The sequence below is a fragment of the Ornithorhynchus anatinus genome, chromosome 1 (assembly GCF_004115215.2).
Source record: "Ornithorhynchus anatinus isolate Pmale09 chromosome 1, mOrnAna1.pri.v4, whole genome shotgun sequence".
Lineage (NCBI taxonomy): Eukaryota > Metazoa > Chordata > Mammalia > Monotremata > Ornithorhynchidae > Ornithorhynchus > Ornithorhynchus anatinus.
In genome coordinates, this window is record NC_041728.1 from 164,701,768 (window position 1) to 164,772,475 (window position 70,708).

The 70,708-nt window shown below is 51.1% G+C and overlaps 2 protein-coding genes and 1 non-coding gene across 4 annotated transcripts; 1 reads left to right on the forward strand and 2 right to left on the reverse strand.

The window, feature by feature from the left end:
* Window positions 1-15,060: 15,060 nt before the first annotated feature.
* Window positions 15,061-26,159, reverse strand: LOC114813152 (centrosomal protein of 19 kDa-like). Of its 2 annotated transcripts, XM_029068328.2 has the most exons (4): window positions 26,083-26,159; window positions 21,771-21,843; window positions 18,157-18,357; window positions 15,061-15,591 (listed from the first exon to the last, which is right to left on the reverse strand). In XM_029068328.2, the coding sequence occupies exons 3-4, from the start codon at window positions 18,281-18,283 to the stop codon at window positions 15,227-15,229; spliced, it is 492 nt and encodes a 163-aa protein (XP_028924161.1). In that variant the 5' UTR covers window positions 18,284-18,357; window positions 21,771-21,843; window positions 26,083-26,159; the 3' UTR covers window positions 15,061-15,226. The 2 variants fall into 2 exon arrangements, with proteins under 2 accessions (XP_028924161.1, XP_028924170.1); XM_029068337.2 differs by lacking the exons at window positions 21,771-21,843; window positions 26,083-26,159 and adding an exon at window positions 19,335-19,462.
* Window positions 26,160-26,379: 220 nt separating this feature from the next.
* PIGX (phosphatidylinositol glycan anchor biosynthesis class X) lies at window positions 26,380-49,616 on the forward strand. The gene is made up of 6 exons (XM_029074979.1): window positions 26,380-26,662; window positions 30,557-30,620; window positions 35,122-35,263; window positions 42,561-42,774; window positions 43,675-43,775; window positions 49,316-49,616. Exons 1-6 carry the CDS (start codon window positions 26,395-26,397, stop codon window positions 49,463-49,465), a joined length of 939 nt encoding a protein of 312 aa, XP_028930812.1. The 5' UTR covers window positions 26,380-26,394; the 3' UTR covers window positions 49,466-49,616.
* TRNAG-GCC lies at window positions 44,524-44,594 on the reverse strand. Its single transcript has one exon. It is a non-coding gene; the product is annotated as a tRNA-Gly (tRNA).
* Window positions 49,617-70,708: the final 21,092 nt, after the last annotated feature.

Here is a 70,708-nt window from a genome sequence, read left to right on the forward strand (position 1 = left end):
CAGGCCTGGAGATGTAGATTTGGGTATCATCTGCAGAAAGATGGCCGTTGAAGCCATGGGAGTGAAGGGAGTCGGTGAAGATAGAGAATAGAAGGGGATCCAGCGGAGAACCTTGAGGGACCCCCACAGTTAGGGGGTGAGAGGCAGGGGAGGAGGCTGTGAAAGAGAATGAGAATGAGTGACCGGAGGGATGGGAGGAGAACCAGAAGACGACAGTGTCAGTGAAGCCCAGGTTGGGTACTGTTTCCAGGGGAAGGGGGGTGGTTGACAGTGTCGAAGGCAGATGAGAAGAAGGGGGAAGATTAGTATGGAGTTGAGGCCATTGGATTTGGCAAGTGGGAGATCATCGGTGACCTCTGAAAAGCCGGTTTCTGTGAAGTGAAGGGGATGGAAGCCAGCACAGAGGGGGTCCAGGAGACAATTGGAGGAGAGGACCCTGAGATAGCGGGGGTAGACAACTCACTCAAGGAGTTTGGAGAGGAAGGGTTGGAGGGAGATGGGGCGGTAACTGGAAGGAGCTATGGGGTGAAGGGAGGGGTTTTTTTAGGATGGGGAGACTTGAGCATGTTTGAAAGCCAGTGGGGAAGAAGCCAGTGGGGAGTGAACGCTTGAAGACGGCAGTCAAGGAGGGAGGAAGAGAGGGGGCAAGTGCTGCGATAAGGATGGGGTTGAATGTACGGGTGGAGGGGGTGGCTTTTGAGAGAAGGCAAGAGATCTCCCCTGACTAAGAGATCATACCTGACTATCAATTTTCTTAATAAAGTAGGTAACCAGGTCATTAGCAGCAAAGGATGAGGGAGGCAGGAGGACGGGGGGTCTGTCCTAAGTCCTGGAGGGGATACAAGGTGATCAGGTTGTCCCACGTGGGGCTCACAGTTTTAATCTCCATTTTACAGATGAGGGAACTGGGGCACAGAGAAGTGAAGTGAGTTGCCCAAAGCCACACAGCTGACAAGTGGCGGAGCGGGGATTAGAACCCATGACCTCTGACTCCCAAGCCCGGGCTCTTTCCACTGAGCCAGGCCGCTTTTCAATGCTAATACTAATGGGATCGGTCAATCGGTGGTGTTTATTGAGTTTTCTTCTGCCCCGCCTCCCCTCCCCATTCCCCCTACCCCCTCCCTCTGCTCTACCCCCTTCCCCTCCCCACCGCACTTGTACAGATTTGTATATATTATTTATTATTCTCTTTATTTTACTAATAATGATGTCGGTATTTGCTAAGCGCTTACTCTGTGCAGAGCACAGTTCTAAGCACTGAGGGAGATACAGGGGAATCAGGTTGTCCCACGTGGGGCTCACAGTCTTAACCTCCATTTTACGGATGAAGGAACTGAGGCCCAGACAAGTGAAGTGACTTGCTCACAGTCACACAGCTGACAAGTGGAAGATCCGGGATTCAAACCCATGACCTCTGGCTCCCAAGCCTGGGCTCTTTCCTCTGAGCCACGCTGTTTCTCTGCTTAATGATGTGTATATATCTATGATTCGATTTATCTATTTTTTGTTTTGCTGTCTGTCTCCCCCTTTTAGACTGTGAGCCCTTTGCTGGGCAGGGATCGTCTCTGTTGCCGAATTGGACATTCCAAGCGCTCAGTACAGTGCCCTGCACACAGTGAGCACTCAATAAATACGATTGAGTGAATGAGTACTTACTGTGTGCTGAGCACTGTACCGTAAGCTTGTTGTGGACACGGAACGGGTCTACAGCCTCTGTTATACTGCACTCTTCCAAGCGCTTAGTAATAACGATGAAGATGGTGATGATGGTATTTGTTAAGCGCTTGCTATGTGCCAAGCACTATTCTAAGCGCTGGGGGAGATACGCGGTAATGAGGTTGTCCCACGTGGGGCTCACAGTCTTAATCCCCATTTTCCAGATGAGGGGACTGAGGCCCAGAGAAGTGAAGCGACTTGCCCAAAGTCACACAGCTGACCAGTGGCGGAGGCGGAATTAGAACCCACACCCTTTGACTCCCAAGCCTAGGATCTTTCTACTGAGCCACTCTAGACCCAGAAGGTATTTTTAAAGAATACCACGGATGATGATGATGACGACGAAGAATGAATCGAGGATAACATCAGGCCACGGACCAGCTCGGCAGCTTGGCAGAGTTCATCTCTACATGTGGATGGTGGATGAGGCTGTTGGTTGAGCAAAATTGGATTTTATATTTTCCCCCTGGGAAACCATGATAATTATTAGGATAGCTCCTAGGTGTCAAGCACTGGGGTAGACTCGAGATAACGGCTTAGGACAGTGCTCAGCGCTTAGAACGGTGCTTGGCACATAGTGAGCGCTTAACAAATACCATCATTATTATTATTATAACATACACACACCCACCTCACAAACTAAAAGGCATTTTACAGATGAGGTAATATTACTACTAATAATAATGTTGGTATTTGTTAAGCGCTTACTCTGTGCAGAGCACTGTCCTAAGCGCTGGGGTAGATACAGGGGTAATCAAGTTGTCCCACGTGGGGCTCACAGTCTTCATCCTCATTTTACAGATGAGGTAACCGAGGCACAGAGAAGTGAAGTGACTGGCCCACAGTCACACAGCTGACGAGTGGCAGAGCCGGCATTCGAACCCAGGACCTCTGACTCCCAAGCCCCGGGCTTCTTTCCACTGAGCCAGGCTGCACTCCAGGCACAGAGCAGTGAAGTGACTTGCCCAAGGTCGCACAGAAGACCAACGGCAGGTCTAGACTAGAGACTTCCTTGGTCCCCATTCCACGTTTTTCCAGTAGTCCATGCTACCTCCCCTATACTTAATTGAATGCTCTCGTGCTTAACACTGCTTTTCAGAACAGTGCTCCAGTGCTTAGAACAGTGCTCAGCACATAGTAAGCGCTTAAACGAATTCCAATAATTAATTATTATTATTTCATGGAACCAATTAAGAGTGCTAGGCAGCCGTAGTCCTAATCCCTTTCCCACAACGCCATGTTCATGGAATAATTATGACCTAGTGGAAAGAGCTTGGACTCGGGAGTCAGAGGACCTGGGTTCTAATTCCAGCTCCACCACTTGTCTGCTGTGGGACTTTGGGCAAGACACTTAACTTCTCTGTGCCTCAGTTCCCTCATCTGCAAACGAGGATTCAGGCGGCCTGTTCTCCCTCCTTCTTAGACCGGGAGCTCCACTGTGGGACCTGATTATCTTGCATCTTTCCCAGCGCTGGACATCAAGAAGCAGCGTGGCTCAGTGGAAAGAGCAGGGGGCTTGAGAGTCAGAGGTCGTGGGTTCTAATCTTGGCTCTGCCATTTGTCTGCTGTGTGACCTTGGGCAAGCCACTTAACTTCTCTGAGCCTCAATTACCTCATCTGGAAAATGGGGATGAAGATTGTGCGCCCCAAGTGGGACAACCTGATGACCGTGTATCTACCCCAGCGCTTAGAACAGTGCTTGGCACATTGTAAGCGTTTAACAAATACCGTAATTATTATTATTAGTAAGTGCTTAAATACCACAATTATGGGGTAAGTGATGTGCTGCTTGCAAAATTGATAATAACAATGATGTTGGTATTTGTTAAGCACTTACTATGTGCAGAGCACTGTTCTAAGCGCTGGAGTAGATACAGGGTCAACAGGTTGTCCCGCACGAGGCTCACAGTTAATCCCCATTTTACAGATGAGGGAACTGAGGCCCAGAGAAGTGAAGTGACTCGCCCACAGTCACACAGCTGACAAGTGGCGGAGCCGGGATACGAACTCATGACCTCTGACTCCCAAGCCCGGGCTTCGCCTGCTGCTGTGTCAGGAAGGGCACGCAATACTATTTCAAATGATAGACTTGAAAATCCCCTTCTACTGAGAGGATTATTTCTCTGAACTCATGCCTCCTTATCATGCTACCGATGGGTTAACAATTCAATTTCTGCAAGAATTTATAAGTGTTATGGATTGGTCATTTGAAATCAAATTAAGACAGGGGCATCCCCTTGGTAATTAAAGGAGAGGCCTTGTCACTCGGGGTTGTAGGACTGGAAATTCCTTGTAGGCAGGAAACGTTCTTCCCCTCGACTCTATTTATCGCCATCGTTCTCGTCCGTCCGTCTCCCCCGATCAGACCGTGAGCCCGTCAGACGGCGGGGACCGTCTCTATCTGTTGCCGACTTGTTCATTCCAAGCGCTTAGTACAGTGCTCTACACATAGTAAGCGCTCAATAAATACTATTGAATGGATGAATGAAACGTGTTTCCCGACTCGGTTACGCTTTTCCCTCCCACGTTCTCAGTACAGTGCCTTGCCCGCATTAATCACTCAATAAATCCGATTGATCGATTCTTCTTTACTCTCGTCCTCTTCCTCGTCTTCAACATCCATCACAGCATTTGCAAGCATCCTTGGCTGATTCAGGGTCTCTCAAACGGGGAGCTTGCTTTTCTCAGCGCTTAGAACAGTGCTTTGCACATAGTAAGCGCCTAACAAATAGCACCGTTATTATTAGTATCTCCAATTTTGTCATCAAGCCCCAGCAAGTGGAAGGGCAACACCGCCTACCTCTTCAGTTTAAAAGACTGCTTCTTCTGTACAAAGATAGAGCCCGGGCTTGGGAGTCAGAGGACGTGGGTTCTAATCCTGACTCCGCCACTGGTCTGCTGTGTGACTTTGGGCAAGTCACTTCACAGCTCTGTGCCACAGTGACTTCATCTGGAAAATGGGGATGAAGATTGTGAGCCCCCCGTGGGACAACCTGATGACCTCGTATCGACCCCAGCGCTTAGAACAGTGCTCGGCACATAGTAAGCACTTAGCAAATACCCTAATTATTGTTAATGTTATTATTCTCCGTGCCTCGGTTATCTCATCTGTAAAATAGGGGTTAAGTCTGTGAGCCCCATTTGGGTCAGGGATTTTATCCAACCCGATTGGCTTGTATCCACCTCTGCACTTAGGGCAGTTCCTGGCACATAATAAGCACTTCACAAACACCCCTATTATTATTATCATTATTATAGCACAGGCTTGTGAGTCAGAACCACCTGGGTTCTAATCTCAGCTCCACTACTTGTCTGCTGTGTCACCTCAGGCAGGTCATAACTTCCCTGTGCCTCAGTTACCTCATCTACAAAATGGGGATTAAGACTGTGAACCCCATGTGGGACAAGGACTGTGTCCAACCCGGTTACCTTGTATCTCCCCAGTGCTTAGTGCAGGGCCTGTCACAACGTCAGTGTTCATCAAATATCACAATTATTATTATTGTTGTTATTCTGGAAGGCCATTCTTATTAATACAGATGTGCCTTCCACTAACTTACCACCGAGAGCTCACCTCCTCCAAGAGGCCTTCCCAGACTGAGCCCCCCTTTACCTCAGCTCCCCCTCCCCTCAGCACTGTGCTCATTTGTATACATATTATATATATGTATACATATATATAATGTATATATTATTTACTACCCAATTTACTTTCTTAATGAAGTGTACATCCCCTTGATTCTATCTTGATGTGTTGTCTGGTTTTTGTGTTGTTCTGTTTTGCTTTGCTGTCTGTCTCCCCCGTTTAGACTGCGAGCCCGTCGCTGGGCAGGGATTGTCTCTGTCGCCGAACTGTCCATTCCAAGCGCTTAGTACAGTGCTCTGCACACAGTGAGCGCTTCAATAAATACCATTGAACGAATGAACGAATACCATCCGAGCCACCATCATCACTTCCGACAAGTGAAGATACAGACATTTATGTTTCTTATAGAATGTCATTTTGGATTTTTTTTAATGGCATGCGTTAAGCACTCGCTATGTGCCAGGCACTGTACTAAGCCCTGGGGTAAATACAAGTTAATCAGGCTGGAAACGGTCCATGCCCCACATAGGTCTCACGGTCTTTGATCCCCATTTTAACAGATGAGGTAACTGAGGCACAGAGAAGTGAACCGACTTCCCCAAGGTCGCAAACGGGCAAGTGGCAGAGCCGGGATTAGAACGCTGGTCCTCTGACTTCCAAACTCACGCTCTTTCAATTACCCTCAAGGAGTTACGGTCTAATGGGGAAGGCAGACCTTAAAATAAATTAGAGAAAAGGGAAAAGTAAGAGCAGAGGGATACGTACACAAGTTCTGTGGGGCAGGAGATGAGTTGACTCTCAATGGGCTTAATAATAATGATATAATGAATATAATAATAATATCCAAGGTATTTGATAAGTGCTTAGTATGTGCCAAGCACCATTCTAAGTCCTGGATAGAAACAAGATAATCAGGTTGGACTGCGTCCTGTCCCACACGGGACTCACGGTCTTAATCTGTTTTCCAGATGAGGTCACTTGGGCCCAGAGAATAATAATAATAATGTTGGTATCTGTTAAGCGCTTACTATGTGCAGAGCACTGTTCTAAGTGCTGGGGGAGATACAGGGTCATCAGATTGTCCCACGTGAGGCTCACAGTTAATCCCCATTTCACAGATGAGGAACTGAGGCACAGAGAAGTAAAGTGACTCGCCCACGGTCTCACAGCAGACAAGTGGCGGAAGCCGGGATGAGAACCCAGTCCTTCGGACTCCCGGGCCTGCGCTCTAACCGCTCGGCCGAGCTGCAGGCCCAAATGTAGACAACAGAGAAGGGAGGGTGAATAGGGTAGGGAAAAGAGCGGTGAATCAGAGAAGGAGATGTGATTTAAATAGGGAGAGCGATGATCTGTCAGATGAGAAAGCCGGGGGGGGGGGGGGGAGTTCCGGGCCATTAGGAGGACGTGAACAAGGTGTCGACCGCGAGAGAGACGAGATCGAGGAGCGCCGAATAGGTTGGTGACCCAGGAACAGCGAAGTAAGATAGGAAGAGCTGATCGAGGGCCTTAAAGCCAACGGTAATAATTTTCTGCTCGACGCAGAGATGGATGGGCAACCACTGAAGGTTTCTGAAGGGTGCGGAGACGGGCACAAAGCATTTTTTTTAGAGAAACATCTGGGCAGCAGAGTGGAGTAAGGACTAGGGTGGGGAGAGACAGGAGGCAGGGAGGTCAGTGAGGAGGCTGAGGCAATAATCAAGGCGGGATATAATACGTGATTGGACCAGTGTGTTTTATAGAATGTCATTTTGGACTTTCTAAATGCTATTTGAAAAGCGCTTACTATGTGCCAGGCAAACAGGATGGAAAGGGAAGGGCACATTCCAGAGCTGTTTTGAAGGTAGAACCAAAAAGGATTTGGTGACAGATTGGATATGTGGATTAAGTTTTTTATGGTATTTAAGTGCTTGGCTTGGCTTACGCTGTTGTTTCGGAACCATAGCGACTCCACGGACACACCTGTCCCAGAACGCCCCGCTCTCCACCTGCAATCGTTCTGGTAGAGGATCCAGAGAGTTTTCTTGATAAAAATGTGGAAGTGGTTTACGATTGCCTCCTTCCGCGCAGTAAACTCGAGTCTCCTCCCCCGACCCTCTCCCGTGCCGCTGCCGCCCAGCACAGGGGACTTTTGACTGGTAGCCGACTGCCTGCCGCTGGCTGGCCACTGGCCAAGCTAGGAATGAAATGGGTAGGCCTCTGCCCGACTCTCCCTCCCGTAGCCGAGACTGGTAACCGGTAACCGGAAACTCTCCAGGTGCGATCCTGAGAAGGAGGTGAAGCGCTTACTGTGTGTCAAACACTGTCCTAAGCGCTGGGGTGGGTACAAGTTGATCGGGTTAGACACAGTCCCTGCCCCGCATGGGGCTCCCAGTGTAAGGAGGAGGGAGAACAGATATTTGATCCCCACTTTACAGTTGAGGAAACGGAGGCACAGAAAAGTTCCGCATCCCAGCTGAAAACTGGGAATCAGTTGATGAGGAGAGATGGGCATGGGCGGCTTTTTTTGAATTAAAAAAATGTTTTTTAAGGAGCAAGAGGTTAAAGAAGAAAAAACAGCAGGTGCCGCAAACATCAAACATGACAACACAACGAAGAACAGCCTTTCTGCATGCACGGCGAAGCCGGGGCTCTGTACCTTTTACTGATCTTTTGAGTCGGGCGAGTACCTATAGGTGAATATCACTAGCTCAGGTCGCCAGTGCTTAGAACGGTGCTTGGCACATAATAAGCGCTTGATAAATACCATCACTATTAGCAGCAGCTTGGCCTAGTGGCAAGAGCACGGGGTTGGGAATCAGAAGAGGCGGATTCTCATGCCGGTTGTCTGTTGTGTGACCTTGGACAAGTCACTTCACTTCTCTGTGCCTCAGTTACCTCATCTGTAAAACAGGGGATGAAGACTGTGAGCCCCGTGTGGGACAACCTGATGACCTTGTATCTACCCCAGCGCTTGGAACATAGTAAGTGCTTAATACATACCATCACTACTATCATTATTATTATTATTACTATTATTATTCAAATTTGCACGATAAGTAGACTCTACTAAGTGTCTAAGACAAAAGTAAAGACTGCCATCTGGAGGTCAATTCTTCAAAGCCGACGATGATTAAGAAAAACCAAAAAAAATAAACAAACCAAAAACCCCTAAGAGGCGGAAGAGTCGATTCTCCAATTGTTCCGGTTATTTCTCCAGGTTTTAGGCTGGCGTGGCTTGGATCCTCCTTTGGGATGTTTCATTTTTCCGTAGTTCTTTCCCCAAAGAGCGAGTCGGGAAAGGGAGAGGAGGTGACACTTTGATCCGTTGGCTCCTCGCTAACAGTTACGTAAAATGGGGATTCAAAAAAGCTATTCTCCATCTCCGTTTGTCAGTGAGCCTCACAGGGGACGGGGCCTGGGTCTCATCTAATTGTAATATACCTTAGTGCTTGGGCACATAGTAAGCACTTAATAAAGACCTCAATGACGGTTAATATCATTATCTTATCCAGGTTTTTCTGTCTCATGGCTGGCGAGGCCTGGCTCAGTGGAAAGAGCCTGGCTTGGGAGTCACAGGTCATGGATTCAAATCCCGCCTCTGACACTTGTCAGCTGTGACTCTGGGCAAGTCACTTCACTACTCTGGGCCTCGGTTACGGCTCAGTGGAAAGAGCCTGGGCTTCGGAGTGAGAGGTCATGAGTTCGACTCCCGGCTCCGCCACTTGTCGGCCGTGTGACCGTGGGCGAGTCACTTCACTTCTCTGGGCCGCAGTGACCTCATCTGTAAAATGGGGATTAACTGTGAGCCTCACGTGGGACGACCTGATGACCCTGTATCTCCCCCAGCGCTCAGAACAGTGCTCTGCACAGAGTAAGCGCTTAACAAATACCAACATTATTATTATTATTATTATCCGTAAAATGGGGATGAAGACGGTGAGCCTCACGTGGGACGACCCGATTGCCTTGCATCTACCCCAGCGATTAGAACAGTGCTTGGCACATTATAAGTGCTTAACAAATACCATCATTATTATTATTAGAATGTGAGCCCTGTATCGGACAATGACTGGATCCAATCTGATTATTTTGTTGCTACCCTGGCATTTGGCAGCTAGGCTGTGCTTCATAAATCTCGTTATAATAATAAATGAGTCTGTTGGGCAGCAGCCGTAGTCAGTAGAAATAGTAAGAAGCAGCACGGCTTGGTGGGAGTCAGAGGTCCTGAGTTCTCTTCCCGGCCCCTGTCACTTGTCTGCTCTGTGACCTTGGGCAATTCACTTAACTTCTCTGTGCCTTGGTTACCTTTCCCGTAAAATGGGGGTAAAATATCTGTTCCTCTTCCTCTTAGATCGGGAGCCCCACGTGGGGCGGGGACCGGGTCCAATCTGCTTAAACCGTATAATATGAATAATGATGATGGCATTTGTTAAGCCCTTACTATGAGGCAAGCACTGTTCTAAGCGCTGGGGTAGACACAAGGTAATCAGGTTGTCCCACGTGGGGCTCACAGGCTTAATCCCCATTTTACAGATGAGAGAACTGAGGCACGGGGAAGTGAAGCGACTCGCCCAAAGTCACACGGTTGACAAGTGGCGGAGCCGGGATGAGAACCCATGACCTCTGACTCCCAAGCCCGTGGCCCTTTCCGCTACGCCACGTTGCTTCTCGACCTCAGTTCTCGATGCAGTACGTGGCATCCGGTAAGCCTTCAACAAATATCGAAATTATTATTAAGAGTATTTAATAATAATGATGGGATTTGGTAAGCACTTAATATGTGTCAAACGCTCTTCTAAGCACTGGGGTAGACACAAGGTAATCAGGTTGCTCCATTTGGGGCTCACAGTCTGCATCCCCATTTTACAGAGGAAGGAACTGAGGCGGCCCAGAGAAGTGAAGCGATTTGCTCCAAGTCGCACAGCTGACCGGTGGCGGAGCCGGGATTAGAACCCACGACCTCTGACTCCAAGCCCGGGCTCTCTCCACGACGCCACGCTGCTTCTCAACCCAGTTCTTGATACAGTGCTTGGCAGCCAGTAAGTGTTTAACAAATATCAAAACGATTATTATTAAGATTGATATTATTATTTAGTAAGCACCTACCGCGTGCAAAGCCCCGATCCAGTGGTGGGGGAAAAAAATACACGATTTGAGAATGAGACCCGGTGCCCGGCTCCCAAGGGATTGACGATCCGAGAACGAGGGGTGGATTGGGGGGGGGGACTGGTGACCGATATATAAGGAAAACTAGAACCATAGCAGGACGAAGATAAATGCCAAAAAACCATCGGTGGCTGGAGGAGCAGAGTTCTCGGATCCACGTGACTCGGTGTCCGAAAGTCTCACAAATCAGAGATCCACGGTCACTTCGAGAACCACACGCCGCCTTCCCGGCGTCCTACGTCTTCCGGAGACCCTCCGGCCGCCCGGGGCAGAACGCAGCAGGGCCAGGAGGCTAGAGCCCGGGCCTACTCTGCACGCAGCAAGCGCCCAATAAATAGAACTGAACCAAAGACCTGGGTTCTAATTCTGGCCGCAGCCCTTGTCTGCTGTGTGACCTTGGGCAAGTTGCTTCGCTTCGCTGGGCCCCAGCTACCTCATCTGTAAAATGGGGGTTGAGACTGTGAGCCCCGCGCGGGACAGGGACTGGGTCCAACCCCATTTGCTTACATCCACCCCAGCACAGCGCGGCTCAGTGGGAAGAGCCCGGGCTCGGGAGCCAGAGGTCGTGGGTTCTAATCCCGGCTCCGCCACTTGTCAGCTGTGTGACCTTGGGCAAGTCGCTTCACTTCTCTGGGCCTCAGTTCCCTCATGTGTAAAATGGGGATGCAGACTGTGAGCCCCACGTGGGACAACCTGATTACCTCGTATCCTCCCCAGCACATAATAAGCGCTTAACAAATACCAATGTAATTATTATTATTAAATACTCTTAATGATAATAATTTTTCATATTAGTTGAACGCTTACTGGATGTCAAGCACCAACGTTATTATGATTACAATGCCTGGCATGTAGTAAGCGCTTAACAAATACCAACGTTATTATTATTATTATTATTACGGTGCCTGGAGTGTAGTAAGCGCTTAACAAATACTAAAGTTATTATTATTATTAAATACCCTTAATGATAATAATTTTGATATTAGTTGAACGCTCACTGGATGTCAAGCACCAACGTTATCTTGATCACGACGACGATGCCTGGCGTGTAGTAAGTGCTTAACAAATACCAACGTTTTTATGACTATTATTATTACTACAGTGCCTGGCATGTAGTAAGCGCTTAGCAAATACTAAAGTTATTATTATTACTCTTAATGATAATAATTTTGATATTAGTTGAACGCTCACTGGATGTCAAGCACCAACGTTATCATGATCATAACGACGGTGCCTGGCGTGTAGTAAGTGCTTAACAAATACCAACGTTTTTATGACTATTATTATAACTACGGTGCCTGGCATGTAGTAAGCGCTTAATACTATAGTTATTATTATTATCACTCTTAATGATGATAATTTTGATATTAGTTGAACGCTCACTGGATGTCAAGCACCAACGTTATTATGATCATAACTGCGATGCCTGACGTAGTAAGCGCTGAACAAATACCAACTTTTTTATGACTATTATTATTACTACAGTGCCTGGCATGTAGTAAGCGCTTAGCAAATACTAAAGTTATTATTATTAAATACTCTTAATGATAATAATTTTGATATTAATTGAATGCTTACTGGATGCCAAGCACCAACGTTATTCTGATCATAGCGACGATGCCTGGCATGTAGTAAGCGCTTAACAAATACCAAGATTATTACTACAGGGCCTGATGTGAAGTAAGCGCTTAACAAATACCCCAATTATTATTATTAATCAGAATCGCAACCACAGTAAGAGTCAAACACAGCCTTCTCGGCGTCCTACAGGTTCCGGAGGCCCTGCCGCTTCTTGCCTTCGCTTCCGTGGCTCCGGCCGCACAGGACGGGACGCGGGTGTGGACCTTAGGGAGGGCACGGCAGGGATTGAGGGTGATGGAGCGTGGCGGCCTAGTGGGGCGGGAACTGAGGGTTTGTGTCAAGGCCAAGGGCACTGTGAGTATTTTCACCCCCGGTGCGCTTGTGCCCCTCTCAGGACGGCACCCGGAGAGTTTCCAGTCCTCTACCGGTCTCGGCTCCGGGAGGGAGAGTCGAGCAGAGGCCCGTCCGTCCCGTTCCCGGCTGGGCCAGCGGCCGGCGAGCGGAGGGCCGTCGGCTTCGAGTCGAAACTCACCCGTGCCGGGCGGCGGCGGCGCGGGAGAGAGTCGAGGGCGGAGACTCAGAGCGCGGAAGGCGGCAACGGTAAACCGCTTCTGGATTTTTAACCAAGAAAACTCTACCGATCCACTACCGGAACCGGATTGCAGGTGGAGGTGGGGCGTCCTGGGAGAGACGCGTCCGTGGCGTCGCGACGAGACGGCTCGAGACGAGAGAGAGCTTGCAGGTGTGGGGTTTTACCGTGCCGCACACAGTCGTCGCTTTTTAAATGAAGCTGGAAGGCCTTCAGGGTTCTGATGTTACGCTGTTTAACTTTGGCGCTTAGTACGGTGCCTGGCGCAGAGTAAGCGCTTAACAAATACCGTTCAAAACAACACTTTAGAATGCTAGTCACCTCATTCTGGGGGAACAGGGCTGCACAGGAAGCAGGAGCAGATAGCGACCTAATGACCGGAAGCTCATTAAGGGCTGGGGACGTATCCGTTTATTCTCTTCTGTTGTACTCTCCCAACTCTTAGAACAGTGCTCTGCACCTACGGAGCACTCAATAAATACCACTGATTGACTGATTCATCCTTCTAGACTGAAGAGTCCCAGTCGATTGGGTAAAACCGGTTGATCTGTCCCCCACCGAAGTAAAAGTCAGCTACTCTTCCGTGGAACTGGTCGGACCCAGTACAGATACGTTTAATGTCGCTCTGTTACTCATCTGTAAGTGATGGGTTATACAGTTCTGGTGAACGAAATCAGGGTATCCCACCTTGTTCGGGCCCAAATCCTCCGTTTATAACATTGGCCCCGTGGGGAAATAGGTTCCGGCCGTCAATGCTTCCACTTGAAATGCGATCTGGGGGCTCCGGTCGACGGTATCGAACGTTCGGGGACTTCCCGCGTTCTGCGTGAGTGGGGATGGTGCTGACTGCCTAAGGCCGAGTCTTGGGGTCCGGGGCCGGCAGAGGGGCAAGCCACGACTGACCTGCGAGTCAGGAGGTCACGGGTTCTAATCCCGCCTCCGCCCGGTCATCTGCGTGACCTTGGGCAAGTCACTTCACTCCTCTGAGCCTGAGTGACCTCATCTGGAAAATGGGGATTAAGAGTGGGAGCCCCATGTGGGACAGTGATTGTGACCAACCCCATTTGCTTGTTTTCCGCCCCTCAATGCTTATCACGGTGCCTGGCACATAGCAAGCACTTAAATAAAACTATTATTATTCTTGTCCTTTGGGACAAAGGGCCGTTGTCCAGGACGAATAAACCCACACCTCCTCGGTGTGGGAATCCTTCGGCGCTTGGGGAAACGGCGGCCCCGTGACGCTGTCGCCAGGAAGTGGATTGTGTTTCTAGGTCTGTTTAACCCACGGATATTTGGCGCAGAGTCACGGGTGGCGACGTGAGCTGCACGACCACGACGGAAAAGTGGGGCCCCCCCCAGAGTTTTGCCCACTCGGGCGTTGACCACGGCTCCTTTTGCGAAGGAAGCGTGCAGGGAGGCAGGGTGTCAGGTGATGCTACAAATAATAACGGTATTTGTTAAGCGCTTACTATGTGCCGAGCACTGGAGTAGATAACGAAGTAATCAGGCTGTCCCACGTGGGGCTCACGGTCTTAGTCCCCACTCTGCAGACGCGGTAACTGAGGCACGGAGCCGTGAAGTGACTCATCCAGTCACACAGCTGACAAGCGGCAGAGCCGGGGATCCGAAACCACGATCTCTGACTCCCAAGCCCGGGCCCTTTCCACTGAGCCGCGCTGCTCCTCTACGTCTGCTCAAGCAGCGGAAGTCATTCCCTCCTAGGGAAACTGGTGGGGACCCTCTCTAGGCTGCAAGCTCGTTGCGGGCAGGGACGTGGCCGCCAACTCTGTCTCCTGTGCTCTCCCAAGCGCCCAGTACAGTGCTCTGCCACGGTAAGGTGCTCCCTAAATAACAGTAATAATGATGTTGGTACTTGTTAAACGCTTACTATGTGCAGAGCACTGTTCTAAGCGCTGGGGGAGATATGAGGTAATCGGGTTGTCCCACACGGGGCTCCCAGTCTTCATCCCCATTTTAATAACGTTGGTATTTGTATTTGTTAAGCGCTTACTATGTGCAGAGCACTGTTCTAAGCGCTGGGGCAGTACAGGGTAATCGGGTTGTCCTACGCGAGGCTCACAGTTAATCCCCATTTTACAGATGAGGGAACTGAGGCTCAGAGAAGTGAAGCGACTCGCCCACGGTCACACAGCTGACAAGCGGCAGAGCCGGGATTCGAACCCATCACCTCTGACTCCCAAGCCCGGGCTCCTTCCACGGAGCCACGCCGCTTCCACGTAGAGTTCACGTAGAGACGGTCGCACCAATCCGTCGAACCGCTCTGGCCACGGCTCGGAAACTACGTGGACGTCCCTCCCCCTCCTAGACCGAGAGCCCGCCGTTGGGTAGGGATTGTCTCCACCTGTTGCCGGACTGTGCTTTCCGAGCGCTCAGTACAGCGCTCTGCCCACAGTAAGCGCTCAAGAAATAACGAGCCAACGAGTGAAACGACGTCAGCCGTCTGTTTTTTCAACGTGGCGTGTCGCCTGCCTAGAACGTACGTCTTCTCTGCCCTCGGCCCAACCCGGTCCTTCCGGGTCCTTCGCTCCCCGCTCCGTCCCCTGCCCGAGCACGCGCTTCCCGTTGTCCCCACGGGCCCCGGCCCGGGATCAGAACTCCTCGTCGGCGGACTCGGCGTCCCAGCCGCAGGACTGCAGCTGCCCGTCCTGAGGGAATTCGATTTCAACGTCGTAGACGAAGTTGGGGTCGTCCTTCTTCAGCCGATTCTTCTCAAAGAGCTCGTCCATGATGCTCTTGCGCTGGGCGAGCTCCTTGTCGTCTAGTTTGTTCAGGTCCTCCTCGGGATCGACGGTCGCTTCCCGCCGCGGCCGTTCCGTGGTTTGGGCCACCGTCCGTCCCCACAGGTGACCTCTTAGGTAGCCGAAGAGCTTCTCCAGTTGGCGGAGGGAGACGTTCTCCAGGTACTCCTTGTGCCGGACGTTATTCTTCAGCTGTTCGGCGGCTCTTCTGCTGTCTGCAGAAACCAAATAAATGGGGAAGGCCAACTGCGGCATCTGCTGAGCGCCTACTACGAGCCGGGCGCCGCGCTGAGCGCCGGGGCGGAGACGAGCACGTCGGGTTGGCCGCGGTCCCCGTCCCACGTGGGGCTCGCGGTCTCAATCCCCGTTTTACCGCAGAGGTCGCTGAGGCCCGGAGAAGCGAAGCGGCTCGCCCGAGGTCACGCGGCAGGCAAGTGGAGGGGCCGGGGTTAGAACCCACGACCTTCCGACTCCCGGGCCCGGGATCTGGCCGCTACGCCACGTACTCGGAACCGACGTGGAGCTGGGCTTAACTCGCCTGCCTCTTCCGATAACGACGACTCCCTTAAATAATAAAACGAATCACGCCGTCGTCATCGTCGACCCCTGGGAATGACGACGACTGCCGTCGGCTAGAGACGGAGCTTCTGAAACAGCGAGCGTCAAAAAGAGAAGGGAGGTCGGCAGAAACGCACAGCCCCGTGGGTACAGCCCGCGCCTGGGAGCCAGCGGACCTGGGTTCCGATTCCGCCTCGGTCACCGGCCTGCCTTGTGACCTCGGGCAAGCCATTTAACTTCTCTGGCCCTCAGTTTCCTCATCTGTCAAACGGGGATCCGGGACCTCTCATTTAGACGGTGAGCCTCCTGAGGGACGGGGACTGTGCCTGGCATGATGACAATAACGTTGGTATTTGTTAAGCGCTTAGCGCTGGCGTAGACACGGGAATCAGGATGTCCCACGCGTGGGGCTCACGGTCTTCATCCCCATTTTACAGATGAGGGAACTGCGGCACCGAGAGGTGAAGCGACTTGCCCCAAGTCACACAGCCGACAAGCGGCCGAGCCGGAATTCGAACCCATGATCTCGGACTCCAGAGCCCGTGCTCTTTCCACTGAGCCACGCTGATCTTGAACCTACCTCGGCGCTTAGTACTGCTTGGCACATAGGAAGCGCTTAGCACAGACCACAGTTATTATTCTTGTTGGGGAAGAAGCAGCGTGGCTCAGTGGGAAGAGCATGGGCTTTGGAGTCAGAGGTCACGGGTTCGAATCCCAGCTCTGCCACTTGTCGGCTGTGTGACTTTGGGCAAGTCGCTTCACTCCTCGGTGTCTCAGTTACCTCATCTGTAAAATGGGGATGAAGACCGTGAGCCCCACGTGGGACGACCTGATTCCCGCGTGTCTACCCCAGCGCTTAGAACAGTGCTCGGCACATAGTGAGCGCTTAACAGATACCAACATTATTATTATTATGTGATCACTCAAGGTTTGCAGGCAAGGAATCACCCCCCTCCCCACCGCCCCTACTCCCTCCCTCTGCTCTACCCGCCTCCCCACAGCACTTCTGTATATATGCACATATTTATCATTCTACTTATTTTATTAATATGTCTAGATCTATAATTCTATTGATTTATTTTGATGCTATCGATGCCTGTCCACTTGTTTCTTTGGTTGTCCGTCTCTCCGCTTCTAGACCGTGAGCCGGTTGTTGGGTAGGGATGGTCTCTATCTGTGGCCGAACTGTACTTTCTAAGCGCTTAGTACAGTGCTCTGCACACAGTAAGCGCTCAGTAAATACGACCGACTGACTGAATGAATGAATGACCCACCTGGCTTCTTTGATTTCTAAGCAATACCCTGTTACCCTTGTTTCCCCTTCAAAAGAAGAACGGTCCCTTTACCTTTTTCAGCTCTGTTCTACAATTCGGGGTGAGGAGTGGAGGAGGAGGGGCTTTGCAGAGGACGGGCCTGGGAGTCAGAGGTCATGGGTTCTAATCCCGGCTCCGCCACACATCTGCTGTGTGACCTTGGGCAAGTCAATTCACTTCTCCGGGCCTCGTGACCGCATCTGCAAAGTGGGGACTGAAACTGTGAGCCCCATTTGGGACAGGGACTGGGTCCAATCCGATTGGCCTGAATTCACCCCAGCGCTGAGTACGGTGCCTGGCACATAATAAGCGCTTAACGAATACCGTGATTATTACTATTACTTGTTCTCTTGCCTTATTCTTGCCCCACTGCCGGGTTTGACGTCTCCTTAGCGCTTACAACTGGGGAAGAGAAGAAATGTGGCCTAATGGTTAGAGCACAGGCCTGGAAGTCAGAGGGACCCGGCTCTGTCCTTTGTCGGCTGTGTGACCTTGGGCGAGTAACTTCACTTCTCTGGGCCTCAGTTCCCTCATCTGGAAAATGGATTAAGACCGCGAGCCCCATTTCCAAGCGCTTAGTACAGCGCTCCGCACACAGTAAGCGCTCACTGGGTGAAATGCGGGACGTGGACCGCGTCCAACCTGATCGGCACGTATCTACCCCAGTGCTTAGGACAGGGCCTGGCACATGGCGAGCGCTTAACAGACACCATCGAAAAAAGATAGAATTATCCATCTTCTGAATACTTCTGCTGCCTAGAAAATCCTGAGGTTGTACACGCGCGAAGGAATACGCCCTAAAAGGCACGAGACCGCTCGATTCCTTCTTTAATATTTTAAAACGCAGAAGAAGGTGGTGGCGGATGGGGGAAGGGAGAGAATCTAAAGTTACGAGATGAAAACACGTACCGGAATATTTGGAAAAGTTTCGGACGGGCATGATGCGCTGTCGAACTTTGCTCGTCGCCTCCGCTTCGTAGATGAGGATGATGGCCGGAGGCTGGAATCGAATTCCACACTTTTTGGCGGTGTACATCCCGACGATCCCTGCTGCTCGCTCAGCGAGGGGAAATGGGACGGAAATGAGATCGCCGACTGATTCCCCGATCCCTGCCAAAGACAAGGAGCCTTTCTAGGTTTGCAATCCCATAAAGTACAATACGAGATCAGCTGCGGACCCAACTAGCCTAATCTGGTTTTGGGGGGAAAACCCTCCTCAAAAACTTACTTTGAGCTAGAATAATAATAATGATGATGTTGATGATGGAATCTGTTAAGCGCTTACTATGTGCTGAGCACGTGGCTCAGCGGAAAGAGCCCGGGCTTGGGAGTCAGAGGTCACGCGTTCGAAGCCCGGCTCTGCCACTTGTCAGCTGTGTGACTGTGGGCGAGTCACTTCACTTCTCTGGGCCTCAGTTCCCGCATCTGTAAAATGGGGATTGACCGTGAGCCTCATGTGGGACAACCTGATGACCCTGTATCTCCCCCAGCGCTTAGAACGGTGCTCGGCACATAGTAAGCGCTTAACAGATACCAGCATTTTTACATCATTATTACCAGGTCATCAGGTTGTCCCACGTGGGGCTCACGGTCTTCATCCCCATTTTACAGATGAGGGAACTGAGGCCCAGAGAAGTGAAGTGACTTGCCCAAAGCCACACAGCTGACAAGTGGCGGAGGCGGAATTAGAACCCACGACCTCTGACTCCCCAACCCGTGCTCTACTATGCAGGCTCACTGTGGGCAGGGAATGTGTCTTTTATATTGCTGTGTTGTACTCTCCCAAGCACTTAGTACAGTGCTCTGCACACAGTGTGTGCTCGATACGTAAAATTGACTGACTGCCCTGCACAGAGTAAGCGCTCAATAAATACCACTGATCGACTGATATCGTCCAACCCACCTGGAGTTGAGGACTGACTCAGCAGTGGCGATTCATTCATAATATTACATTTATTTATGTTATCGTCCGTCTCCCCCTCTAGATTACAAGCCTGTGGGCAGAGGGTGTGTCTGTTATATCGCACCCTCCCCAGTGCTCGGTACGGCGTTCTACACCCAGTAAGCGCTCAATAAATACGACTGACTGATTGATTTGCTTCGACCACGACAAAAAGGCAGGGTCTGTGTTGAATTGACTAATGGTTCATTCGGTGGGTTTCAAGTGCAAAGCACTGTACGAAGAGCTGGGGAAAGATCTCTAATCCCGGCTCCGCCACGTGTCTGCTGCGTGATCTTGGGCAGGTCATTTCACTCCTCTGGGCCTCTGTTACCTCATCTGCAAAGTGGGGATAAAGACCGTGAGTCCCACATGGGACATGGACCGTGTCCCACCCGATTAGCTTGAATATACCCCAGCGCTTAGTACGGTGCCTGGCACACAGTACGTGCTTAACAGATATTATTATTATTATTATTATAAAAGGACAGACAAGACTCGGTCCCTTGCCTTGGGGAGACTGACGCTCAGGAGGCAGGGCCGGGCATGGGAGGAAAGGTTGAATCGGGGAAGCCAAAACACTACAGATCCCAAAAAGCCGGTCACTCTGGGACGGGACCTCTTGACCAATAATAATGAAGATGCTGGTATTTGTTAAGCGCTTACTATGGGCCAAGCACTGTTCTAAGTGTTGGTATTTGTTAAGCGCTTACTGTGTGCAGAGCACTGTTCTAAGCGCTGGGGTAGATACAGGGTCGTCGGGTCGTCCCACGTGAGGCTCACGGTTAACCCCCATTTTCCAGATGAGGTCACTGAGGCCCAGAGAAGTGAAGTGACTCGCCCACAGTCACACAGTTGCCAAGGGGCGGAGCCGGGAGTCGAACTCATGACCTCTGACTCCGAAGCCCGGGCTCTTTCCACTGAGCCACGCTGGTAGATACAAGGTAATCAGGTTGTCCCACGTGGGGCTCACGGTCTTCATCCCCATTTTACAGAGGAGGTCACTGAGGCCCAGAGAAGTTAAATGACTTGCCCAAGGTCACCCGGCTGACGAGTGGCGGAGTCGGGAATAGAGCAGACGCCCGTCTCTGTCAGGAAAACCTGACAGTGACCTTTACCTTCCCACCCCTACCTCCGGGAATCGGCTCTATAGTTTTCTCTCGCTCGGTACCTACCCCTACATTGCATGCGAAAGCAGCATGGCGGAGTGGCCACAGCCCGGGCCTGGCAGTCGGGAAGGACCCGGGTTCTAATCCCGGCTCCGCCACATGCCCGCTGTGTGACCTCGGGCAAGCCGCTTCCCTTCTCTATGCCTCAGTCACCTCATCTGTAAAACGGGGTGAAGACCGTGAGCCCCGCGTGGGCCAAGGGACCGTGTCCGACCTGATTGGAGAAGCAGCGTGGCTCAGTGGAAAGAGCCCGGGCTTTGGAGTCAGGGGTCATGGGTTCGAATCCCAGCTCGGCCACTTGTCGGCTGTGTGAGTGTGGGCAAGTCACTGCACTTCTCTGGGCCTCAGTTACCTCATCTGTAAAATGGGGATGAAGACCGTGAGCCCCACGTGGGACAACCTGATTCCCCTGTGTCTCCCCTAGCGCTTAGAACAGTGCTCTGCACATAGTAAGCGCTTAACAAATACCAACATCATTATTATTGTTAGCTTGTGTCTACCTCAGGGCTTAGAACAGCGCTTGACTCATAATAAGCACTTAACAAACACCATTATTACTATTATTATTACTCTGTATGCACCTCTGTGGTGCAATAACAAGTTCCAACCATGCCAACCTACTCACTGAACCTCTTCCTCATTTCTCCTGCCCTCGATCTCTTATTCAAAACCCCTCCCTCCTACCTGGAACTTCCTCTCCTTCCACATGCGGCAGATCCTACTCCGCCCCATCTCTGAAGTACTTCTGAAATTACATCCCCTCCAGGAAGCCTTCCCCGATTAATTTTTATCCTCTCCACCCTGAATTCCCTCCAACTGCCATTTCGGTTTACTACATCACCTCAACACTTGGGTGTTCACCCCACCTCCCCCAGGACTCCCGTAGAAAACCTTTCGACTCTCAACTAATTCAGTTATAGCCTCCCGAATGCTCAGTAGAGGGTTAGACACCTAGGAGGAGTTCAATAAATACTACGGAGGGATGGACGTTAAGGGGCTAACCAAAGGAGAGAATCAGAGGTCTTGGAAGCGGTTAGTACAGCGTTCTGCACCCAGTAAGCGCTCCATAAATACGACTGAACGAATGGGCTGCCCACTTGTCCAGTGTGCCTAAAGGAACTGAGAGAATTAAGAACGGTACAGGTTAAAGGTGTCGTCTTTGTTCACTTCTCTCTACCCTTTTATAAACTGTCAGTGATTCATGCATTCGATCGCATTTATTGAGCGCTTACTGTGTGCGAGCACTGTAATAAGCACTTGGAAAGTACAATTCGGCAACAGATAGAGACAGGCCCCGCCCAACGACGGGCTCAGGGTCTAGATTGGGGTGGAGGAAGGTGGAAAGAGTAGAGGAGAACCAATCAGACAATAAGAGCTGTTATAACTGTGGCGTCTGTTAAGAGCTTACTACGTACCAAGCGCTGCATTAAACGCTGGGGTAGATCCAAGATGATCAGGTCAGTCTCTGCCCAATATGGGGCTCACAGTCTAAAAGGAGGGAGAAAAGATATTGAGTCCGTCATTGGGCAGGGACCGTCTCTGTTGCCGAACTGTCCATTCCAAGCGCTTAGTACGGTGCTCTGCACAGAGTAAGCGCTCAATAAATACGATTGAATGAATGAATTTTGAATCCCCATTTATAGAAGAGGAAACCGCCACTCAGAGAGGTTAAATGACTTGCCCTGGGTCACAAAGTAGGCAAATAAGTGGCAGCGCAGGGATCTCCCAAACCTGTGCTGTTTCCACGAGGCCAGGATGCTTCGCCTGATTTAAGCGCTTAGTATAGTAAGCGCTTAAAAGCTACGACTGATTTAACCCCCAGATATTTGGAGATGATTCTATTTATCTTGATGATATCTACGCCAGACTACTTGCTTTGTTTTGTGGTCTGTCTCCCCTCTTCTAGACTGTAAGCCCGTTATTGGGCAGGGATGGTCTCCATCCGTTGCCTAATTGTCCATTCCAAGCGCTCAGTACAGTGCTCTGCACATGGTAAGCGCTCCGTAAATACGACCGCATGAATTGAATGGGTGGCGGTGGCGATGGGGGTTGCACGACCATGATGGAAAAATGGGGCCCCACTGAGTTTTTCCCGCTCAGGCATTGACCGCTACTCTTTTGGCACAGGAAGCGTGCAGGGAAGTAGGGCGTGAGGTGCCGCTACAAATAATAATAATAATAATGGTATTTGTTAGGCGCGTACTATGTGCCAAGCACTGTTCTAAGCACCGAGAAGCAGAGAAGCAGCGTGGCTCAGTGGAGAAAGTGCACGGGCTTGGGAGCCAGAGGTCGTGGATTCTAATCCTGCTTCGGCCACCTGTCAGCTGTGGGACCTTGGGTAAGTCACTGAAGTTCTCTAGGCCTCAGTTCCCTCATCTGTAAAATGGGGATGAAGTCTGTGAGGCCTATGTGGGGCACCCTGATTACCTTATACTACCCCAGCGCTAGTGCCCGGCACCTAGTAAGCACTTAACAGATGCCATCATCGTCGTCACGGGGGTAGACACAAAGTAATCAGGTTGTCCCACGTGGGGCTCACAGCCTTCATCCCCATTTTACAGAAGAGGGAACTGAGGCCCGGAGAAGTGAAGTGACCGGCCCAAGGCCACACCGCGGGCAAGCGGCGGAGCCGGAATTGGAACCCACGACCTTCCGACTCCCAGGTCTGCGCTCTAGTCACTGGGCCGTGCTGCTTCTCTGTAATAAACAGTGCAACAGAGTTAGCAGACAGGTTGGACGCCCACAGTGAGTTTAGGGCCCGTAAACCATCGTTATTAAACTAGATTTCATTCATTCGTTCAGTAGTATTTATTGAGCGCTTACTATGTGCAGAGCACTGTACTAAGCCCTTGGAATGTACAAATCGGTAACAGATAGGGACAGTCCCTGCCCTCTGACGGGCTCACGGTCTGATCGGGGGAGACGGGCAGACAAAAACAATGGCATTAAATAGAGTCGAGGGGAGGAACGTCTCATAAAAACGATGGCAGACAAATAGAATCGGGGTGATGTACATCTCATTAAACGAAATAAATAGGGTGATGAAGATATATACGGTCGAGCGGCCGAGTACAGCGCTGAGGGGGTGGGACGGGAGAGGGGGAGGAGGAGAGGGAAAGGGGGGAGGAGAGGGTTCAGCTGCGGAGAGGTGAAGGGGGGAAATCAGATTTCCAATCGTCAGTCTCCCTGGCAGTCAATTTTTCCTTAAGGAGCAGGGCTTCCCCCTTCCCTGTCCACATCTCTACTCCCCCACACTGTCTTTCAGGGCACTAGGACCAGGGAATGGGCTCTTTACTCTGGCACTGTGCTCCGCCAAGCGCTCAGTATTCATTCAATAGTATTTATTGAGCACTTACTATGTGCAGAGCACTGTACTAAGCGCTCGGAACGAACGAGTCGGCAACAGATAGAGACGGTCCCCGCCGTCCGACGGGCTCACGGTCCGATCGGGGGAGACGGACGGACGAGGACGACGGCGATAAATAGAGTCGAGGGGAAGAACGTCTCGTAAAAACGACGGCGACTAAATAGAATCGAGGCGATGGACATTTCGTTGACGAAATAAATAGGGTGATGAAAATAGATACAGTCGAGCGGACGAGTACGGTGCCGAGGGGAAGGGAGAGGGGGAGGAGCGGAGGGAGATGGGGGGAAAGAGGGTTAAGCTGCGGAGAGGTGAAGGGGGATGGTAGAGGCAGTAGAGTGCTCTGCACGCAGTACCAGCTATAGCTTGGCTTAGTGGCAAGAGCCTGGGTTTGGGAGTCAGAGTTCATGGGTTCGAATCCCGGCTCCGCCGCCTGCCAGCTGCGTGACTGTGGGCAAGTCACTTCACTTCTCTGGGCCTCAGTTCCCTCATCTGTCAAATGGGCATGAAGACTGTGAGCCTCACGTGGGACAACCCGATTACCCTGGATCTCCCCCAGCGCTTAGAACGGTGCTCTGCACATAGTAAGCGCTTAACAAGTACCAGCATTATTATTATTATTAATGCCCATTTTCCAGATGAGGTGACCGAGGCCCAGAGAAGTGAAGTGACTTGTCCAAAGTCACCCCGATGGTTAGAGAAGCAGCGTGGCTCGGTGGAAAGAGCCCGCGCTTGGGAGTCAGAGGTTGTGGGTTCTAATCCCGGCTCTGCCACTTGTCAGCTGTGGGACTGTTGGCAAGTCACTTCACTTCTCTGAGCACCAGTTACCTCATCTGTAAAATGAAGACGAAGACTGAGCCTCATGTGGGACAACCTGATTACCCTGGATCTCCCCCAGCGCTTAGGACAGTGCTCTGCACAGAGTAAGCACTTAACAAATACCAACGTTAGGTTATGGGTTCTAATCCCGGCTCCGCCGCTTGTCAGCTGTGTGACTGTGGGCAAGTCACCTAACTTCTCTGTGCCTCAGTTCCCTCATCTGTCAAATGGGGATGAAGACTGTGAGTCCCACGTGGGACAGCCAGATTACCTTGGATCTCCCCCAGCGTTTAGAACAGTGCTCTGCACATAGTAAGCGCTTAACAAATACCAACATTATTATTATTATTAGTGCCCCTTTTCCAGATGAGGTCACTGAGGCCCAGAGAAGTGACTGGTCCAAAGTCACACCGATGGTAAGGGGCAGAGCGGGGATTAGATTTATTATTATTGAAATGGAGATGAAGACTGTGAGCCCCACATGGGACTACCTGATGACCCTGTATCTCCCCCAGCGCTTAGACCAGTGCTCCGCACATAGTAAACGCTTAACAAATACCAACATTATTATTATAAAAATGGAGATTAAGACTGTGAGCCCCACGTGGGACAGCGTGATGACCCTGTATCTCCCCCAGCCCTTAGACCAGTACTCTGCACATAGTAAGCGCTTAACAAATACCAACATTATTATTATTATTATTAAAATGGAGATTAAGACTGTGAGCCCCACGTGGGACAGCCTGATGACCCTGTATCTCCCCCAGGGCTTAGACCAGTGCTCTGCCCGTAGTAAGTGCTTAACAAATACCAACTTTATTATTATTATTATTAAAATGGGGATGAAGTCTGTGAGCCTCACGTGGGACAACCTGATGACACTGTATCTCCCTCAGTGCTTAGACCAGTGCTCTGCACATAGTAAGCGCTTAACAAATACCAACATTATTATTATTATTATTAAAATGGAGATTAAGACTGTGAGCCCCACGTGGGACAGCCTGAGGACCCTGTATCTCCCCCAGCGCTTAGACCAATGCTCTGCACATAGTAAGCGCTTAACAAATACCCAACATTATTATTATTAAAATGGGGATGAAGTCTGTGAGCCTCACGGGGGACAACCTGATAACCCTGTATCTCCCTCAGCGCTTAGACCAGCGCTCTGCACATAGTAAGCGCTTAACAAATACCAACATTATTATGATTAGAACCCATGACCTCTGACCCCCACGGGCCGGGCTCTTGCCGCCGAGCTCCTTTGCTTCTCATTCATTCATTCAATAGTATTTATTGAGCGCTTACTATGTGCAGAGCACTGTACTAAACGCTTGGAATGGACAAATCGGTAACTGATAGACACAGTCCCTGCCCATTGATGGGTTTACTGTCTAATCGGGGGCTTACAGTCTAACGAAGACCAACATTATTATTAATAAAAGTCTTTATTTTATTAATAATAAAAGTCTTATTTTATTAATAATAAACGTCTTAATAAAACGTCTTCGCCGGCGGGTCCCTGGGGAGGACAGAGGGTCGCCTACCTCCAGTCCTCCATGGCCCGCTCGGCTTCGACGAGGCCGTGGGAACGGGGCGGGGCGCGCATGCGCCCTACCTGCGCCCCGAGGAGGGAGGGAAGGAGGGAACGAGGGAGCTGCGCGCGCATCCGGCCGGCGGGGTGGAGCGCGCATGCGCCCTGCCCGCGCCCCAGGGGGAGAGAGGGAGCTGCGCGCGCATGCGCCCTGCCCGCGCCCCGAGGGGGGGGGAGAGAGAGAGAGGGGGAGCTGCGCACGCATGCGCCCTGCCCGAGCCCCGAGGAGGCAGGGAGACGGAGGGAAAGAGGGAGCTGCGCGCGCATGCGCCCTACCCGCGCCCCGAGGAGGGAGGGACGCAGGGAGAGGGAGCTGAGTGCGCATGCGCCCTGCCCGCGCTCCGAGGTGGGGAAGGAGCTGCGCGCGCATCCGGCCGCCCCCCTCTCGGGGTTGGCAGCGTGCGCGCCCCCGCCTCGCGACGTGCGCGCCCCCCCCCCCGCGGCCGGACCTGTCCATCCGATCGGCGCCCTGGCTCCATTAGGGGCCTTCGCGGCCTTCCTCCTCCTCGCCGCCGCCGTCACCGCGCGCCAAGGTCAGCAGGACCATCTCTGCTAAGAGTATTATTATTGGTATTATCTGGACTATTATTTTCGTTATTAGCATTATTATTATTATAGTGATTATCGGGTTTGTTAAGCCCTGACACTGGACCAGCCACGGTGCTCACAGCAATAATGATAATGTTGGTATTTGTTAAGTACTTTGTGCAGAGCACTGTTATCTGGACTATTATTTTTACTATTAGCATTATTATTACTATGGTTATTATCGGGTTTCTTAAGCCCTGACTCTGGACCAGCCACTGTGCTCACAGCAATAATAATAATAATAATAATATTCGTATTTGTTAAGCGCTTACTATGTGCAGAGCACTGTTATCTGGACTATTATTTTTACTATTAGCATTATTATTACTATGGTTATTATCGGGTTTCTTAAGCCCTGACTCTGGACCAGCCACTGTGCTCACAGCAATAATAATAATAATAATGATAATATTCGTATTTGTTAAGCGCTTACTATGTGCAGAGCACTGTTATCTGGACTATTATTTTTACTATTAGCATTATTATTACTATGGTTATTATCGGGTTTCTTAAGCCCTGACTCTGGACCAGCCACTGTGCTCACAGCAATAATAATAATAATATTCGTATTTGTTAAGCGTTTACTATGTGCAGAGCACTGTTATCTGGACTATTATTTTTACTATTAGCATTATTATTACTATGGTTATTATCGGGTTTCTTAAGCCCTGACTCTGGACCAGCCACGGTGCTCACAGCAATAATAATAATAATATTCGTATTTGTTAAGCGTTTACTATGTGCAGAGCACTGTTATCTGGACTATTATTTTTACTATTAGCATTATTATTACTATGGTTATTATCGGGTTTCTTAAGCCCTGACTCTGGACCAGCCACGGTGCTCACAGCAATAATAATAATAATATTCGTATTTGTTAAGCGTTTACTATGTGCAGAGCACTGTTATCTGGACTATTATTTTTACTATTAGCATTGTTATTATTATCGTTATTATTGGGTTCGTTCAGCGCTATGTGCCAGCCACCGTGTTAACAGTAATAATGATATTGATGATGGCATTTCTTAAGCATTTACTATGTGCCAAGCACTGTTCTAAGCGCCAGGGCGGATACAACGTCAAGCGGAATTGAATTGTACATTCCAAGCGCTTAGTACATAGAAAGCGCTCAAATACTATTGAATGAGTGAATTTAGCAGGGCTCAGTGGATCGAGCCCGGGCTCGGGAGTCAGAGGTGGTGGGTTCTAATCCCGGCTCCGCCCCCGTGTCAGCTGTGTGACTTTGGGCCAGTCACTTCACTTCTCTGGGCCTCAGTTCCCTCATCTGGTAAAATGGGGATGAAGACTGGGAGCCTCACGTGGGACAACCTGGTTACCTTGTATCTACCCAGCGCTTAGAACAGTGTTTGGCACATAGTAAGCACTTAAAATTATTATTCATTCAGTCAGATTTTTGGAGCCCTATGTGCAGAGCACTGTACTAAGCGCTCGGAAAGTACAATTCGGCAACAGATACAGTCCCTGCCCGACGACGGGCTCACAGTCTAGAAGGGGGAGACAGACAACAAAGCGAAACAAAAATAGTCTGGCGTAAATATCAAGATAAATAGAATCATAGATATATATACACGTCATTAATAAAACAGACAAATATGTACAAATATACACATATGCTGTGGGGAGGGGAAGAGGGTAGAGCAGAGGGAGGGAGTCGGGGGGATGGGGAGGGGAGGAGGAGCAGAGGGAAAAGGGGGCTCAGTCTGGGAAGGCTTCCTGGAGGAGGGGAGCTCTCAGTGGGGCTTTGAAGTGGGGAAGACAGCTAGTTTGTCCCGTGGGGCTCCCAGTCTTCATCCCCATTTTCCAGATGAGGAAACGGAGGCCCAGGGATGTGAAGTGACTTGCCCAAAGGCATTCGGTAGTGTTTATTGAGCACTTACTATGTGCGGCTGACAAGGGCAGGGACCGTCTCTATCTGTTGCCGACTTGTTCATTCCAAGCGCTTAGTACAGTGCCCTGCACATAGTAAGCGCCCAATAAATACTATTGAATGAATGAATGAAAAGTGTCGGAGCTGGTATTAGAATCCACCATCTCTGACTCCCAAGCCTGGGCTCTTGCCACTGAGCCACGCTGCTTCTCTTAAAATAATAATAAATAGTCATAATAATAATGATGGTATTTGTGAAACGCTTACTATATGCCAAGCACTGTGCCTCAGTGACCTCATCTGTAAAATGGGGATGAAGACCGGGAGCCCCACGTGGGACAATCTGATGACTTTGTATCTTCCCTAGCGCTTAGAACAGTGCTTGGCTCATAGTGAGCGCTTAACGAATGCCATCTTTATTATGATTATACAAGGTCATCAGGTTGTCCCATGTGGGGCTCACGGGCTTGATCCCCGTCTTACTGGTGAGGAAACTGAGGCCCAGAGATGTGAAGTGACTTGCCCGAAGTCGCACGGTAGACAGGTGGCCGAGTCGGGATTATTCATTCATTCGTTGAATCGTATTTATTGAGCGCTTACTATGTGCAGAGCACTGTACTAAGCGCTTGGAATGTGCAATTCGGGAACAGAGAGAGACCATCCCTGCTCAATGTCGGGCTCGCGGTCTAATCGGTAGAGAACCCATGACCTTCTGACTCCCAGGCCCGGGCTCTAGCCACTGAGCCATGCTGCCTCTCTGAAGCACTCACTCTGTGCCAGGCACTGTACTAAGCGCTGCGGTGGATACAAGCTAATCAGACTGGACACAGCCCCATCCCACGAGGGGCTCACAGTCTCAATCCCCATTTTACAGATGAGGGAACTGAGGCACAGAGAAGTGAAGCAATAATAATAATAATGATGGTCTTTGTTAACCGCACCGTCCCCCTGCTTCACCACTGGTCTGCTGTGTGACCTTGGGCAAGTCACTTCACTTCCCTGGCCTTAGTTTCCTCATCTGTCAAATGGGGATTGAGACAGTGAGCCCCACATGGGACAAGGGACTGTGTCCAACCTGATCTGCTCGTATCTACCCCGGCGCTCAGTACAGTGCCTGACACATAGTAAGCGCTTAATAAATGCCATAATCATTACCGTTGATATTCCTGAGCGCTGGGGTAGATCCAAACTAATCAGGATGGACCCGGTCCCCGTTCCACATGGGGCTCACGGTCTTCATCCCCATTTTACAGATGAGGAAACTGAGGCCCAGAGACAAGTGATAAATAATAATGATGGTATTTGGTAAGTGCTTACTAAGCGCTGAGATGAGCTCAGTGAGGGAACTGAGGCCCAGAGAAGTGACGTTTTGTGGTAATTTGTTACGCACTTACTATGTGCCAAGCGCTGGGGTGGATACGAGCTCATCAGATTGGAAACAGTGCGTGTCCCACGTGGGACTCACAGTCTTCATCCCCATTTTACAGATGAGGGAACTGAGGCCCTGAGAAGTGAAGCGACTTCACTTCAGCAGACAAGGGGTGGAGCCGGGATTAGAACCCAGGTCCTTCTGACTCCCAGGCCCGTGGTTCAGTTTCCCCATCTGTCAGATGGGTGCCGAATTGTCCGTTCCAAGCGCTTAGTCCAGTGCTCTGCACATAGTAAGCGCTCAGTAAATACTATTGAATGAATGAGTGGGGCTACTCACCCTTACGCCCCTCCTGTTGCTTGCTTGCTTTCTAAAACCCCGGAACGGGGCGCGGGGAGGAATGAGGTTAAGAAAAAGAAACTGCAACCAAAAAAATCCTTATAAAGATGAAAGTTTTGGGCATTTCCAAAACGCTAGCACACCCCCGCCAGCGAAAGGCACCGTTTCCCTAGGGGAGGTGGGGCGGTGTCGCCTTTGAAAAGAAATGGACTGATTTGCTCTACGTTTGTTATTCGTTTTCAGATGTCCAGTCCACTTGCTCTGAAACGAAGCTGACACAAGATCTCCTGAAGGAAGGCTTTCACAGGTAAATACCTCATGTTTCCTCAACAGTTTGGGGCTGATGGTTTGGACTCAAAAGTCTTCGTTTGCTTTTTCTGCTCCCGATTGACGAAGGTTGCACCTGCAACGTGGTTGGCAGTTTTAAAGTAAGTAACGAGAGTGGCTCAGATTTACTGTGCAGTGGAGCACCGTGCTAAACGCTCGGGAGAGTACAATATAAGCCGTCCTCGTTTTGTGTCTTACACGGCGACAGCGGCGACTACCGAGCCAGATCCCCGCTTGGTCGCCGACGCGTCCCCCGGGCCGCCCCCGGGGCCGACGCAGGCCGACCGTTCGTCCTCACTGAGCTCTGGGGCCGGGAAGGAGAGGAGCCCTAGCCTGACCCCGGACCCTTAGCCTGACCTCCGACCCCTAGCCCCACCACAGAGGCCTAGCCCGGCCTCAGAGCCGTAACCCTATCCCAGATCCTCCCTTGCCTGATTCCCCTCTGCCCGAAGTCACCCCTCTACTACAAAAAATCAGTGGTATCGATTGAGTGCTCCCAATGTGCAGAACACGGTATTAAGTCCAGACCCATTCCTTGCCCACAACGAGCTTACAGTCTAGAGGGGGAGACAGAAATGAACAGAGTAGATAAAATTGCAGATGTGTACGTAAGTGCCGTGCGGCCGGGAGGAGGGATCAGTCGTTCAGTCGTATTTTTTCAGCGCTCACCGTGTGCAGGGAATAAAGGGAGCGAGTCGAGGCGATGCAGAAGGGAGTGGGAAAAGAGGAAAGGAGGGCCTCCTGGAGGAGACGGGCCTTCAGTAAGGCTCTGAAGTGGGGGAGAGTCAGTCGAGGAGGGAGGGCGGTCCAGGTCAGAGGCTGGATGTGGGGCGAGAGTCAGTTGAGGAGGGAGGACGGTCCAGGTCAGAGGCTGGACGGGGGGGCGAGAGGTCAGCGGTGAGATGGAGGAGATGGAGGTACGGTGAGAAGGTTGGCGTTAGAGGGGCAAAGTGTGCGGGCTGGGTTATGGTAGGAGAGGACGGCGGAAAGCCGCCTCCGGATCCCACGTCCCCTCCAACTCTCATTCCATCTCTTTCCTCCCATCCCGGTCCACATTCCTTGAATGGGTGATGTTTACACCCGGCCTTTACGTCCTGTCCCCCGACTCCCCTCTTGACTCAGTGCAGTCAGGTTTCTGTCCCTCCGCGCGACCTCACCCCCCAGTGCCCGCCTTAGGCAAGCCCGATTCATTCAGTAGTATTGTTTGAGCGCTTACTATGTGCAGAGCACTGTAGTAAGCGCTTGGAATGTACAATTCGGGAACAGATAGGGACAATCCCCGCCCAATGCCGGGCTCACGGTCTAAACGATCTTCTCTGATGCTTCTTGAGCCCTCAGCTCCCTCTTCCGTGGAACGCCGTCCGCTCCCGACGTTGTCACCTCCACACTCACCTGGATCTCTTCCTACCCCTCCGACTGTTCTTCCTACCCCTCCGACTGTTCTTTCAGTTTCCTGGGCTGACTCCCTCGTCAGTCAGTCAGTGGCATTAGTGGAGTGCTCACTGTGTGCAGAACACTACCAAGTGCTGTACAGTAACCACAGACTCCAAAGCCCGGGCTCTTTCCACTGAACCACGCTGCTTCTCCCATCCGCCCTTTCCTCTTCTCCCCCTCCCTCCTGCGTCACCTCAAGTTGCTCCCTTTACTCCTCCCCCCCCCCTCCCAGCCCCGCGGCACTTAAGTAATTATCTCTCATTTATTTATATTCATGTCTGTCTCCCCCACCCCCCATCTAGACCGTAATAAGCTCGTTGTGGGCAGGGAATGTGTCTGTTATATTATTGTACCGTACTCTCTCAAGCGTTCAGTACAGTGCTCTGCACACAGTAAGTGCTCAGTAAATAGTACTGAATGAATGAGCCCCACATGGCACTTTCCGTCTCCCCCGATCAGACCGTAAGCCCGTCAAACGGCGGGGACCGTCTCTATCTGTTGCCGACTTGTTCATTCCAAGCGCTTAGTACAGTGCTCTGCACATAGTAAGCACTCAGTAAATACTATTGAATGAATGAATGCCCAAACTCGTTTTCTCACGGTCTCCTACTCTCGGCTTGCCCTCCTTTAACCTGTTTTTCACCCTGCTTCCTTACTTCCCGCCCCCAGTTTCTTCCAGTTCTCAGTGTTCCCCATCTTCTCGATCCTCCTAAAGTCTCGCTCTCTCCAGCAAACCCTTCCCAGTTAATTCCCCGCCCTCCAAGTCATTCATTCATTCAATCGTATTTAATAGTAATAATCATAATAATGGTATCTGTTAAGCGCTTATTATGTGCAAAGCACCGTTCTAAGCGCTGGGGTTAATACAAGGTAATGAGGTTGTCCCACGAGGGGCTCTCAGTCTTCAGCCCCATTTTACAGATGAGGGAACTGAGGCACAGAGAAGCCAAGTGATTTGCCCAAAGTCACAAGTGACAGAGCCGGGTTAGAACCCACGACCTCTGACTCCCAAGCCCGGGCTCTTTCCACTGAGCCACGCTGCTTCTATTGAGCGCTTACTGTGTGCGGAACACTGTACTAAGCGCTTGGATTGTACAGTTCAGCATCTGATAGAGACAATCCCTGCCCAACAATGGGCTCACAGTCGAAACGGGGAAGACAGACAACCCAACAAGTAGAATCAACTAATGGCCACCCGTAGCACCTAGGCTTAGTGACACTTACGGCTCAGTGGAAAGAGCACGGGGTGGGGAGTCGGAGGTCATGGGTTCTAATCCCGGCTCCGTCCCGTGTCAGCTGTGTGACTTTGGGCAAGTCACTTCACTTCTCTGTGCCTCAGTTACCTCATCTGGAAAATGGGGATTAAGACTGTGAGCCTCATGTAGGACAACGCGATTACCCGGTATCTACCCCAGCGCTTAAAACAGTGCTCTGCACATAGTAAGCGCATAATAAATACCAACATTAATTACACCTGTGCATAGAACAGTGCTTGGCACATAGTAAGCGCTTAACAAATGCCATCTTTATTATTGTTTATACCCCTCAATCACACTTTTGTAGTGATGTATATTCAGTAGCACCATTCAATTATTGTGATTTTTTTTTTCTGACATTTCATTTCTGGCCTATTCATTCTGCTTCCCATTCTTCCTCCTGCTTCCACCATTTGTAAATATTTTATATGTCTAATATTAACAATGGTATGCTAATAGTGGTATTTGTTAAGTGCTTACTATGTGCCAAACATAAGCGCTGAGGTAGAGACAAGTCAACGAGGTTGGATTCGGTCCCTGTTTAACACGGCACTCACAGTCTATGGGAAAGAGAGAACAGGTATTGCTTTTCCATTTTGCAGATGCAGAAACTGAGGCACAGAGAGGTTCGGCACCATAGAGAAGCACCCTGGCATAGGGGATAGAGCCTAGGAGTCAGAAAGTCACGGGTTCCAATCCCAGCTCTGCCACTTGTCTGCTGCGTGACTTTGGGCACGTCGCTTCGATTAGACTGTAAGCCCATCACGGGGCAGGGATCGTCTCTATCTGTTGCCGAATTGTACATTCCAAACGCTTAGTACAGTGCTCTGCACCCAGTAAGCACTCAATAAACACTATTGAATGAATGAACTTCTCTGTGCCTCAGTTCCCTCATCTGGAAAATGAGGATTGAGACTGTGAGCCCCACGTGGGACAGGGACTGTGTCTGACCCGATTTGCTTGTATCCACCCCGACGCTTAGTGCCGTGCCTGGAACATAGTGAGCGCTTAATAACCCTCTTCTCCCCCCTTTCCCTCTCCTCCTCCCCCTCTCCCGTCCCTTCCCCTCAGCACTGTACTCGTCCGCTCAACCGTGTATATCTTCATCACCCTATTTATTTTGTTTAATGAGATGTACATCACCCTGATTCTATTTATTTGCCATTGTTTTAATGAGATGTTCCCCTTGACTCTACTTACTGCCCTTGTTCTCGTCTGCCCGTCCCCCCCGATTAGACCGTAAGCCCGTCAGAGGGCAGGGACTGTCTCTATCCGTTGCCGATTTGTCCATTCCAAGCGCTTAGTAGCTCTGCACATAGTAAGTGCTCAATAAATACTATTGAATGAATGAATAATAAGTACCATTATTATTATAGGAATAATATATAATATTATATATAAATAATATATTAATATATAATAATAGGTCCTTGGGGTCCCGGACTCCTACTCTTTCCAGTAGTCCACACTTCCTCCCCTATTCCTTTTGGGCCGGCAACACATCTTCTGTTTCCGCTGTACTTTTCCAAGTGCGTAGTACAGTACGTTACACTTAGGAGGTCCTTAATAAGCAACATTACCGCCCCTGTTCCTCCTCCAGCTGTGGCTGCCCACGAGGGCAACGCCATGGGGCCAGTTGCCCTCCTAGCCCCCCATGCAGAGGGGACCTCCGGCCTCCCCAACTCCCCTGAGAGGTGGTGCCGCGGGGAACGCTCAGCCCAGGGGTAGGTACGGACCGGTCGGCTATTTGCAGTGCAAATACTCACCCTGTTTCGATGGACGTCTTTGAAGGGACCTGCTGATAGAAGTGGAACTCGGTGGAAGCGTCGAGGACACCGGCAGCTGCCGGGTCTTGCTGAAACAAGAGATCCCGTCGGGACTGTACGTGGACCCCTTCGAGTTGGCATCGTTAGAGGAAGACAGGACTGCCGAGGTACGGACGCCGAGCTTGGACGTGACGTGCGGCACCGAGAGGTTCTCGCCGGAGACCCGGCGGGGGGGTTTTCGGGGAGGTGACCGTGATGACGAGGGATGCAGGCGGACTGAAGGGGGGAAGGGACAAGCAGCAGCAAAATAGCCCTCTTGTTGCGGGGGGGGGGGTTCCCGTTTTTCGTTCTTTGTTTTTAAAGATATTTGGTAAGAGCTAAGAGTTTGCCGGGCACTGTACCGCGCATTGGGGTAATATAATAATAATGTTGGTATTTGTTAAGTGCTTACTATGTGCAGAGCAGTCTTCATCCCCATTTTACAGATGAGGTAACTGAGGCTCAGAGAAGTTATGTGACTTGCCCACAGTCACACAGCTGACAAGTGGCGGAGCCGAGATTAGAACCCACGACCTCTGACTCCCAAACCGGGGCTCTTTCCACTGAGCCACGCTGCTTCTCTAACCATCGGTGTGACGAGTCACTTCACTTCTCTGGGCCTCGGTCACCTCATCTGGAAAATGGGCATTAATAAAAATAATAAAGCTGGTATTTGTTAAGCGCTTACTATGCAGAGCACCGTTCTAAGCGCTGGGGAGATCCGGGATAATCAGGTTGTCCCGCGTGAGGCTCTCAGTTAATCCCGATTTTACAGATAAGGTAACTGAGGCACAGAGAAGTTAAATGACTTGCCCACAGTCACAGAGCGGACAAGTGGCGGAGCCGGGATTCGAACCCATGACCTCTGACTCCCAAGCCCGAGCTCTTTCCACCGAGCCACGCTGCCTCTAAGTACAAGATAATCGGGTTGGGCACAGTCCGTGTCCCGAGCAGCGTGGCTTAGTGGAAAGAGGCCGGGCTTGGGAGTCAGAAGTCGTGGGTTCTAATGCCGGCTCTGCCACTTATCAGCTGTGTGACTGTGGGCAAGTCACTTCTCTGGGCCTCAGTTACCTCATCTGTAAAATGGGGATTAAGACTGTGAGCCCCACCTGGGACAACCTGTATCTTACCCCAGCGCTTAGGACAGTGCTTGGCGCAGAGTAAGCACTTAACAAATACCACCATCATCATCATTATTATAATTAATAATCCCTATTTTATAGAGGGAACTGAAGCCCAGAGAGGTTAAATGGTGTGGCCTAGTGGATACAGCAGAGACCTCGGCATCAGAAGGACCTGGGTTTCTAATATCGGCTCCGCCGCTTGTTTGCTGTGGGACCTTGAGCAAGTCACTTCACTTCTCTGGGCCTCAGTTACCTCACCTGTAAAACGGGGATGAAGACCGCGAGCCCCATGTGGGACAGGGACTGTGTCCAAACTGATTATCTTGTATCTAACCCAGTGCTTCATACAGTGCCTGCCACATAGTAAGAGTTTAACAAATCCCATTTTAAAAAGGTAACTTGCCCAAGGTCCCACAGCAGACAAGTGGCGGAGTGGGATTAGAACCCAGCTCCTTCTGATTCCCAGGTCCACCCTCTATCCACTAGGCCACACTGCTTCTCATTGCTGGATTGCTGCTTGCCAGACTCCCTGATGAACTAGATCCAACATGATAGTCATTCAATAGTATTTATTGAGCGCTTACTATGTGCAGAGCACTGTACTAAGCGCTTGGAATGAACAGGTCGGCAACAGATAGAGACGGTCCCTGCCGTTTGACGGGCTTACGGTCTTGTATCTTCCTCAGTGCTTAGTACAGTGCCTTATTTTGTTAATGAGATGTACATCCCCTTGATTCTATTTATTTGCTATTGTTTCAATGAGATGTTCATCCCCTTGATTCTATTTATTGCTATTGTTTTTGTCTGTCCGTCTCCTCCGATTAGACCGTGAGCCCGTCAAAGGGCAGGGACTGTCTCTATCTGTTACCGATTTGTCCATTCCAAGCGCTTAGTACAGTGCTCTGCACATAGTAAGCGCTCAATAAATACTATTGAATGAATGAACGGTACACAGTAAGCGCTTTACTAGCTTTACAGCAAGCTCCCTCTAGACTGGAAGCCTGTTGTGGGCAGGGAATGTGTCTGCTTACTGTTATATTGTACTCTCCCAAGCATATAGTGCAGGGCTCTGCACACAGTAAGCGCTCAATACAATACGGTCGACTGACTGACTAATACCAAAAAAAAATCAAAAAAATCAAAAAACAAAAGTGCGGATTTCTTCTCCGTCCAAGGCAGAGCGGCAGTGGGGGTGGAACACTGAAGGAGAGAATTTCCTCGCCCACAACCCCCCCGGTTGCCCCCACTCACCATTCAGTAGTATTTAATAATTTATTGAGCGCTTACTGTGTGCAGAGCACCGTACTGAGCTCTTGGACTGTACAATTTGGCAACAGATAGAGACGATCCCTGTCCAGTGACGGGCTCACAGTCTAATCGGGGGAGACAGACGGCAGAGGGAAACAGAACGAAACAAAAGCAAGACAACATAATCACGATAAATAGAATCAAGGGGATGTACACCTCATTAACAAAATAAATAGGCTAATAAAAATATATTCAAATGAGCACAGTGCTGAGGGGAGAGGGAGGAGCAGAGGGAAAGGGGGCGAAGCCCCTGTTGCTACCCCAGCAAGAAGCACAGCAAGAAGCGGCCTTATAATGATAATAATAATGTTGGTATCTGTTAAGCGCTTACCGTGTGCAGAGCACCGTTCTAAGCGCTGGGGGAGATACAGGGTCATCAGGTCGTCCCACGTGAGGCTCACAGTTAATCCCCACTTTACAGATGAGGTAACTGAGGCCCAGAGAAGTGAAGTGACTCGCCCACAGTCGCACAGCTGACAAGTGGCAGAGCCGGGAGTCAAACTCATGACCTCTGACTCCGAAGCCCAGGCTCTTTTCCACTGAGCCCCGTAGAGGCTCAAAACCCAACCGATCGATCAGTCATTGGTCTTTATTGGGCGCTTAGTGTGTGCAGAACGTTGTCCTGAGCGCCTGGGAAAGTACAGCACAACGGGGTCGGTAGACACAGGTCCTGCCCACGAGCTTCTAGTCTACAGGGGGAGATGGGCATTAACGTAAATTACAGAGAGGGGAGTAGGGCTAGTGTGAGTGGTGAGTGGTGGCCAGTTTCTGGGGCGAAAAGATCGAGACGTCTTGGTTTGCATCGTTGTTATATCGTACCGCTTAGTACGGTGCTTTGCTCACGGTGAGTGCTCAATAGATATGATTGAAGAAGGGGGAGGAGGCTATAGCTGTGATGGGTAGGATGTGTTACCGGGGATAAAACAAGATCTTTATTTGGATTTTCAGGATAATACTATTTGCAGTAGTAAGGGCCTGGGTCCCGATTTGCGTTGCTCCTCCAAACCGCCGCCGCGTTAATCCAGGCCCTTCCCCTTTCCCGCCTTGATGGCGGCATCTGCCTCCTTGCCGACCTCCCCGCCTCCTGCCTTTCCCCGCTCCAGCCCAGACTTCATTCTTCTGCCAGGTCGCTTTTCCACGAAACCACTCAGTCCAGATTTCGTTCTCCTCCGAGAACCTCCAGAGGTTGCCCGTCTACCTCCGCGTCAGACGGGAGCTCCTTACCATCGGCTTTAAAACGCTCAGTCGCCTCGGCCCCTCCTACCTCGCCTCCCTGCTCTCCTACCCCAACCCGGCCCGCACACTTGGCTCCTCTAATGCCAACCTTCTCGCTGTCCCTCCATCTCGTCTGTCTCGCCGCCGCCATCTCGCCCACGTCCCGCCTCGCGCCCGGAACGCCTTCTCTCTCCGTATCCGACAGACGATCCCCCTCCCCACCTTAAAAGCCTTATGGAAGGCCCACCTCCTCCAGGAGGCCTTCCCTGACTGAGCCCTCCTTTCCTCTTCTCCCACTCCCTTCTGCATCGCCCTGATTTGCTCCCTTTATTCATCCCCGCCTTCTCAGCCCCACAGCCCTTTTGTACGTATCTGTAATTTATTTATATTAACGTATTCACGTCTGCCTTCCCTTCTAGACTGTAAGCTTGTTGTGCGCAGGGAACGTGTCTGTCAACTCTGATATAGTGTACTCTACCAAGCACTTAGTACAGTGCTCTGTACATAGAAAGTACTCAGTAAATATGATTAATGGATCGACTTCTCTTAGAATTCCTTGAGCTGAAACTAGGTGGATTCTCTTTTTTTTTTTTTCCCCTCAACAGTATTTTTTACACACTTACCATGAGTCAAGCACTGTTCTGACTGCTGGGGTTAATAATAATGTTCATTCAATAGTATTTATTGAGTGCTTACTATGTGCAGAGCACACTACTAGGCGGTTGGAACGTACAAGCTTGGTTTTCCCCTCTTCAAATCCCTACTTAAAGCTCACCTCCTCCAAGAGGCCTTCCCAGACTGAGCTCCCCCCTTTTTCCCTCTGTTCCCTCTACACCCCCCTTCACCTCTCCGCAGCTAAACCCTCTTCTCCCCCCTTTCCCTCTCCTCCTCCCCCTCTCCCTTCCCACCCCCTCAGCGCTGTGCTCGTCCGCCCGACTGTATATATCTTCATCACCCTGTTTATTTTGTTTAATGAGATGTACATCACCCTGATTCTACTTGCCATTGTTTTTATGAGATGTTCTTCCCCTCGACTCTGTTTATTGCCATGGTTCTCGTCTCCCCGTCTCCCCCGATTAGACCGTGAGCCCGTCAGAGGGCAGGGACTGCCTCTATCTGTTGCCGATTTGTCCGTTCCAAGCGCTTAGTACAGTGCCCTGCACATAGTAAGCGCTCAATAAATACTATTGTATGAGTGAACAAATGGGCAGCAGATAGAGACAGTCCCTGCCCATTGACGGGCTTACGGTCTAATCGGGGAGACGGGCAGACAAGAACAATGGCAATAAATAGAATCGAGGGGATGAACATCTCATTAAAACAATAGCAGTAAATAGAATCAAGGGGATGTACATCTCATTAACAAAATAAATAGGGTAGTAAAAATATATGCAATGTTGGTATTTGTTAAGCACTTACTATGTGCAGAGCACTGTTTGAAGCACTGGGATAGATACAGTCGTCCCGCGTAGGGCTCACAGTCTTCATCCCCATTTTACAGATGATGTAACTGAGGCACCGAGCAGTTAAGTGTAAATCCAAGTTAATCAGGCTAGATACACATGGGACTCGTATTCTAAATAGGAGGGAGAATCCCCATTTTGCAGTTGAGGAAGCTGAGGCCCAGAAAACAATCAATGGTATATATTGAGCACTTATTGTGTGCAGAGCACTGGAAGGATAAGTATCACAGAGTCTGTGGTCATGTTCTCTGCCCACGCTGAGCTTACAGTCTCGAGAAGTAAAGTGACTTGTCCAGGGTCACACCGCAGGCAAGTGGCGGAGCCGGGATTAGAATCGTGCCCTCTGGCTCCCGGGCTTCTGCTTTATCCACTAGGCTACTCCTGGTTCCTGGTTTGTCGGCAGTGTACTAATCCCGAGGTCTGATTCTTCCTAATGACACACATGGACAGTGTTTTGGTAATTGGAAAGTAGCTCAAACATAATCGAACGTAAACTGTAAATTCTACCTAAAGCGAGCGACAGATACTGCTGATTGGGCAACACTTCAGATTAACTTCCTGGCTTGACCACAGTGCTCTTGATTCATTTTCTGTTGATATGAAAAAACAGGAAACTACCAGAATGACTGGCTTGGCAGCGTGGCGTGGTGGCTGGAGCACGGGCTTGGGAATCAGAAGGTCATGGGTTCGAATGCCGGCCCCGCCACTTGTGAGCCATGCGGCTTCCCTCATAATAGTCATTCCTCCGATCGTATTTACTGAGCGCTGACTGTGTGCAGAGCACTCTACGAAGAAGCACTCTAGAGAAGCAGCGTGGCTCAGTGGAAAGAGCCCGGGCTTTAGGAGTCAGGGGTCGTGGGTTCTAATCCCGCCTCTGCCACCTGACAGCTGGGTGACTTTGAGCAAGTCATTTCACTTCTCTGGGCCTCGGTTACCTCACCTGTAAAATGGGGATTGCGACTATGAGCCCCTTGTGGAACAGGGACTCTGTCCATTCTGCTTATCTTGTGTCTAACCCCGTGCTTAATACAGTGCCTGCCACCTAGTAAGCGCTTAAATAATAATGTTGGTATTTCTTAAGCGCTTACTACGTGCAGAGCACTGTTCTAAGCGCTGGAGGATACAAGGTGATCAGGTTGTCCCACGTGGGGCTCACAGTCTTCATCCCCATTTTACAGATGAGGGAACTGAGGCCCAGTGAAGTGACTTGCCCACAGTCACACAGCTGATAAGTGTGACAGTAATGCCATTATTATTTTACTTTGCTTGTTCCTTTTAAATCAAAATTATAGTATCTGTTAGCGCTTACTATGTGTCAAGCACCGTTCTAAGCTCTGCGGTAGACGCGAGGTAAATAGATCGGCCACAATCCCTGTCCCACGTGGGGCTCAAAGGGGGATTATTTCCCCGTTTTACAGATTGGGGAACGGAGGCACAGAGAAGTCCAGTGACTTGCCCAAGGTCACGCAACAGACAAGTGGCAGAGGCAGGATTAGAACCTGGGTCCTCTAACTTCCAGGCCTCTGTGCCCTTTCCACTAGGCCATGCTGCTTCCCTCTGGTAGTAGATATCTCCTGTATTTGTAAGAACTTTATGTTCTTTTGTGTGTTTGTGTAACGGGGGGTTTTGGAGTCAGGCTCGTTTCCCAGTGCTTCCTTATCAACCCATCAGCGGCATCTGTTGACGCTTGCCACGTGCAGACTCTGAACTAAGCACCCAGCTTTCTTTCTCATTAATCCTCTAGACTGTGAGCTCAGTGTGGGCCGGCAGAGTGTCCGTTTACTGTTATATTGTACTCTCCCAAGCGCTTTGCTCACAGTGAAGCGCTCACTAAATACGATTGAATGAATAATAATAATAAGTACGGTATTTGTTGAGCGCTTACTATATGCACTGTACTAAGCAGCGTGGTCAGTGGAAAGAGCCCGGGTTTGGGAGTCAGAGGTCATGGGTTCTAATGCCGGCTCCACCCGTCGCCTGCTGTGTGACTTCGGGCAAGTCACTTCACTTCTCTGTAAAAGGTAAAATGGGGATGAAGACCGTGAGCCCCATGAGGAACAATCTGATCACCTTGTATCCGCCCCAGTGCTTAGAACAGTGCTTTGCACATAGTAAGCGCTTAACAAATACCAGCATTATTATTATTATTATTATCACTAAGCGCTGGGGTGGGTGCAATCGCATCGGGTTGGACACGACCCCTGTCCCGCGTGGGGCTCACAGTCTTCATCCCCATTTTACAGATGAGGAAACCGAGTCCCTGAGAAGTGAAGTGAGTTCCCCATCCTTTTCACTGTCTGTATTCTGTCCGACAGGTATCAGTAGTACCAGATTTTGTGGACGTGGAAGCCCCCGAATACTTGTCCAAAGAATTCGACATCTTTATCTACACTAAAGCAATCCCCGAGCGCCCTGGCTCGTTCCGAGCTGTGTTTCCCATTCACTCTCGCTATCATCGCCCGCAAGAGCAAGATGGGGTAGCTACAGTCGTGCTGAAGAAACCAGAACTACTCGTCCATTGCCTCAAAGGTGAGGAGGGAATCCGCGATTTTGGGTGAGGGGCACGGAAGGGCTCGAGGGCCGGCCAAGAAGCTATCCGCTAGGACGGCCTTCTGATTGAGAGGAAGCAAGCGGTAGATTAATGCGGGATGCTTCTTTTTCCCCGAGTCTCGTAAGGTCTCCCGTAGATTCTCTCAAGACGTGTACTGGTTTTCAGTTGTTTTATTCGGTACTCTCTCGACTGCCAAAACCACGTGGTCACCGAACGTTTCGTCGGAGTCTTTGGCTTCTGCCCAGATGAGCTGTAGATCTGCGTCCAGGAGGCGGGCGGCTAGAACTGAAATGCATCTGGCTAGTGACAGAAGACGTACCGGAACAATCCCGTCTCCACCTCTGTCTTTTTAATACGTGTTTTGGCCGGAACGCCTTTGGGGATTAAGGGATGTTCGTCCGGGAACCCAAGCCACAAAGGCACAGAGGGACGTGGTGTTGGAAGGAGTGGTTGTGGGCTTTTAGGGTTCGGTGACAGGCACAGGGGAATAACAACAATAATAATGGTATTTGTTAAGCACTTACTGCGTGCCAAGCCCTGTTCAAAGCACTGGGAGGGATACAAGGTAATCAGGCCGTCCCACGTGGGGCTTGCAGTCTTAATCCCCATTTTACAGATGGGGGAACTGAGGCACAAAAAAATGAAGTGACTTGCCTAAAGTCACACAGCTGATGAGTGGAGGAGCCGGGATTAGAACTCACGACCTCTGACTCCTAAGCCCGGGCTCTTTCCACTGAGCCACGCTGCTTAATACAGTGTGACCACACTGAATAGGAGAACCGGGTGGACTGAGGTGAAAGAATCATTCCCTGAAATGGCCAGTCCCTCCTACGGATAGCACACGTTTTCTAATTTTGTTGTTTTACTACCTTTTTCAGATTTCCCAACCAGGAAGTGTTGGAAGCACTCAGAAATGGCAGCTCCTTGTTCTTTGAGAAGTGAACAGATGTGTCACTGGAGCAGCGTGGAGTATATATTAGTGAGCCGTTATTCATTTTTTTGTCCTTTGATTTGGAAACTGTTAGCCATACCTACTCTACTTACTTGGATTTTTAAAAAAGTGGTATTGGTTAAGTGCGTGCTGTGTGTCAAGCACATTTCTAAACGTTGGGGTAGATACAGATCAATCAGGTTGGACACAGTCCCTGAGCCACGTGGGGGACGCAGCCCAGGTAGGAGAGAGAACAGGTACTGAGTCACCATTTTACGGGTGAGGAAACTGAGGCACATTTTACAGGTATCGATTAAAACCTCAGTTTCCCCAGGCACATTTTACAGGCACCGATTAAAACCCAGCTCCTCTGACTCCCAGTCCTCTCATTGTCTACAATAGAACATTTTCTTTATTCTTTTGATATTCTGGGGGGCTGGAATTTCAGGTAAACTATTAGAAACAGCTACTCCATTTACTTCCCCAATCGCTTCCACCACATAACTGCCCCACCCTGATTTTGGGGGAGGAAATAAAAGATTATGTTTTGTACCGCATAATTGAGTAGCAGCAATAACCAGGCCTCCCGCGGGCTAGGGAGGTGCAGAAGGAAGATCATGTGTAATATGGCTCGGGTTGAGATGGCGTTTGACGCGTTCATTCATTCGGTAGTATTTATTGCGCTTACTGTGTGCAGAGCACTGTCCTAAGCGCTTGGAATGTACAGTTCAGCCACAGATAGAGACAATCCCTGCCCAATGACGGGCTCACAGTCTAATCAAAATAAACACACACTTGCATCGGCCGGGAATCGAGCCCGGACGTCCCGCGTGGCAGGCGAGAATTCTACCGCTGAACCACCAGCGCGTTGAACGTCTCTGTGGGCCGACTTGAAAAAATGCAGTAGAAGTCAGATTGTCAGGCTCAGGTGCCCTCAAACCTTTCTTCCCTCCTCCTTTACTTCTTTCTTGTCTCCTCCCTCCTTTATTGCTAGATTTAATTAAACTCCTTGTGGGCAGGCAACGTGTTTACCGTCTCTGTTGCATGGTACTCTCCCAAGTAAATAAAGTATTTATTTATTAGTACAGTGCTCTGCACCTGGTAGTGGCTCAATAGTTAGTTCATTCTTGTATGACCCGCATAAATGCCCCACCTTTAAATATCCTGAAAATTGTGCAGAAAAGTGGGCACTTGTGGAAGGAAGCACCGTATCTGCACCAGGAAGCCACTTCAGTCTTACGTAGTAACACTCTGTATTTTATTTAGTCTTTTCTAAACAGGGAAAAATAATGCCTTTTAGTTTTTGGCTCAGTGGAAAGAACCCGGGCTTGGGAGTCAGAGGACAGGGGTTCTGATCCCGCCTCTGCCACTTGTCTGCTGTGTGACCTTGGGCAAATCACTTAACTTCTCTGTGCCTCAGTTACCTCATCTATAAAATGGGGATTAAACTGTGAGCGTCAAGTGGGACAATGTGATTACCTTGTATCTATCCCAGCGCTTAGAACAGTGCTCGGCACACAGTAAGGGCTTAACAAATACCATAATTATTATTACATTTTGCAGGGCAAAATGCATAGGATGAAACCTACACTTAACTGTCGGTTTGGTTGCTGTAAATGAACGAGATTGGACTTCTTCTGTCATTACGTAGAAAATGTAGAAGGACCGTGGCCTAGTGGACAGAGCATGGGCCCGCTAGAAGGACCTGGGTTCTAACCCCACTCTGCCACCGACCTGCTGGGTGACCTTGGGCGAGCCGTTTCACCTCTCTGTGCCTCAGTTACCTCATCTGTAAAATGGAGATTAAGACTGTGTGCCCCATGTGGGACATGGACTGTGTCCTGCCTGAGTAGCTTGTGTCTACCCCAGCGCTTAATACAGTGCCTGGCACATAGTACGCCTTTAGCAAATACTGTTACAAAAATGGGAAATCATTTTCTAAGAATAAAAATCCACGGGTGCTGCACTTACACAATTTAGTGATGGTATGGTTTAAAATGTGCATCGGTAGTGGGGAATTATCTTACTGGCAATGTGAAACCGATGCCCTCTCCGCCTGAAAGTAAGGTTTTATAAAAGACAGTGTATTTCCTTGTGACCACAAACAAGAAAATATAATTCAGAGGCAATCATTTAATCCATCACGGAGCAGTTACTGTGTTCAAAACACTTGGGAAAGTACAGTGCAGTAGGTAGACATGATGGCCGCTTTCAAGGATTTTTCAATCTAGCAGGGGAGGTGCGCGTAAAAATAAATTGCAGATGGGGGAAGAAGCAGATGTAAAGAAAAGGGCATAAGCCCAGACTAAGCCCCCTTGTCCTCTGCTCCCCTTCCCCTCTCCGTCGCCCTGACTCGCTCCCTTTGCTCTACCCTCCTCCCTGCCCCACAGCACTTGTGTATCTATGTACATATTTATTATTCTATCTATTTAATGAAGTGTGTATATATATATATATGTAATTCTATTTTTATTGATGCCATTGATGCCTTTTTACTTATTTCGATGCCTTTCTCCCCCCTTCTAGACTGTGACCCCGTTGTGGGCGGGGATTGTCTCTCTCTTTTGCTGAATTATACTTTCCAAGCGCTTAGTACAGTGCTCGGCACACAGTAAGCCCTCAGTAAATGCGATTGAATGAATGAATGAATAAGTGCCGTAGGGATGGGTGAGTCGCAAAGCGCTCAGGGGGTACGAACTCGGGTGCAGAGGTGACGCCGATGGGAGGGAGAAGGTCGGGAGAGGAGATTGGAGATTAGCTGGGGAAATGAGAGGTGAGTCAGAGGTGAGTCAGAGAAAGAGGTTGGGATCGATGGGGAGCTTTAAAAAATGCCTGTGGTTTCAGGATTGATGAAAGAAAATTGATCGCCGGCTCACTGTTCCTGCAGATTATTACCCCGGGAACCTTTCAAAATGTCTCAGAGCCTGATCGGTATCAACAGACTCGCGGGCAGAGCCAAAGGCCCTGACGTCTTTGCTCATCTACCACAGCACGACCTAGTGGAAAAAGCCCGGGCCTGATAGAAGGACCTGGGTTCTAATCCCTGCTCTTCCACTCGTCTGCCCTGTGACCCTGAGCAAGTCACTTCACTTCTCCGTGCTTCAGCTGTCTCATCGCTAAAATGGGCATTCAGTATCTGTTCTCCTATCTACTTGGATGGCGAGTCTCATCCCGGACAGAGACTGTGACCAACCTGATTAACTGGTATCTATACCAGCGTTTAGAACAGTGCTTGATACATAGTAAGCGCTTCACGAATACCTTAATAATTTATGGGGCTGGGCTCTGAAGAGCAATTTTTCATTCTCACATATCGAGGAATGAAGCGCGGAAAGGAGTTGGTGACCAGGTGGATAGAGCACAGGCCTGAGAATCAGAAGGACCTGAGTTCCAATCACGGCTCCATCACTGGTCGGCTCTGTGACCTTGGACGAGTCACTTCACTTCTCTGCGACTGTCACCTCATCTGTCAAAGGGGGATTGAGACCATGAGCCCCATGTGGGACCTGGACCGTGTCCAACCCGATTAGCCTGTATCTGCCCGAACGCTTAGTCCAGCACCAAGCATATAGTAAGCGCTTAACAAATACCATAAAAAACAGCGCCGGGAAACGACCGCAAAATGCAGATTATAGGTTTCTCTGGAAAAAAAGCCTGGGATTTGAGATCCACCAGGTTCGAAATAAGGAGGGCAAACTCCCACCAGTCAGCTCAAACGTCCAGAAGCAGGAGAAGGGAGCAAGTAGAGTCTCATTGTCCGCTCTTTTTCAAGTCCCCTCCATGGAGGTCCTGGGACCTCATCGCTGTACTGTCCTCTCCCAAGCACTTAATACAGCGCTCCGCACACAGTAAGCGCTCAATAAATACGATCGATCGAATGAGTGAGATGCGAGTCTTTTGCCTTACGAGAAGTATAGTTCCTTGAGGTTTTTCTCTCTCCCCTCAGCCCTCAGTTATTTGGATACTTCAGGTAGAAGTGAGTTTTGGCTCGAAATATACTGGCCGGTCAGGCTAAATCCATAAATAGTCGGTTGATTCGGTGAGTCTGTGAGGGTGGACCCATGGGGTGAGGACCGTTGATTTGGCCCTCTCCCTCACCTTTCTGCAGCCCTTCATGCTCTTGGATCTGTAGCCTTAGGTGCTTAGAGAAGCAGCGTGGCTCAGTGGAAAGAGCCTGGGCTTTGGAGTCAGAGGTCATGAGTTCAAATCCCAGCTCTGCCGCTTGTCAGCTGTGTGACTGTGGGCAAGTCACTTCACTTCTCCGGGCCTCAGTTCCCTCATCTGTAAAATGGGGGTGGTGTTGGTATTTTTTGTTAAGCGCTTACTATGTGCCGAGCACTGTTCTAAGCGCTGGGGTAGACATAGGGGAATCAGGTTGTCCCACGTGGGGCTCCCAGTCTTAATCCCCATTTTACAGACGAGGGAACTGAGGCACAGAGAAGTTAAGTGACTCGCCCACAGTCACACAGCCGACAAGTGGCAGAGCTGTGATTCGAACTCGTGAGCCCTGACTGCAAAGCCCATGCTCTTTCCACTGAGCCACGCTGCTTCTCCGATGCAGAAGAAGGGATGAAGACTGTGAGCCCCGCGTGGGACAACCTGATTCCCCTGTGTCTACCCTAGTGCTTAGAACAGTGCTCTGCACATAGTAAGCGCTTAACAAATACGAACATTATTATTACATTATTGCTTAAGAATCACCCCAACCTCCAGCGCACAGCACGTAACCCTCATATCCTTCATTTATGTATTTTAATGTCTGCCTCCAGATGTAGGCTCCTTGTGAGCAGGGAATGAGCCTGCCAACTCTGTTGCGGGGTACTCTCCCAAGTAATAATAATGATGGTGATGGTATCTGTCAAGCGCTTACTATGTGCCCAGCCTAGTTCTAAGTGCTGGGGTCGATAAAGGTCATCAGGTTGTCCTACGAGGGGCTCACAGTCTTAATCCCCATTTTCCAGATGAGGGAACTGAGGCCCAGAGAAGTGACTCGCCCAACGTCACGCAGCAGACGAGTGGCGGAGTCGGGATTAGAACCCACGTCCTCTGACTCCCAACCCCGGGCTCTTTCCACTGAGCCACGTGCTTAGTACAGTGCTCTGCACACAGTAACACTCAATAGATACCATTGATGGAGTGAAGAGAACCAAAAACTAGGTGGCTTTTTTTTCTTAGGGTATTTGTTAAGCGCTTACTTTGTTCCAGGCGCTGGGGTGGATACAGACTAATCTCGTCGAACACAGCCCCTGGCTCACAGTCCCAATCCCCATTTTACGGGCGAGGTAACTGAGGCGCAGAGAGGTGAAGCGACTTGCCCGAGGTCACCCAGCAGACAGGTAGCGGGACCGTGACCCAGATCCTTCCGACTCCCGGGCCCGGACTTTAGCCACTCGGCCACGCCGCTTCTCCCGAGTTGAGTGATCGGTGTGGTTACAGGATCAGTCGATCAGTGGCGTTTATCGAACACTTACTGTATGCAGAGCACCGTACTAAGCGCTTGGGAGGATATTCATCTTAAATACCCATTTCAAGGTGTCTCCGTCAGACTCGTGACTGTAGCGTGGTGATTTTTCTTCCTTCTCCCGTAGGTCAGCAAGGAGGTGAGATGGAACGTTCCGGTGGGGCTGACGGGACACACTCCCTTGGTGTGTCTCGTGACTCTGCTCACCACAATCTTCTGTTGCATTTACGTTCTGGCCGCGCTTCTCAAACACGGGCGTTTCTCCGAAGACGCGTGACGCCCGGCTCTACCCTCGGCAAATCTAAACACTACTCACCACTTGTACTGGGGGATTCGCTTTATCTACTGTTATTTCAAGTTGTAAAGAATCCAGTAGAATAAAATTGTTTATTAAAAGAGGAGCTTTGATCCCTCAAAACGTCAGAGAATACCCGTCTCCTGTAATTCCAGGATTCTTAGGTGAGTTCTTTTTAAAGTCTCGGCTAATCCTCCAACGCTGTATAATCTAACCAAGTTGATCTTTGTTTTCCCACTTGGAATATTAAAAGGCTAGTCATGGCACTGGAAGGGGATACATCTTACTGATTTTTGTGACCGGAAAAGAAAGCAGGTTTTAGCTAAGCGTTCGGTAAATGGGGAGCTTAACTGAACTTCCATTTACCAAGAATTAGAGAGCTGTAGATAGTGAGACCTCAGAGAAGAGCCAGAGTTTCAGAGATGGGCTGTTAAAAGAAGGCCGCTGTGGAAACTTGTCAGGGCGGAGCATATTATCACCCAATCAGAAGACTTTAGTTTGCAAAGTTCCTCTCAGTCACTTTCAGTCAAAAGAAGGCCAGAGGACTCAAAAAATACTTGAGAGAATTCAATTTAAACCAAAGACTTGGTCCAGCCTCAGTCAATCTGTCAATCAGTGGTCAGCCAAATTTACTCTCCAGGCCTGAACCCTCTCCTTCTCTATCTCGCATTTCCTCCTGCCTTCCAGCGCATCTCCACCTGGAAGTCCCTCCGACACCTCAAACTAAGCATACCCCAAACGGAACTCATCTTCCCACCCAAAACCTGTCTTCCCCTTTCCTTTCCTATCACTCTAATAATAATGTTGGTATTTGTTAAGCGCTTACTATGTGCAGAGCGCTGTTCTAAGCGCTGGGGTAGATACAGGGTCATCAGGTTGTCCCATGTGAGGCTCACAGTTAATCCCCATTTTTCAGATGAGGTAACTGGGGCACAGGGAAGTTAAGTGACTTGCCCACAGTCACCCAGCTGGCAAGTTGCAGAGCTGGGATTCAAACCCACGACCTCTGACTCCCAAGCCCGGGCACTTTCCACTGAGCCACGCTGCTCTAGATTGTAAGCTTGTCGTGGGCAGGGAACGTGTCTGTTTATTGTTGTATTGTACTCTCCCAAGCGCTCAGTACAGCGCTCTGCACTCAATGAGCCCTCAATAAATACCATCGATTAATAATAATAACGATGGTATTTCTTAAGCACTTACTGTGTTCCAAGCACTGTTCTAAGCACTGGGATACATACGAGGTTATAATAATAATGTTGGTATTTGTTAAGCGCTTACTGTATGCCAAGCACTGTTCTAAGTGCTGGAGTAGATACAGGGTCATCAGCTTGTCCCAGGTGGGGCTCACAGTCCTCATCCTCACTTTACCGATGACGTAACTGAGGCACAGAGAAGTTAAGCGGCTTGCCCAAAGTCACACAGCCGACAAGCGGCAGAGCGGGGATTGGAACCCAAGACCTCTGACTCCCAAGCCCGGACTCTTTCCACTAAGCCACGCTGCTTCTCTATAATAATGATTATGGTATTTGTTAAGCACTTACTAAATGGCAGGCACTGTACTAAGCGCTGGGGCGGATACAAGCCACTCGGGTTGGACACAGTCCCCGTCCCATGTGGGGCTCACAGTGTCAATCCCCATTTTACAGATGAGGGAACTGAGGCCCGGAGAAGTGAAGCGACTTGCCCAAGGTCACGCCGAGGACAAGTGGCAGGGCTGGGATTAGAACCCACGACCTTCTGACTCCCAGGCCCGGGTTCTCACTACTACGCCAGGTTGCTTCGCTTCCTCTGTTACCGTCATTCATTCATCCATTCAATCGTATTTATTGAGCGCTTACTATGTGCAGAGCGCTGTACTGAGCGCTTGGAACGGACAATTCGGCAACAGATAGAGACCGTCCCTGCCCATTGACGGGCTCACGGCCTAATCGGACCGTCTCTCTCTCTTGCCGATTTGTCCATTCCAAGCGCTCAGTACAGCGCCCTGCACATAGTCAGTGCTCAATAAGTACCATTGAATGAATAATCGGGGGAGCAAGTGGGAGGAGTGGAAGAAATGAAACAGGTGCACGCCAATCGCCAGAGTTTCCTCTCACTGGGAAATGTTTTCCTCCTCTAACACCGTCAACAGTTCCACAGACCAAAGAAGGATGCGGGCTCCGTCCGCTCGGGGCCCGCTACATCCCCCCCCAGACGCACAGTCGTCGTTCAGCTTCAACCTCTCATTTTCCATTTTAAATGACTTCAGGGACCCTTTCAAATCAGCGTAAGAGCAAACTCCCACCCTCGGAACCTGCTGCGGATATTACAAGTGGCGGGGCCAAGTGGAAAGAGGATGGGCCGGGGAGGCAGAGGACCCGGGTTCCACTCCCGACTCGTCGTTTGTCTGCTGCTGTGTGACCTCGGGCAAGTCGCTTCACCTCTTTGGGCCTCGGTTACCTCCGTCTGGGAAGGGGGGACTAAGCTGTGACAGGGAGCCCGTTGTTGGGCAGGGATGGTCTCTATCTGCTTCCAAATTGTACTTTCCAAGCGCTCAGTCGAGTGCTCGGCACACAGTAAGGGCTCAATAAATACGATTAAATACGATTGAATGAAAGAGTATGAATACGTAGGCCGCGGGTCACATAGTAAAAACCACTTATTGATTGATTAGGTCCGATTTTTGGTGGGGAGAGGGTAGTACTGAGGTGGAAACGATCATCAGCCGTGCCTTGATTTTTGCAGTCACACCCAGGAGGCATAGGTCGGATTTCCGGAGGGAGAGTCAAGCCGAGGCCCGTCCCTTCCATTCCTAGATTGGGCAGTGGCTAGCGAGCGGAAGGCAATCGGCTACAAGCCAAAACTCGCCCGTGCCGGGCAGCGGCGGCCCGGGAGAGAGTCGAGGGCGGAGACTCGAGTCGACCGCGCGGAAGAAGGCGATGGTGGAGCGCTTCCGGATTTTGACCGAGGAAACACTCCGGATCCACTCCCGGAACGATCGCAGATGGAGAGCGGGACGTTCTGGGAGAGATGTGTCCGCGGTGTCGCTGTGGATCCGAGACAACTCAACGGCCTGAGACGAGACTGCCTGCATATCTATCATCATTATTACGATGTTATCTGTTCAGCGCTTACTGAGTGCCGAGAGTCAGTGGCCATGGGTTCGAATCCCGGCTCCTCCACTTGTCAGCTGTGTGACTGCGGGCAAGTCACTTCACTTCTCTGGGCCTCAGTTCCCTCATCTGTAAAATGGGGATTAAGACTGTGAGCCTCAAGTGAGACGACCGGATTACCTTGTCTCTACCTCAGCGCTTAGAACAGCGCTCTGCACATAGTAAGCGCTTAACAAATACCAACATTATTATTATTATTACTGTTCTAAGCGCTGGGGTAGAGACAGGGTCATCGGGTTGGACACAGTCCCCGTCACTCATAAGGCTCGCACTCTTCCTATTTTACAGATGAGGGAACTGAGGCCCAGAGAATTGAAGTGACTTGCCCAAGGCCGCACAGCAGAGATGTGGTGGAGCTGGGATTAGAACCCGTGACCTTCTGACGCCCGGGCCTGCGCTCTAACCACTAAGCCACGCTGCTTCTTGGTAGGGACAAATTGCCCTCAAGTAAAGGCAGGAGAGGAGGAAATCGGCCGCCTCCAGGTCGCATTTAAATCGACTCTAAGGACACCAACTTTTATTTGCTCTGAGTCGCCGCCGTAAACAGCAAAATGGTAATGGAGGAAGATTCTCCCTTCCTGTGGGTCTTTCATTCCATCGTATTTATTGAGCGCTTACTGTGTGCAGAGCACTGTACTAAGCGCTCGGAATGGACAATTCGGCAACAGAGAGGGACCATCCCTGCCCCACAACCGTTCAGATCAGCGAAGACATCAGTTTTGCTGAACTGGCGTAGTTTTGCTCGGAGACTGATAAAAGAAGCGAAGTGGCCTAATGGATACAGCACAGGCCTGGGAGGCAGAGGACCTGGGTTCTAATCCTGACTCTGCCTCTTGTCTGCTGTGCGAGTCGCTTCACTTCTCTGACCCTCAGTGACCTCGTCTGTCAAATGGAGATCGAGACTGTGAGCCTCACGGGGGACAGGGGATGGTGTCCATCCTGATTGGATTGTATCCACCGCGGTGCTTTGTTCAGTGCCTGGAACATAGTAAGCGCTTAACAAATACAAAAGACCATTATTATTATCATTATTATTATTGTTCTCTGGCCCTCAGTTTCCTCATCTGTTAAATGGGGATCAAGACTATGAGCCTCATGGGGGACGGGGGACGGAGGACGGTATCTAACGTGGTTTGCCTGTATCCACCTTAACGCTTAGTACAGCGTCTGGCACATAGTAAGAGCTTAACAAAAGCAAAAGACCATCATTATTATTATTATTATTGTTCTCTGGCCCTCAGTTTCCTCATCTGTCAAATGGTGATCGAGACTGTGAGCCTCATGGGAGACGGGGGACGGTGTCCATCTGAATTGGCTTGTATCCACCTTAACGCTTAGTACAGCGCCTGGCACATAGTAAGCGCTTAACAAATACCAATGACCATAATTATTTTTATTATTGTTCTCTGGTCCTCAATTTCCGCCTCTGTCAAATGGGAATCGAGACTGTGAGCCTCATGGGGCAGAGGGAAGGAGTCCAATCGGATTGGCTTGTGATCACCCTAACGCTTAGTACAGTGCCTGGCACGTAGTACGCGCTTAAGAAATACCAAGGACCATAATTGTCATTATTGTTGTTCTCTGGCCATCAGTTTCCTCATCTGTCAAATGGGGATATAGACCGTGAGCCTCATGGGGGACTGTGTCCAACGGGGTTGACTTGTATCCACCCTAGTGCTTAGTACAGTGCCTGGCACATAGTAAGCGCTTAAGAAATACCAAAGACCATAATTGTTATTATTATTCTCTGGCCCTCAGTTTCCTCATCTGTCAAATGGGGCTATAGACCGTAAGCCTCATGGGGGATGGGGGACGGTGTCCAACTGGGTTGACTTGTATCCACCCCAGCACTTAGTATAGCATCTGACACATAGTAAGCGCTTCTCACATGCCAGTTATCGCTGAGCAGCGTGACTCAGTGGAAAGAGCCCGGGCTTGGGAGTCAGAGGTCATGGGTTCGAGTTCCGACTCCGCCACATGTCAGCTGTGTGACTGTGGGCCAGTCACTTCACTTCTCTGGGCCTCAGTTCCCTCATCTGTCAAATGGAGTTGAAGACTGGGAGCTTCATGTGGGACAACCTCATTTCCCTGTAGCTATCCCAGTGCTTAGAACATTGCTCTGCACATAGTAAGTGCTTAACAAATACTAACATTATTCGTGGCTAGTGGAAAGAGCCCGGGCTGGGGAGTTAGAGGTCATGGGTTCGAATCTCGGCTCTGCCACTTGGCAGCTGGGTGACTGTGGGCCAGTCACTTCACTTTGCTGGGCCTCAGTTCCCTCATCTGTCAAATGGGGATGAAGACTGGGAACCCCATGTGGGACAACCTGATGACCCTGGATCTCCCCCAGCGCTTAGAACAGTGCTCCGCACATAGTAAGCGCTTAACAAATACCAACATTATTATGATTAGAGGCGTGAAGTGGGCAGGCTGGCGTGGAAGTGGGATTATTACTATTATTATATTCTGATCCTCCTCCTCTCCCTTCCCCTCCCCTCAGCACTGTGCTCATTTGTCTATATTTTTATGACCCTATTTACTTTGTCAATGAGGTGTACACCCCCTTGATTCTATTTATCTTGATGATGTTGTCTCGTTTTTGTCCGTCTTGTCTCCCCCGATTAGACCGTAAGCCCGTCGATGGGCAGGGATGGTCCCTCTCTGTTGCCGAACTGTCCATTCCAAGCGCTCAGTCCAGTGCTCTGCACATAGTAAGCGCTCGCTGTGCGACCTTGGGCAAGTCACTTAACTTCTCTGTGCCTCAGTTCCCTCATCTGTCAAATGGGGATTGAAAAACAAAAAAATGTGAGCCCCACATGGGACAACCTGATCACCTTGTATCCCCCAGCGCTTAGAATAGTATTCGGCACATAGTAAGCGCTTAACAAAGATTGCAATTTTTTATTTTATTTATTGAATGAACGAATGAATGAAAAAGAGAGAGAGAGAAGGAGAGGGAGGGAGAAAGGGAGGGGGGGAGGGAAGGAGAGAAGGAAGGAGAGAGAGAGAGGGAGGAAGGGGGGAGAGAGGGAGGGAGGGAGGGAGAGAAAGAGGGAGAGGGAGAGAGGGGGAGGGGCGGAGGGCGGTGGGGGGAGAGAGAGAGGGAGGGAGAGACGGAGGGAGTGGGAGGGAGGGGGAGAGACGGAGGGAGAGAGTGGGAGGGGGGGTGGAGAGGGGGGAGGGGGAGAGAGGGAGGGAGTGGGAGGGAGGGAGGGGGAGGGGGGAGAGGGGAGATAGAGAGGGAGAGAGAGGGAGGGGGGAGATAGAGAGGGAGAGAGAGGGAGGGAGGGAGGGAGGGAGAGAGGGGGAGAGAGGGGGGAGGGGGGTGGAGCGGGGGAGGGGGAGAGAGGGAGGGAGAGAGAGAGGAGAGGGAGAGAGGGAGGAGGGGGAGAGGGAGGGGGGGGAGGAGGGAGAGAGGGAGGGAGGAGAGAAGAGAGAGAGAGAGGGAGGGGGAGGGGGAGATAGAGAGGGAGAGAGAGGGAGGGAGGGAGGGAGAGGGGGAGAGAGGGGGAGAGAGGGGGGAGGGGGGTGGAGGGGGGAGGGGGAGAGAGGGAGGGAGAGAGAGAGAGGAGGGAGGGGAGGGGGAGATAGAGAGGGAGAGAGAGGGAGGGAGGGGGGAGGGGGGGAGGGGGAGAGACGGAGGGAGTGGGAGGGAGGGAGAGAGAGAGGGAGAGGGGGAGGGGGGAGAGAGAGAGGGAGAGAGGGAGGGAGGGGGAGAGAGGGAGGGAGAGAGAGGGAGGGACGGAGAGAGAGAGAGAGAGAGAGAGAGAATATGAATGAATACATGAATAGCGCTGGAGCCCGCCTCGCTCGGAACTACAACTCCCAGCAGCCCTCGGGGCGGGAGGGCCGGCGGCGGACTACAACTCCCAACAGCCCTCGGGGCGGCGGCGGACTACGACTCCCAGCAGGCCCGGGGGCGGGCGGCAGGGCGGGCGGCGCTGGAACTACAACTCCCAGCAGGCCCGGGGGGGCCCCCCCGAACGAGAAGGGGCGTCCGGCCGCCAGGGAACTACAAGTCCCGGCGGGCGGCGGGGCAGGAAGTGGCGGGACGGCCGGGCGGCCGGGCGGGCGGGGCCGGGGAGGCCTGCCTGAGGAAGGCGGGGCTGAGGGAGGCGGGGCTTTGCCACCCTCTTCCCTCCCCCGGCAGGGCAGGGCTGGGACCCGCGCGGCGGCGGCGGCGGCAGGAGGAGGAGGAGGAGGCGGAGGCTGAGGCGGAGGCGGCGGTTCCGCTTCCCCCCGGCGGCGGCGGCGGCGGTAGCAGCTTTCGTCCGTCCGTCCGTCCGTGCGCCCGTCCGTGCGCCGCCATTGCCGCAGGTTCCCCCCCCCCGCCGGCGGCAGCGGGAGCGGGAGCGGGATCCGGGGCGGGGCGGGGCCCGGCCCGGCCCTGCCAGCGTCCGCCCGCGGTGAGTCTGTCCGGCCTGCGGAGTGCGGGGGGGGGACGGGGACGGGGACGGGACGGGACGGGAGGGGGCTTTCCCTCTTCTCTGTGTGTGTGTGTGTGTCCCCCGTCTCCCCCTCCTCCATTCCTCCCTCCCTCCCTCCCTCCCTCTCTTCCTCCCCATCTCCCCTCCCCACTTCTCCCCATCCCCCCACCCCCTCCATCCCCCCTTCCTCCTCCCTTCTCCCCCCTTCACCTTCCGCCCCCTCCTCCCCCCTTTTTCACCTCCCCCCTTGCCCCCTCCTCATCTCCCTCCTCCCTCCCTTCCTCCTGTTCCCCCTCCCCATTTCTCCTCCTCCTCCACCCACTCCCTCCCTCCCCCCTCTTCCTTTCCTTCCCCCCTTCCTCCCCCTCCCTCCTCCCCTCCCCCTTCCTCCCTCCTCCCCTCCCCCCCCCTTCACCTTCCTCCCCCTCCTCTCCCTCCTCCCCCCTTCCCCCCATCTCCCCTCCCTCCCTTCTCCCCCCTTCCCCTCCTCTTCCCCCTCCCCCCCACACCTTCCTCCCCGTCCCTTCTGCCCCTCCCCCCTTCACCTTCCTCCCCCTCCTCTCCTTCCTCCCCCTCCTCGGCCCCCTCCTCCTTGTTTCCTCCCGACCTCAGCTCACGAAGGAACCGCCCCACCCCCCAGCCCCTCCTCTTCTTCCTCAGTTTCCCCCCCACCCCCTCCTCTTCTTCCTCAGTTTCCCCCCCACCCCCGGCTCCCCTGCCCCCTTCCCCTCGGGACGCACAGGAACCCGCCCGCCCTCCATCCATCCCCCGGGGGGGAGTCTTATAATAATAATAACTAATGATAACCGTAATAATCAGAGCGATAGTCGGACTGATAGCGATGGCAGTTGCTAAGCGCTCACTAAGCGCCGGGGGAGATGGGTCCCGGGGCATCGGGTGGCCCCCACCCCCGAGGGGTCCCCCCAGCCTTCACCCCCATTTCGCAGAGGAGGTCGCCGAGGCCCGGAGAAGTGAAAGGACTGGGCCGAGGTCACCCAGCAGACAAAGGGCAGGCCCAGGATTAGAACCCACCGCCTCCGACTCCCAGGCCCGGGTCTTGCCGCTAAAGCCATCTCAAGGCCCCCCCCACCCCCCATTTCATTATAATAATGTTGGTATCTGTTAAGCGCCGACTGTGTGCGGAGCACTGTTCTAAGCGCTGGGGGAGATACAGGGTCATCAGGTCGTCCCCCGTGGGGCTGACGGTCTGCATCCCCATTTTCCAGAGGAGGTCACTGAGGCACTGGGAAGTGAGGTGACCCACAGTCACACAGCTGACAAGGGGCAGAGCTGGGATTCGAACCCACGGCCGCTGACTCCCAAGTGTGTGCTCTTTCCACTGAGCCACGCTGCTTCCCCAAATTATTTTTCCTGGGATAGGAGGGGGTAGAGCCCCGCGGGGGGGACCGCCCCAACCCCCACCTCCACCCACCTCCACCCCCCCCCCGACCTCTGGGCCGGGGGCATCGACCGGATTTACCGAGCCCCTGCCCAGGCCACTGTACTGAGCGCTGGGGAGAGAACGATCCACCAGAGTCGGGGGATTCACAACGAGCTTCACCCATCCGGGGCATTTATAATAATAGTAATAATAATAATGCTGGTATTTAAGTGCTGACTATGTGCCAAGCACTGGGGTAGATAGGTCATCAGTCAGAGGTCATGGGTTCGGATCGCGGCTCGGCCACTTGTCAGCTGTGTGACTTTGGGCAAGTCACTTCACTTCTCAGTGCCTCAGTTACCTCATCTGTAAAATGGGGATGAAGACTGTGAGCCCCACGTGGGACAACCCGATTTCCCCCGTGTCCACCCCAGCGCTCAGAACAGTGCTCGGCACATAGTAAGCGCTTAACAAATACCAACATTATTATCGGATTGCTCACAGTCTTCACCCCCCCCCCCATTTTCCAGATGAGCGAACTGAGGCGTAGTGAAGTGACTTGTCAGAGGCGGGATTAGAACCCACGACCCCCAGGCTCTTTACGGAGCGCCCACTGCGTGCAGAGCGCTGGACTGAGCTCCGGGGAGAGAGCACGCTCTTCGGGGCGGCCGGCCGGGGGGAGGATCTTCTTTTTCGGTGGCGCGGGACCCCCCCCCCTCGGGGACGCGACCTGGGCCGGGGATGCCCCCCTCCCTCTTCGCAGAGGTCACTTCGCGTCGACGAAAGGCCCCCGCTTTGCTCCCTGGAAATCCGCAAAGCTCCCCGGATCGCTCTTAGGACCTGCTGATGCCCTCTCTGCCCCCCAAAGTTGTAATTTCCAGAGACAGCGCCGGCCCAAGTGCGCCCAGACCTGTCGATAAAGGGGGAGCGATTCGGCCATCCTGCAAATTAAAGCTCTTCCCCCCCCCTTTAAAAGGACACAATCGAAAATGGTGAGGCCTAAAATTAGACCTTCAGGCTGTGTTTTGGATCAAGGCTGTGCACGTCACGTTTTCCCCCTGCTGGGTTTTTGACTCTCTTCCGCTCTGGCGAGCAAGGCAGGATATTGAAAAGCGCAAGAATCTTGCTGTCGGGGGTTGGCTTTGGTGGGGGGTTCGTCGGGCGGAATCTCCGCAGATAAAACTAGGTGAAGGCTCGCGGGGCGATCGCGGCGCCCGGTAATTCCTCAGGCGAGTCGAGACCCGTCGGCCTCGACGGAGTCGCCTCCGGTATCCGTCGAAGCCTCCGTTATCGACTTTTGAAAAGAATCCCGGGGCCCCGCGAGCGTCCGTCCGCGAGACCGAGGATTTCAGACGGCCCTTCCGCGGTAGAAATCGGAGCTCGGAGCCGAGCTCTTCGGTCGGTGCCCGGCCCTTCCGCACCCTGGTAAGTGAGCCGCTCGACCCGGTCGGTTTTTCCTCGGAGATATCGAAAGACCCGAAGACAAAACACCATCGTTATATTGAAAGAGAGTGGATGTTTTTTTCTCCTGGGGAGAGCCCGGCCTTCCGTCACTTTTAATCGGAGGGGACTGTGGAATGGGGATGGATCGGGGGAGGAAATGAGCGGGGGAAAAGGCGACGATTCGGAAGCAATTTAGAGCGAGAGAAAAAGAGACCAGCATTCACCCAAAAGTAAAAGTAAAGATTTTTAAACTCCCGTTCCTCGGGGGTTTTTTTTTTCTCTTCTGTTTTACCACAAACGTTTCCAGTGCTGCTGTTTTACGTGTGTGTGTGTTTGGCTGTTGTCAGAAAAGGAAGTTTTTATGGGACGTGGATATTTGGTTGCGGTAAGCGGAGTGAAGTGCCTTTTTTTGCAGGACATTTCAGCGCACAGACGAATGTATGTAGTTGTTGGTATTCGATTTTTTATTTTGTTTTTTTGCAAGACGCGCATTCCTCCGCGTGAGGATTGTCAAGCCGTAAAACATTTGCGCGAGGCTGTTGCCAATACCCTAGTAGCACCAAAGAGCCAAAAAAGGGTGTGTTAGATACGTTCAGCGTTTTTGACTGTATTTCCAGCGATCGAATCCCCTAAGTGTTTTTGGAAAAACGTATTCGGGCTACCCTTTCCCAAACTGCTGTCTGTTTCCCCCTGTAAGACCGTGAGCCCGTCGTTGGGCAGGGACGATCTCGATCTGTCGCCGAATTGTACTTTCCAAGCGCTTTTTACAGTCCTCCGCTCACGGTAAGCGCTCGATAAATACGATCGAATGAATTTTAAAGCTTTTTTTTTTTTTTTTTAAACTCTTAGGTTTTTCCAATTTCCCCCCCAAAGAGCACGTGGCTGCTGTTGGCCCTGGCTCTCCTCGTTCTGGTTTGTGTGGTTTATTTCTCACTGAAAGCTAATTTCTTTGGGAAGGGCACCCGCTAAACCATTATTTGTTTTATTGGCCCAAGCGGACAATTTTATGATTACTTTTTGTTCTTGAAAAGTGACGAAATCATTTCCAAGAGTGAAAGCCCCCTTAAAAGATTTTTTTTCCCTTTTTTTAAAAAAACAAAAACCCAATAAATGCCTTGAAGTTGAGTGCAGTCTAGACCTGCTCATCCTTGTGTGTGCCCCCTCTCCACCCCTTCTTGTTTTTCTTTCCTCTCCTGTTGCCCCCCCCTTCCCGGGGCAGGCTCTAGAAGCAGTGTGGTTCAGTGGACAGAGCCCGGGTTTAGGAGTCAGAGGTCATGGGTTCTAATCCCCGCTCCGCCTCCTGTCAGCTGGGTCACTTTGGGCAACTCACTTCACTTCTCGGTGTCTGTAAAATGGAGATTAAGACTGTGAACCCTACGTGGGACAACCCGAGGACCCTGTATCTACCCCAGCGCTTAGAGCAGTGCTCGGCACATAGTAAGCGCTTAACAAATACCAACATTATTATTATTTTAAGGGCCTGACCCAGGGCTTTCCAGGAGGGAGATGCCATGCCCTCCTCCTCCCAATGAACTCACCACCGAGATGAAAGCGATTGTCTCCATCTGTTGCCCACTTGTCCATTCCAAGCGCTTAGTCCAGTGCTCTGCGCGTAGTAAGCGCTCAAAAAATACTATTGAATGAATGAATGAAAGGGAAAGGTGCAAATCACCATGTCCTGGCCCCTGAAACTAACTCTCTTCCCCTCTTCAAAGCCCTACTGAGAGCTCACCTCCCCCGGGAGGCCTTCCCACACTGAGCCCTCCCCATTCCCCCTCCCTCTGCTCTACCCCCTTCCCCACAGCACTTGTGCCTATTTGTATGTATTATTTATTACTCCATTTTATTAATGACGTGCCTAGATCTAGGATTCTATTTTATCTTGATGGTACTGATGCCTGTCTACCTGTTTTGCCGTCCGTCTCCCCCTTTCAGACTGTGAGCCCGTTGTCGGGCAGGGATTGTCTCTCTCTGTTGCCGAATTGTACGTTCCAAGCGCTTAGCACAGGGCTCTGCACACAGTAAGCGCTCGATAAATACGATTGCATGTATGGAGGAACCACCGACACAAGAAAGGGAGGTGTTTTCTTCTCCCCGCCCCCCCTCCCCCCAGTAAAAGGAAGGAGAATCGCTCTCTTTCCTAACAGCAGCGGTGGTCATTCGGGGGCGAGGCTGGCCACAGCTGTGACAGGTCTTTTCTCATGAGTATCTGTAAGGAAGCAGCGTGGCCCGGTGGAAGGGCGGACCTGGGTTCTAATTCCGCCTCTGCCACTGGCCGGCTCCGTGACCTGGGGCAGGTTACTTCTCTGTGCCTGTTACCTCATTGGTAAGGTGGGGATTCATTTCCAAGCACTTAGTACAGTGCTCTGCACATCGTAAGCGCTCAATAAATACTATTGAACGAATTTCCTCTTCTCCCTCCCCCTGAGGCTGTGATCCCCATATGGGGCAGAACCGTAAGCTCGTTGTGGGCAGTGAGTATGTCTGCGTATTGTTATAAGTTTCAAGCGCTTAGTGCAGTGCTCTTCACGTAGTAAGCGCTCAATAAATAGGATTGAATGAATTGTTGTATTGTACCCCTCCAAACGCTCGGTACAGTGCTCTGCCCACAGTAAGCGCTCAGTAAATGCCATCGAATGAATGACTATGACCGATTTGATTATCTTGTGTCTAACCCAGGGCTGTGTACGGTGTCTGGGGCCCAGTAAGCCCTTAATAGATACCAGTTATTGTTATTACGAGTTGAATTTCAGAAGGGTGTCATAATACTCTCCCTCTAGCATTTGTGGGTGGAGATAAATGACCTATTTTAATAATGTTGGTATTTGTTAAGCGCTTACCATGTGCAGAGCGCTGTTCTAAGCGCCGGGGTAGATACAGGGTAATCAGGTTGCCCCACGCAAGGCTCACCGTTAATCCCCATTTTACAGATGAGACAACTGAGGCACAGAGAAGTGAAGTGACCTGCCCACAGTGACACAGCTGCCAAGTGGCAGAGCCGGGATTTGAACCCATGACCTCCGACTCCCAAGCCCGGGCTCTTTCCACCGAGCCACGCTGCTTCCTTAAACATATTTGCACGGTGGACTCAGTATCAGAGAGTCACACTGTGGTCTTTGCAGTTAAGATGGGAAAGGGTCGATGGTGGCGGCATTTTAAGCAGAAAAGTTTAAAAAGTTTAGAAAGTTCCCCAGAGAGTTTCGTGCCCTGAGGCAAATGCCTCTTCGACTCTGCACCCGGAGCTGGTCAGCAGACCCTGCGCCAGTGGACACGGGGGGAGTTCCCGCCCATTACGACGTTTTTTAGGTTGCGAGAGACCTCCTCCCTCCCCCGGGACAGGAACCCCGTCTCGTTCCCACCTGGGTGTGTTTTGTTTTTATTTTCCCCCCACTTTGCACTCGGAAAGGCCTCAACAGATACAGTTACTTCTTCAGCCCCAAAGAGGAGAGCGGGCAAATTCACACATAAACCCAAGTGTCAGACCCTGTCTACGAATAAGATTCAGAAAAAAAGTGACAGAAATGGATGGGATCTGATAATAATAACATCTGTGGCATTTATAAGCGCCTCCTTCGTGCCAGGCACTGTACTAAACGCTAGGGTGGATAGGGGCAGATCGGGTCGGGCACGGTCCATGTCCCACGTGGGGCTCGCGGTCTCAATCCCCATTTTATGGGAAGCAGCGTGGCTCGGTGGAAAGAGCCCGGGCTCGGGAGTCAGAGGTCATGGGTTCGACTCCCGGCTCTGCCACTCGTCAGCTGTGTGACTTTGGGCAAGTCGCTTCACTTCTCTGTGCCTCAGTTCCCTCATCTGTAAAATGGGGATTGACTGTGAGCCCCACGTGGGACGACCTGATGACCCTCTATCTCCCCCAGCGCTTAGAACAGTGCTCAGCGCAGAGTAAGCGCTTAACAAATACCAACATTATTATTATTTGGCGGATGAGGTCACCGAGGCACAGTGAAGGGACTTCAGCGAGGAGAAGCAGCGTCACTCAGTGGACACAGCACGGGCCGGAGAGTCAGAAGGTGATGGGTTCTCATTCTGGCTCCGTCACATGGCTGCCGAGTGTGACCGTGGGCAACTCGCTTCTCTGGTCCTCAGTTTACCTCGTCTGTAAAATGGGGATCAAGAGCGTGAGCCTCGCCCCCTCTCCCCTCACCTCGCTTCTCTCCCTCGCCAACCCAGCCGTCACACTTCGCTCCTCTGGTGCTGCTGACCTTCTCACGGGGCCTCCGTCTCCATCTGGGCCCGTCCCGCCGCCGACCCCTGACCCACGTCCGGCCTCTGGCCCGAAACGCCCTCCCTCCTCAAATCCGCCAGACGGCGACTCCTGAAGGCCCATCTCCTCCAAGAGGCCTTCCCAGACTAAGCCCCACTTTTCCTTAGCTCGCGTCGGCGTCACCCTGCCTTACTCCCTTTGCTCTTCCTTCCTCTCCCTGCCCCACGGCACTTCGGTATCGATCTGTCATTTTATTTATATTGATGTCCGTTTACTTGTATTGATGTCTTTCCCCCCAGCTCTCGACTGCGAGCTCATTGTGGGCAGGAATTGTCTCTATTGCTGTACTTTCCCAAGCGCTCAGTACAGTGCTCTACACATAGTAAGCGCTTACATTCGATTATATGAACGTGTGTTTGACAGGGACTGTGTCCGACCTGATTAACCTGAATCTACCCCAGTGCATAGAACCATGCCTGGCACACACTAAGCACTTAAGTACCATAATAAGTGGAGGAATCAGGATTAGAACCCAGGTCCTTCTGACTCCCAGGCTCTATCCGTTAGGCCACGCTGCTTCTCATCGTGATGACGATCTTGTATGGCTTAGTGGAAGGAGCCTGGGCTTCAGAGTCAGAGGTCAGGGGTTCGAATCCCCGCTCTGCCACTTGTCAGCTGTGTGACTGTGGGCAAGTCACTTCACTTCTCTGTGCCTCAGTTACCTCATCTGTAAAATGGGGAATTAACTGTGAGCCTCACGTGGGACAACCTGATGACCCTGTATCTACCCCAGCGCTTAGAACGGTGCTCGGCACGTAGTAAGCGCTTAACAAATACCAACATTATTATTATTATTATCTAGCGCAGGGTGAGGCTCACTCTCACATAAGTGCTTCATAAATGCCTTTATTATTAGAAAGGCACAGAGGTTCCAAAGGGTTGTTGGAAGGGAGCAAATGGTATTGGGTGGGTTTAGTCTGGGAAGCCGTCGAGGAAGAGTGAAATTTTTGGAGCGCTTAGTACAGTGCTCTGCACACAGCGCCCAATAAATACGATTGAATGAATGAATGAATGAATGGAGGCGATGGGCAAGTTTAGTATATATTTTTTATTATCCTATTTATTTTCTTAATGAGGTGTACATCCCCTTGATTCTGTTTATCGTGAGTATGTTGTTTTTGTCCGTCTGTCTCCCCCGATTAGACTGTGAGCCCGTCATTGGGCAGGGATCGTCTCTCTCTGTTGCCTAAATTGTACATTCCAAGCGCTTAGTCTAGTGCTCTGCACATAGTAAGCACTCAAATACTAATGAATGAATGAATATAAAGTAGCGAGGAGGGCGTCTGAGGCGGAAAAGACGGGCAGGGACCCACAGTTCGCGGCCCGGCTCTAGGCTGGCATTAGACAATCAGGTGATCGTCCCGCCATCACAGTGCCCCGAATGTGCTTACTATGAGCAGAGCGCTGTACTGAGCGCTTGGAATGTACAATTCAGCAACAGATAGAGACAATCCCTGTTACTTGAGCGCTTACCATGTGCAGAGCGCTGTACTGAGCCCTTGGAATGTACAATTCAGCAACAGATAGAGACAATCCCTGCCCAGTGACGGGTTTGCAGTCTAACAAAATAAATAGGGTAATAAAAATATAGAAAAATGAGCACAGTGCTGAGGGGAGGGGGAGGAGTAGAGGGAAAGGGGGGAAAGGGGACTTAGTTGAGGGGAGGTGAAAGGGGGGCAGAGAGGGAGCAGAGGGAAAAGGGGAAGCTTAGTCTGGGAAGGTGCCACCCGTCGCCGGGGACAGGTTCTTTCGGAATCGGCGCGGCGAGAGAGAGAGAGAGAGAGGCCGGAGATGGAAAACCTGAGTTTTGTATAGAATTTATTCCGCGGGGCAAATTGAATTATTTAGACGCGACAAATCGGCCTTCCCTTTTGGGAGAAATATGGTGTTAAAGCTTTCCTGACGGGAGGAATACACTGGCATGTTACCCGCGCCTGTTCGGACACCCGAGCCCACTTAGGATTTACTCACAAGGTGGCGAGGCGGCCGGCTCCCACCATGTGCTCGCCCCACCCTGGAGGAATCCACCTTTGCATTATATACACTTAGGCGTTAAACACCTATGAGTTACATACACTTATGGGTTACATACACTTGTGAGTTGCATACACTTATGCGTTCAACCCAGTTATGCGTTACCCACTTACGGTTACTCGCTCTCGGCGAGGCGGCTAGCTCCCACCATGTTCACGTCCCACGGGGGAGGCACCCACTTAGACATCAAATCCACCTATGCGCTACTCGCACTTGGTGAGGCGGCTAGCTCCCGGTTAGATTGTGAGCCCGTCGATGGGCAGGGATCGTCTCTCTCTTGCCGACTTGTTCATTCCAAGCGCTTAGTACAGTGCTCTGCACATAGTAAGCGCGCAATAAATACTATTGAATGAATGAATTGAGCACCTAAGTGGGGCAGAGCGCTGCGCTGAGGGCTTGGAGGTTAAGAGCCTAAGGTGAGCCCTCAGGGACTCGGTAGGTGAAATTAGAGCGGGCGAGTTTGAAGGTAGGAAGATCTGAAAGGAAGAGGCGGTGGGAGTCCTCCAAATGGAAGGGATTTGGGCCTAGAGAGGGAGGGATCCCAGAAACAGGGTTCAGTCTGACCGAGGGACACCGACGTTGACCTGGTGGGGGTCTGGCTAAGGCTGTGGGGTGGGGGTGAAGTAGGGGAGCTTGGGCTCACACTTGAGTCCCTTGGGGATTATAACCGTGGTATTCGTTAATAACTTCCTACGTGGCAGGCACCGTCCTGAGCACTGTGGGGGGAATCCAAGCCGATCAGGTTGGACACAGTCCCTGTCCCTAATCCCCCGATTAGACTGTGAGCCCGTCTCATTGGGCCGGGATCGTCTCTGTTGCCGAATTGTACATTCCAAGCGACTAGTACAGTGATCTGCACGGAGTAAGCGCTCAGTCAGTACTACTGAATGAATCCCACATGGGGCTCACATTCTCTTAATCCCCATTTTACAGATGAGGTAACGGGCCCAGAGAAGGGAAATGACTTGTCCAAGGCAAGCGGCGGAGCTTTTGATGGTTCAGTTCCCCAGGTACCCGCTCCAGGTGCCCCCCCAGTCGCTTGACCCGACGCCCACGGGGGTCCGCCCCGCACCCTTCCCGGCTGCCGGGCCTCGGAGTGCCACGGGGCTGGCGACCGAGTTGGTGTTCTGTCTTGGGGGGCTCCCCGTTGGGGGATTGTCTCGAGCGTGTGGGTGGTGTAGGCTGAGGGCCTGAAGACCTCGATATCCACCCCTTCTGGGCTACCTCCGGTAATAATAATAATAATGTTGGTATTTGTTAAGCGCTTACTGTGTGCAGAGCACTGTTCTAAGGCCTGGGGTAGATACGGGGTCATCGGGTTCTCCCGCGTGAGGCTCACAATTAATCCCCATTTTACAGATGAGGTAACTGAGGCCCAGAGAAGTGAAGTGACTTGCCCACAGTCACACAGCTGACAAGTGGCAGAACCGGGAGTCGAACCCATGACCTCTGACTCCGAAGCCCAAGCTCTTTCCACTGAGTCACGCTCATGGCCCGGGGAATCCCAATCCCCACCCCCCCAGAGCCGGCCGTCACACCCCAGAGACCCCTTGGCTCTCCTTGTCCCAGAGGTGTTTCTCGCAGCGTGAGGTGCCGCGCGCCCAGCTCAGGCTGCGGGACCCAGAGATACTTCTGCCGCGTGACCTTGGGCCGGTCACTTCACTTCTCTGGGCCTCAGTTACCTCATCTGTAAAATAGGGATTCATTTAATCGAGAAGCAGCGTGGCTCAGTGGAAGGAGCCCGGGCTTGGGAGTCAGAGGTCATGAGTTCGAATCCCAGCTCTGCCACTTGGCAGCTGTGTGACTTTGGGCAAGTCACTTCACTTCTCTGGGCCTCAGTTCCCTCATCTGTAAAATGGGGATGAAGACTGTGAGCCCCACGTGGGACAACCTGATTCCCTTGTATCCCCCAGCGCTTAGAACAGTGCTCTGCACGTAGTCAGTGCTTAACAAATACCAGCATTATTATTATTATTATTTAATTGTATTTTGTGAGCGCTTACTGTGCGCAGAGCACTGTACTAAGCGCTTAAGACTGTGAGCCCCATCTGGGATACAGACTGGATCCAGCGGTTATCTTCATTCTAGCCCAGCGCTTAGTACAATGCCTGGCTCACAGTAAGCGTTTAACAGGTACCATAAAAAAGGGCGGGGGGCAGGCGTGACTGATAGAACCCTGTTTCTGGAATCAGGCAAGAATCATTTGGGTTGGACCCAGGGTTTAAGCCCAGTTTTGGGAATTCTTCCCCTCAGGAAGAGCGAAATGACAGAACAGTGACTGTATGGAGGTGACATCAAAGGAAAAGTTGGAAGTGTCTGTTTCTAATATTATTTGCTGATGACCCCTGAACCTTTTCTTGGCTGTAAAAATGTAGATTCACAGAAAACCCCTCTCCTCCTCCCCACCTGACTAAAATGAACAATTTAAGCGTCCAAAAAGTTAAAATTAATTTAAAATTAAATTAAAAATTTAAAAATTTAAAAATTAAAATTAATTAATAAAATGCTGCATTTTAGAAAATGAAATTTATAGGTGACCTCATTGTGGGCGGCGAACGTCTGTTACATTCTACTTTCCCAAGTACAGTGCTCTGCGCACAGTAAGCGCTCAAAAATATGATTGAGTTGTTTTTTTCCCCCCGATAAAACGTCTCGGTAAAGACTTTAAAGTACGAATGTGTGTCGACCGGAAGATAATTACGTGGTTTTAGACTGTCTCCAGTAATCAATTCGCAGCTTTCATCCGAGTAAATTTATTGTACGTTTGCTTACAGTTGGTTATTGACTGTTCATCTAAGTACCCCACCGGTTGTCTCTCTCTGTGGAAGGTTTTAATCAGTTTCTTTTAAAAGCTCAGTCCAAAAATCATCCCCTGGGAAGATGTATACCCTTCTATTTGTCTTCACCTGCACGCTGAAATGGAAATCGTTTGAGTAAAGCCAAGATTGGAGAATCTCTAGAATTCTTTATTTCTCTGTAGCTTGCTCTTTAGAAGGCTTGAGATTTGCCTATCTGAGGATTCGACTGTCGAAAACAGCGAAATATCCAAACTTGACCCGAGTTTCGTACTTCTCTCGTCCGTCATTTACCCTGAACCGGTTCTCCCTCCTCCCCAACGTTCCCCGATCTTCCCGGAGGTTCTCCTTCCTCTCCTCTCGGGTCTCCTTTTCCTCTCCCGCCCCACTCCCCCGCCCCCCAACCTTGGTTCCCTTCGTTTTGGGAAGAGGATGGCAACCGGGCACCCACCGGAGAGGGTTCCCAACGGCCCGGCGGATTGGCAGGACGAACCGCCATCTGGAAAAAGGGGTCAGAGCTTCCCGGGGAGCAGATGCAAGATAATGTAGAGCAAAGACATCTAAACTAGAAGTGCACCGGAGCTGTCCGTCAGGATTCGGTGCAGAGGAGTCATCGTTGTCTGTCCTTTGAAACCGTCCATCCCATATTCATTCATTCATTCAATAGTATTTATTGAGCGCTTACTATGTGCAGAGCAGTGTACTAAGCGCTTGGAATGTACAAGTCGGCAACAGATAGAGACGGTCCCTGCCCTTTGACGGGCTTACGGTCTAATCGGGGGAGACGGGCAGACGAGAACGATGGCAATAAATAGTCGGGGGGAAGAACATCTCATAAAAACAATGGCAACTAAATAGAATCGGTGATGTACATCTCATTAAACAAAATAAATAGGGTGATAAAGATATATACAGTCGAGCGGAGGAGTACAGTGCTGAGGGGGTGGGACGGGAGAGGGAAAGCGGGGAGAAGAGGGTTTAGCTGCGGAGAGGTGAAGGGGGGGTAGAGGGAGCAGAGGGAAAAAAAAAAAGGGGGGAGCTCAGTCTGGGAAGGCCTCTTGGAGGAAGAGGGAGTCCGGGAGGGGAGCCGAAAGTGCCGGGCGTCACCACCGCTCTAAAACCAGAGTATTTCACCCCCGGAACCCTGCGTTCCCCTTTTACTCGCCACATTTTTGATCGATCCTTAGGGTTTGAGGGCCATCTGTGGGCAGGGAACACCGTACCGGGATGGAGAACGTGATCCCTGCCTTAAGGAGCTTACGGTCTACCGGGGAGGCGGATCCAGAATCAGTTTCAGATTGTCCAGCGTGTTCAGATAGCCCGGATGTTCCGGAATGCAGAGGTGGATGGCGAAGAGCCACCAATATCAGGGGTTGAACGGGAAGCGTGAAGGTCGAGAGAGAGTCAGCTGGCGATCTTCAGGCTGGCGTCATTGGGCTGAGGGGGCATGTGAAGGAAGGGGAGGGGGTGGCTCGAGAGATAAAGAAGCAGCATGGCTCAGTGGAAAGGGCCCGGGCTTGGGAGTCAGAGGTCATGGGTTCGAATCCCGGCTCTGCCACTTCATTCAGTAGTATTTATTGAGCGCTTACTAGGTGCAGAGCACTGTCCTAAGCGCTTGGAATGTACAAATCGGTAACAGATAGAGACAGTCCCTGCCCTTTGACGGGCTTACGGTCTAATCGGAGGAGATGGCAGACAAAAACAATAGCAA

Excerpts from the sequence above, each read along its gene's own strand:
- LOC114813152 (XM_029068328.2), bottom strand. The coding sequence starts at position 18,283 with ATGTACACCGCCAAAAAGTGTGGAATTCGATTCCAGCCTCCGGCCATC. Across the intron at positions 15,592-18,156 it reads AAACTTTTCCAAATATTCCG|ACAGCAGAAGAGCCGCCGAA; the intron begins GTACGTGTTTTC and ends TGGTTTCTGCAG.
- PIGX (XM_029074979.1), top strand. The coding sequence starts at position 26,395 with ATGCGCCCTACCCGCGCCCCGAGGAGGGAGGGACGCAGGGAGAGGGAG. Across the intron at positions 26,663-30,556 it reads CGCCGTCACCGCGCGCCAAG|ATGTCCAGTCCACTTGCTCT; the intron begins GTCAGCAGGACC and ends ATTCGTTTTCAG. Across the intron at positions 43,776-49,315 it reads GCAGCGTGGAGTATATATTA|GTCAGCAAGGAGGTGAGATG; the intron begins GTGAGCCGTTAT and ends CTTCTCCCGTAG.